This window comes from Quercus lobata, chromosome 4 (assembly GCF_001633185.2).
Source record: "Quercus lobata isolate SW786 chromosome 4, ValleyOak3.0 Primary Assembly, whole genome shotgun sequence".
Taxonomy (NCBI): Eukaryota; Viridiplantae; Streptophyta; class Magnoliopsida; order Fagales; family Fagaceae; genus Quercus; species Quercus lobata.
In genome coordinates, this window is record NC_044907.1 from 64237508 (window position 1) to 64309596 (window position 72089).

The 72089-nt window shown below is 37.6% G+C and overlaps 2 protein-coding genes across 2 annotated transcripts; both read left to right on the plus strand.

Annotated features, from left to right (window-relative positions):
* The first annotated feature begins 7902 nt into the window (after positions 1-7902).
* On the plus strand, positions 7903-23933 carry LOC115985586 (wall-associated receptor kinase-like 9). The gene is made up of 3 exons (XM_031108520.1): positions 7903-8795; positions 13971-14090; positions 22738-23933. Exons 1-3 carry the CDS (start codon positions 7904-7906, stop codon positions 23931-23933), a joined length of 2208 nt encoding a protein of 735 aa, XP_030964380.1. The 5' UTR covers position 7903.
* Positions 23934-38774: 14841 nt separating this feature from the next.
* LOC115985587 (B3 domain-containing protein At3g18960-like) lies at positions 38775-40898 on the plus strand. The gene is made up of 4 exons (XM_031108522.1): positions 38775-38876; positions 39772-40156; positions 40254-40381; positions 40617-40898. Exons 1-4 carry the CDS (start codon positions 38775-38777, stop codon positions 40896-40898), a joined length of 897 nt encoding a protein of 298 aa, XP_030964382.1.
* The last annotated feature ends 31191 nt before the right edge of the window (positions 40899-72089 follow it).

Genomic DNA, 72089 nt, shown 5'->3' on the forward strand with positions numbered 1-72089 from the left:
CACATATGACATAGCAATTAGTTTTGAAAATTTTCTGCACTAAACCATGTAAGTGTTTCCGTTTTTCTAAAAATATATATATATATTATTATTACTATTATATAAAATAATGAATTTAATTTAATATTGTTTAAAAATCTAAAATAAAGTGGGATTAAAAAAATATATTTATTTATAATTTTTCTAGAAATAAAATGCAGATTTTTGGATAATTATAAACAAATACAATAAATGTGAAAGTTAAAAAGCACTTATTGCATAATGGTGGTGGTGGTCTAGCTCTTATTTGGAATACGGAGGTGAATATGGAAGTGATAAACTTTACGGATAATCATATATTAGCTAGGGTGGTGGAAGATGACGGCTTTGCATGGATGTTGACGTGTTTTTATGGATGGCCAGAAGCATGCCGAAAACCAAAATCATGGGCTTTGCTTAATCATTTACGCTCATTTGTGGATGGACCATGGTGTTGTGTGGGCGACTTCAACGCTATACTACACTCCTCAGAGAAACAAAGTAAGTATCCTCCTCCTTATAAACAAATGGATGACTTTCGTAACGCACTGGATGTTTGTAGATTGGCAGATTTGGGTTTTGTTGGCTATCCCTTTACATGGAATAATAAAAGGCCGGGGCTAGAAAACACGAAGGAGAGATTGGAGAGATTGGATAGGGTGGTGGTCAACTCAAGTTGGAAGGATAAGTTTCAAGCGGGCTCAGTGATTCATTTATTTTCACATGCATCGGATCATCGACCTTTGTTGCTGCAAGCCAAAACAAATTTACGACACCGAGATAGGAGTACAAGGAGTTTTAGGTTTGAAGAAGCTTGGTTATTGAAGACTGATTGTGAGGAGGTAATTAATGAGGCGTGGAGCTCAGTAGGCACTATGGAGCCAGGTTTACGCTGCATGCAGGAGAAAATTAGCAGGTGTGGATCAGTACTCCAGGCATGGGGGGCATCTGATAATAATCCAGGTGAGAAGGAAATCAAGAAACTCCAAAAAAGGGTGGAAGATTTAAGCATGGCTGAACCGACAATGGCAAACAAGGATGAGTTTTTGGCAGCAAGCAAGACATTGGATGAGTTGCTTCTTAAACAGGAAGTGTACTGGGCCCAACGGTCTAAAGTATCGTGGTTGAAGCATGGGGACAAGAACACTAAGTTTTTCCATTCAAAAGCTTCTCAAAGGCGGAAGAGAAACTTTATTCATGGGGTTAGAGATCAACACAATAACTGGGTGGAAGAACCTGAAGAAGTGGCTGGTGTGGCAGTAGAGTATTTTAAGAGTATTTTTCAGACGGGTACATGTCAAAGAATGGAGGAATGTCTTAGTGTAGTTCAACATAAGGTGACTTCAGCAATGCAGGATATATTGTCCTGTGACTATAGCAAGGAGGAAATCAAAGATGCATTGTTCCAAATGGGACCAACAAAGGCGCCTGGACCTGATGGTATGAACGCCCTTTTTTACCAAAAATATTGGCACATTGTTGGAGATGATGTGACTGCTACTGTACTTGATTGTCTAAATTCTGGTAACATGCTTCTTGAAGTTAATTATACTCATATTGTTCTTATTCCTAAAGTGAAGTCTCCTGAGAAAATATCTGACTTTAGACCTATTAGCCTTTGTAATGTAATTTATAAAATTATTTCTAAAGTGATGGCTAACAGATTGAAACAGATTCTCCCTCAGTTGATTGCTCCTACCCAAAGTGCTTTTGTTCCAGGCAGACTTATCACTGATAATGTATTAGTGGCATACGAAACCTTGCATGCTATGCACTGCAGAAAATCAGGCAAGAAGGGGTCTCTAGCTTTGAAGCTGGATGTAAGTAAGGCTTATGATAGGGTTGAATGGGAATTTTTGGAAGGAATAATGACCAGATTGGGATTTCCTATGACCTGGATTGAGAGGGTGATGTGCTGTGTTTCTACTCCCTCATTCTCAGTTTGTATTAATGGAAAAGCTTATGGGAATATTATGCCTTCAAGAGGACTTCGCCAGGGCGACCCATTATCACCTTATTTATTTTTGCTTTGTGCTGAGGGATTCACAGCTTTGCTGACTAAAGCAGAAATTGAGGGGAGGCTGACTGAGGTTGCGGTTTGTAGAAGAGCACCTCGCATTTCTCATCTATTATTTGCAGATGACTCATTGCTTTTTTGTCAGGCATCTCAGGAGGAGGTGCAAAGTATCACAGATACTCTACAGTTATATGCAGACTCTTCCGGCCAATGTATTAATTTTGAAAAGTCTTCCATGTATTTCAGCAGCAACACAACGAATGGGCAGAGAGAAATCTTAAAACACATGTTGGGGGTGAAGGAGGTGGATAAATTTGAAACCTATCTTGGGCTGCCTACGCTTATTGGTCGATCAAAATACCAAGCTTTTTCCTTCTTGAAGGATAGAGTTTGGAAAAAGCTGCAAGGATGGAAAGGGAGAATGCTTTCACGAGCGGGCAAAGAAGTTTTAATTAAAGCTTTGGCTCAGTCAATCCCAACATATACTATGGGGGCATTTTTGCTCCTGGCTAAGCTTTGCCATGAACTTAATGCCTTGTGTGCAAGGTTTTGGTGGGGTCAAACCGGAGACAAAAGAAAGGTTCACTGGAAAAATTGGGAGGCATTATGTCTGCCCAAAAAAGATGGTAGTATGGGTTTTCGCGACTTGAAGGATTTCAATTTGGCGATGCTTGCCAAGCAAGGGTGGAGGCTGATTCAAAAAAAGGACACATTGCTATACAGGTGTTTCAAAGCACGTTATTTTCCACAGTCCAGTTTTCTTGAGGCCTCGGATGTTCCTAACAGCTCCTATGTGTGGAAGAGCTTAATGGCAGCACAGTCTATTTTGAAGTGGGGTTGTTGTTGGAGAGTGGGAGATGGTACGGCCATTCGGGTTACTTATGATAAGTGGATTCCGAATCAAGTCACAAACCGAGTACTGCACCCACCAGTGGAAGAGGAATGGGAGTGGCGGGTTTCGAACCTCATTGATTGGAGAACAAATTCCTGGGACCGAGAGATGGTAGTGTCTAAATTTCAGAGGTCTGATGCAGCAGCTATCCTTCAAATCCCCTTAAGCCGTAGACAAGTCCCTGATACTATCTTCTGGCTCTACACAAAGAGTGGTGAGTATTCAGTGAAATCTGGATATCACACTGCGAGGTTGCTTTCAAAACAAGAAGCAGAGAAGAGGGAGAGTTCAGGGGAGGTGATTGGTGGTCCGGTCTGGGCAAGGTTGTGGAAGCTCAAGATCCCAAACAAAATTAAAGTGTTTGGTTGGCGTGCCTGCCAGGAGATTCTGCCTACACGTGAGAATTTGGCTCGAAGAAGGATTATTGAGGATGCAAGATGTGGGGTCTGTTTATCAGCCACTGAAACAGAGTACCATGCTTTGTGGGAATGTGGACGAGCCCAAGATGTTTAGGCTGGTTGCACAAGAGGTTTGCAAAAGGGTAGGATTGGTCACATGGATATGCTACATTTGGTGGAAGAAATGCAAGGTAGATTGTCCAAGGAGGAGCTGGAATTGTTTTGGGTCCAAAGTTGGTTGATTTGGAACCAACGTAACACCTTAATGCATGGAGGAGTCATCCAAGACCCGGGCAGACTGAACCAACGTGCTATAGACTATCTGGAGGAGTTTAGGATGGCACAGGTACAGCTCGGTTTCTCGAGAACAGTTGGTTCAGTTGAGGCATGGCGACCCCCAGTGGGTTCGCTCTACAAAGTGAACTTCCATGCCGCGGTGTTTACCAATTCAAACTCTTCAGGTTTTGGGGTGGTTATACGGAATAATTTGGGGGAGATATTGGCTGCTATGTCTGCCAAAGGACCTGCTGTTGGGGATAGCGAAGAGGCTAAGGTACTTGCATGTCGAAGAGCTCTGGAGTTTGCAGTTGATGCGGGATTTGCGGAGCTTGAGATTGAAGGTGATAATGTTACTGTGATGAGATCTTTGGTTACTTCAAGTGCCGTCCACTCTAGGCTAGGAAATATTTATGCAGACATTCATGTATTGGTGTCGGTGTCTGTCCTTTCTTTGGGTCAATCGTAGTGCAAATCGTGTGGCCCACTCCTTAGCTAAGTATGCTAGTTTGATAGAGGAGGATGTCTATTGGATGGAGGAGTCTCCACCTCCAGCTCTTGAAGCATTGTACACAGATTCTATTCACTTGAATGATTAATAATATGGTTGGACCGGTTTCCAAAAAAAAAAAAAAAAACAACAATGTTGCCAAAGGCCTTGTAGCTGAATTGGCACATTTCCATGCATAAAATGCTTGGGGTGTAGGGAGAAAAGGTTCGAGCTGTAGAGTTAGCAGCATATTTTAATTATTTTTCAAAAAAAAAAAAAAAAAACCAACAATGTTATTGCTTATGAATCCTTATTGTATGCACAATATTATGAATGGCAATAATTATGTGGCGTGCAAGTTTTAAGCAAATTAAATTAAGAAATAAATAACAAAACCCCAAAAAGTTCACAACCACGTATTCACTTCACAGGTACCCACATGAATGAGCTTTCAAATCTCACATTTATCAAGTTTTATCTCCTCTCTCATCATTCAAAGTTTTAGATATCACAATCTTCTCAAATCTCACCTTTCAGACAACCCAGTAGTAGTGTGGAAAACTGGTCAGCATTTCCTAAGTAAAACTTTTGTTAAAAAAAAAAAAAAAAAAAAAAAAGTAGTCGACTTTATGAAGCTTGAGTTCACAACCTCACTACTACTGTATTGTTTGAAAGGTGAGATTTGAGAAGATTGTGATGTCTGACTTCGGTGACTTAGGTGTTTCAATTTTCAAGAGAGAAAGGTAAGATTTGAGAAGATTGTGATGTTTGAAACTTTGAATGATGAGAGAGGAGATAAAACTTGATAAATGTGAGATTTGAAAGCTCATTCATGTGGGTACTTGTCAGATTTGAGAAGACTGTGATGTCTGACTTTGGTGACTTTGGTGTAGGGGTGTCCAGGCAAACTGACGACCCGGCCAATCCGTCCGACCTGCCGTCGTCCAACCCGCCGCCACCTAATCTAACGACTCTGGCGGTCGGACGCGGTTTCCGACTTTGCTAACCCGACACCCAGCAGGTCGGTTATCGGTTTTTCAGTTCAAAACTCGTGAAACCCGACCCGAACCGAAGTTCATGCAATATCCGGCCATTTTTTCCAGATTCCGGCCATTTTTCCAGATTCTGGTCCCTTTTTTCACTTAAATCCGTCGATTTCTGGTACAATAAACACCGGATTTAGCCGAACCAGTGATTTTTTATCACGATTTGGTAGAAATCTCGCCAGATCCGACTGGATCTCACTGGATCTTGGATGGATCTGGCGAGATCTCGCCGCATTTCGAAGAATTCCGGTGAGATCGGTTTCACCCGAAACCGACCAACACAATTATTGCCATTCATAATATTGTGCATCCAATAAGGATTCATAAGCAATAACATTGTGTAACATTATGCAATAAGTGATTTTTAACTTTCACATTTATTGTATTTGTTTATAATTATCCAAAATTGTGAATTTTATTTCTAGAGAAATTATAAATAAATATTTTTTTTAATTCCACTTTATTTTAGATTTTTTAACAATATTAAATTAAATTCATTATTTTATATAATAGTAATAATATATATATTTTTGAAAAACCGAAACACTTGTATGGTTTAGTGCAGAAAATTTTCAAAACTGATTGCTATGTCATATGGGCTATGTCATATGTGTTACTGCTTAATGAAAAATGTTTTGAACTCCTTTGAATTCACATTTGCTACTTGTAAAGATATGTTAATGAGAATACTCCTCTTAACTGATATAAATATATATTATCTTATCACCCAAAAAAAAAAATATATATATATATATATTTATTACACTGACCTCGAGACAAAAGCAGCAAATTAGGTATGCCCTATTTTATCTTTACTACTTTCCCAAAATGAAAAATCCTATGAGCATCTATCCCAGTGTCGATGCAACTTGTTTTAAGGCATAGACCCAAAAAAAAAAAAAAGTTACACTTTGTTAGCTTAAAGTAACATAGTCATGGTATTTTGTTTTTTTTTATTAGAGTACTATTACTGTTTTTGCTTTTTGGTTTTTGGTGCTTTGGAAGTTGGAATAGGAGTGCCTAAATTAATGGATAAGTTGTGGGAATGGACATAAACGCCAATTGCTTAGGCCCAAAACAAAACTTTTAGATTTAGCACTTTCTGTACTTTTAAAAGTTTTGTACAAAACAAAAAGTGAGAAAAAAAAAAAGAAAAAAAAAAATAAAGGTACTTGACTTCAATAAGATCCAGTATTATAAAGAAGTACTCGATTTCTGTAATATTGAGTACTATATTACTTTCTTTAATTACACAACTTCTAGGTCAGCAGTGCCACGCTGGCAACACACCTAGGAACTCAAGTTCAATGAACTCGAGTACTATTTAGAACTCAATTTTGTGAAACTCGAGTATTAAAAAAGTGGTACATTACTAAATATTTTCGAAACAGTGTTAGTTTGCCACAAATTTTGCCAAAACGTGGTATTTAGCTATTTTCACCAACAATCCAACATAAAAATCATCAATAGTCAATAAATAATAAATATTGCTTAGCAAAATAATCTATATATGTTAATAGTCAAAAATTAGAGAAAATTCAATTAGATTTTAATTGGATTTTCAATTTTGCGCCACATGTCTCATTTAAATTTTAATTTTATGCCAAGTGAATTATTAAATATAAAAATTGAAGATTCCAAAACCAATTAGTTTCAAAATTGGATTTCAATTGGAGTTTAATTTTCCACCACGTGTCCATCTAAGTTTTTAATTTTTATGACAAGTGAATTATTGAGTGCAAAAACCGAAAAATCTAAAACCAATTAAATTCTAAATTTTATATGTGTATATAATAATAATAATAATAATAATAATAATAATAATAATAATAATAAACCATTACATATTTTTGAAATGTATGGTTTAAAAAAAAGTATAAGATAAGTACAATAATGAATAATTTGAATATCTTCTTTAAAAAAAATAAAGAATATAATTTGAACCCTATAATTGTAATTGTTTTTAATTGCATCTATGCATATGCATGGGGCTACGTATTTGTTTTAATATAAAACAAAATAACAAATTATGTATTACTAATATTTATTTTGGTGGGGAAGGTAGTTTGGTTAAAACTTTACAACTCAAAAACATAACTTTGAGTGGCTGGGATTTTTTTTTTTTCCTTTTTAATTAAAGGAATTCTTGCGGAGGAGAAGAGGACATCAAAATTTTGCTGTGTTAGACAGTCCAATAACATTGAGAGCATTCGCATTTAGTATTGCAAATGCTATATATAAGAGAATTTTAGCATTAACACACCAAACAAGTCCAGCATTAGGACTTGCAAACACCAACTATTGCAAAAAAAATTGCAATAGTACTACAGTACAATTCTAAAGGTAGAATTGCACTATAGCACTATTCTTAAAAAAAAATAAAAAACTAATATTTTATTCACTTTATCAATTCATTTCTCTCTCTCACCGGGTTTTGGATTTTTGTTTTTATTTGGATTTTAGGATATATTATTTTATTGTGTATAAATATTATTTTAATGTGTTGTATTATAAAATAAAAGTTGGAAGACTAAGAATATTGTAAAATGGTATATTATAATTGATAAACTAGTTTTTTGGGATGGTAAAATAAAATGTGATAGAATTTTGGAAAGTAAATGCTAAGTAGATGCCAATCTTTACCGAGCGGTCGGGGTGGCCCCGTTTCCTATATCATTGAGAGTGGTGTATGTAACAGATGCGAGAAGGTTATGAGTGACAGAGTTCTATTAAAGTCCGCTTGTTGTGAGTGACACCCGCAAAGAAATGGCTGTGCAGTTGGTAGTGCAAGCTTTCATGCTTCTGCTTGCATGTGAATTAGCAGAAGCAGCACCACCTATAGCAAAACCCAATTGTAAAAGTAGGTGTGGAAACCTTCAAATTCCATACCCATTTGGAATTGGGCCTGATTGTTACTTAGACAAGTGGTTCGAAATTGTTTGCAAAGGAACTGGTGGCTCTGCTCAGGCCTTCTTAACAAGTATTGATAAGGAGGTGCGGCAAATCATTATTAGTAACAATCCAAGTACCAACAGGTTTATTGAGCCTACCGTCCAGGTCCTAGTGCCAACAATTTATTCCGAGTATTGTAAGTACGCGGGAAATCACGGCACTGTCAACATCACAAGAAGTCCTTTTCACTTCTCCCCTTATCATAATACATTCATTTCGGTCGGCTGCGACAACTCTGCAAAGATAGCCAATATTTTTCCTCAGATTTTCGGATGCGAGTCGGATTGCAAGAAAGACATGAAGGTAGACAAAGAAGTTAAATGCTCGGGTTTCAACTGCTGCGAGACGACGAATATCCCTTCAAACCTTCAAGCATTTGATGTTGAATTCAGAAGTAGAAACAAATCAAATGATGAAGAGGGAGGGAAGAAGAGTTGCAAATATGCCTTCCTAGCAGACAAAGAGTGGTTGGAGAAAAGCAAACGAGATCCCTCTTCTGTGCAATATTGGGAATACGTTCCTGTGGTGCTGGAGTGGGCCATATTTCGCTGGAACAACAATTCACATGAGTTGTTTCACTTCCTCAAAGGTAGACACAATGTCAGTTGTTCTTTCTCTGAAGAGAACAAAGACTACTTCTACAGCATTTCTTGTCACTGTGCTACCGGATACAAAGGAAATCCTTATGTTGATGGTGGCTGTGAAGGTAAACTTCAAATGCACACCGTTCTTGTTTTGCATAAGTACTCCATTTTAATAGCATTCGTCTTTAGATGATACTAAACGCATATTTTATTCCACCTCGTACTAAAGAAAGAATTAAAAGAATGATTGTGGTTTTTGGGGGAACAAATAATAAAAAATGGTCCCACATTACCTAAGAGAGTGTGTTGTGTGTAGTATAACTTGTTTCATTATCTCTTAAAAGTTATCATGATTTTTGAGTAGAGTTGTAGTGTGCCTTTGTGTTAAAACTCATTTTCCTCTTCCTTGTGTGTGTGTTTGTTTCTAAAAAAAAAAAATCAAAAATTAAAAATAACAGCCTAACTTCTAATTATAATTTATTATATCATTTTTTTTAAGAACATATAATTTTAATTTTAAGTACTGTTATTACATTTTTACCAGTATAATAACAATATCTAATTTTTCGACGTATCACTGTTAGCTATATAAAAATTTAAAATACGTAAGAATTACACTTTCTATAAATTATGTCTTTCATACACAATAATACTTAATAATAAAAATATGTTTACCCAGGTCCAGGGATTCTTTGGTGATGAACTTATTGTCTAGTGCATTGTGTAAATATTGAAGTTGTAGATTTAATTCACCACATCATTGATTCATAGAGTTTGTGAGAGGTCCCATAGATAGGGAGTGGATCAGTCTGACCAAAGGCCGAAACATCACTTCTTTGTGTCAAATATATATATATATATATATATATATATATATATATATATATATTTATACTTTTTACTGAATTAATATTTTGATAATCTCATCATTGGATTATATTCTATATGTTCTTAATATACATATCAAATTTTAGGTCAATTAGAAATTATTTACCTTCAATCCCTAAACTCATCTTTTATATATAATTTTAAATTATAAAAAAAATGAAATTTAAACATTTTCAATTATAAAGCATACTAGAAGAAAAAGTATTCTAATGAGGAATTTGTTAAAATTCCCTTCTACGGCTTGGTCAGTTACTAAAAAAACTTTTAAGCATTCCCATCCAATTTGATTGTTTAGTGTGTGATAGGCTCAAATTTTGAAGTTTTTTTTTCAAGTTCATTTATTTATTTTAAGGAGCAAATTTGACTCTTCTTATGGGTAGTTTTGTGAAATCAATGATTATGGGATTATTTTTCAATTATTTTTGTTAGATTGTGTTGAAGAAAATATTATATGGTGGAAAGTAATAAATAGGGAGATAAAGAAAGAGAGAGAGAATGTTAATATTAATTAAGTAATAAGGTGGAAAACAATAGCATTTAATGATGTTTTTTTAACCGTTAGATTTCTTAGAAATCTACGATGTAAAAAAAGTGTAAGTTTATAAGAGTTACACCAAATGTAATTTGAACCCATTTTATATATATACTCACAAAAATTCTTCAATTTAATCATATTTTGCAACTAAATTGAAAATAACAAAATTTGGTGCCAGGCCGCCATTTGGCACTCCCAGCACTGTAATACCAAAAAAAATATATATATAATAATAATAATTTAGTAAATTATAATAACCTCCCCTGAGGTTTGGGAAATACATATTTTTTAAAATTAAATTATGTTATAGAATAACCTCAAAATAATGCTTACTAACCAAATTAGTTATATGATTAGCATTTATTTAAAAATAATAAATTTTAATTATAGTTGGTAACTATCATTTTACAATAGAAGGAATAGTTATATGTTACATTTGCTTTTTGTTGGACAGTGAAAAAGTTAAAGCGACTTTTCTTTGGAGAAAAAGTTGAAAAATTAAAGTGACTTAGAAATAATTATTGTAATGTTGGACCCCATCATTGGCTTGATTGAGTTTGAATTGAAATAGATAGATTCTGTTGTGGGTAGTTCTACTTCAAAGTGTATCCTAATTATAGTTGGTAATTATCATTTTAAAATAGAAGGAATAGTATAGGTAAAAATAATTGGATTTGTTTTAGGTCCGGTGCATCACGTACACTAAACCCGGTCAGATAATGACACGTGTCCAAAAGTGGACATATATCACCATCCAACGGGTCCAATGCCACTGCCTAAGCCTGACCAAAATGGACTTGGTTTAGGTAACACCCACCCCCCTTTCTTTATAGCATGATAGAATTTGAACATTATAAATAACTTTTTTCCCTTCATTTTTTCATCATGTGACATTTGCTTTTTACCGGACAGTGACAATGTTAAAGCGACTTGTTTTGGGGGAAAAAGTTGAAAAACTAAAGTGACTTAGAAATAGTTATTGTAATGTTGGATCCCATCATTGGCTTGATTGAGTTTGAATTTAAATAGATAGATTCTGTTGTGGATAGCTCTACTTCAAAGTGTATATATTAATTATAGTTGATAATTATCATTTTAAAATAGAAGGAATAGTATAGGGAAAAGTAATTGGACTTGTTTTAGGTCTAGCGCATCAAGTACACTAGACCCGGTCAGATAGTGACACGTGTCCAAAGTGGATATATATCACCATTCTAATGGGTCCAGTGCCACTACCCAAGCCTAACCCAAAGTGGACTTGGTTTAGGTAGCACCCACCCCCCTTTCTTTATAGCATGATAGAATTTGACCATTATAAATAACTTTTTCCCTTCATTTTTTCATCATGTGACATTTGCTTTTTGCTAGAAAATGACAAAGTTAAAGCGACTTTTCTTTGGAGAAAAAGTTGAAAAACTAAAGTGACTTAGAAATAATTATTGTAATGTTGGACCCCATCATTGGCTTGATTGAGTTTGAATTGAAATAGATAGATTCTGTTGAGGGTGGCTTTGCTTCAAAGTGTATCCTAATTATAGTTGATAATTATCATTTTAAAATAAAAGGAATAGTATAGGTAAAAGTAATTGGATTTGTTTTAGGTCCAGTGCATCAAGTACACTAAACCCGGTCAAATAGTAACACGTGTCCAAAAGTGGACATATATCACCATTCTAGCAGGTCCAGTGCCACTGCCGAAGCCTGACCCAAAGTGGATTTAGTTTAGGTAACACCCACCCCCCTTTCTTTACAGTATGATAGGATTTGAACATTATAAACAACTTTTTTCCCTTCATTTTCTCATCATGTGACATTTGCTTTTTGCCGGACAATGACAAAGTTAAAGCGACTTTTCTTTGGAGAAAAATTTGAAAAACTAATGTGACTTAGAAATAATTATTGTAATGTTGGACCCCATCATTGGCTTAATTGAGTTTGAATTGAAATTGATAGATTCTATTGTGGGTACCTTTGCTTCAAAGTGTATCCTAATTATAGTTGGTCTGTTATCATTCTAAAATAGAAGGAATAGTATAGGTAAAAGTAAATGGACTTGGTTTAGGTCCAGTGCATTAAGTACACTAGACTCAGTCAGATAATGACACATGTACAAAAGTGGACATATATCACCATTCCAACGGGTCCAGTGCCACTACCCAAGCCTAATCCAAAGTGGGCTTGGTTTAGGTAACACCCACCCCCTTTTCTTTATAGCATGATAGAATTTGAACATTATAAATAACTTTTTTCCCCTCAATTTTTCATCATGTGACATTTGCTTTTTGCCAGACAACGACAAAGTTAAAGCAACTTTTTTTTTGGAGAAAAAGTTGAAAAACTAAAGTGACTTAGAAATAATTATTGTAATGTTGGACCCCATCATTGGCTTGATTGAGTTTGAATTTAAATAGATAGATTCTATTTTGGATAGCTCTGCTTCAAAGTGTATCCTATATTAGAAATATCAACTCAAAAATATAAAGCCACATACATATGATATTATCAATTATTTTTCTCATTGAAAGTTATCAAGTGATAATATAACACAGTTGAAAGGGCACGCACTATTTGTCACTTAAACATATTTGGTCGAAAATATCAATGACAAGGGACTTAATTTTGTACCATATCAACCAGTACAATTAGTATTTGCTTCACCGGTATTTACTTCACTAGTATCTAAGTTAGCAAGGCCAGCCTTACTACTATGCCAATTAGACAATCGCCGTAGGCAAGTAGAACTAGGTCTCCAAATTTTAACCAATATAAAAATTTATATACCTATAAAAGTATTAATTAGGCCCTGTAGACTGAAATGTGCCACTAGAAATATTTGGATGCACCGGGTTGTTTCACCCATACTAGGATGTATTCAGAATTTTGGTCAGTAAAATGTATACCAAGCCGAAATTAAACAAACACTTTTCTCTCCGGCATTTCTTCTTCATTTTCTTCAGTCTCTTTTTCTTCATGTTTCTCCATCTAATGCTATTTTTCTCTTTAATTTCTTAAGCTTCTTCGACTCTTCATTTCTCTCTCTCTAAATTTCTTATTTTGTGTTCTCACGTGACCTTCAACTGAGTGACTAAAGAATAAAGGCTAGTGAGTTTAGTCAATTCACCATTCAATATTTCAATTCCCACCCACCCAAGCCATGGCCAATATAATCTTCAAGTTTCAATCTTTTAAAAGGATTTGATGTTTTTGTTTGACGGTAGGTCCATTATTAATATATTGAGTTAAGGATTAACATAATTTGATTATGTTAAAAAAAAAAAATTCGATTATGACTCTTAACAAAGGATAAGTTTCACAGTGAGTTCCAGTTAGCTCAACTGGTAAAGTCTCTAATGGTTGTATAAGAGATTTGGTATTCAATCCCCGCCTACACCAAAAACTGATTGGTGTCTTGACTAAACCAAGACAACATTCTGTAGATATTGATTACTTTAATCTCTAGACCAAGCATGTTTACAATAAACTTATAATTCCATTTCGAATTGTATTAGGAATATTAAAAATTTACTACATATAACTTATAAACTAATGTGTCAACTTTTCAAACAATATTTCAAAAATATAATTAATAAATTTATTTATTATATTGTTAATATGATATTTATCACATTCAATAAAATGTCAGTTTGTAATTATAAATCTTTTAAAGTAAAATGTGGTAGTGTTAACTGTATTGATATATATTAACATTTTCCTTCCCATTTTTGTAATCTCTTGTTGGTCTATGTATAGGTTGAGCTCTAAATTGGAGAAAATTTTAATTTGTTTGTCATCCTGTCACATATATAAAAGAAAAATATACTAATGGTGAGAGCTCCAAAAATTAATTTGTTAATTTTTTTTGTTATCCTATTAGATATTAATGAATGTGAAGACGACCTTCTCAATTATTGCAAAAGCAAGTTGGATTGTGAGAACACAGAAGGTGGTTACAATTGTGATAAGCGAAAATCTAAATTGAAGATGGTCATTGTAGGTATGTTTCTATACTTATTAAATTATCAAAATAAATATAAAACCAAATACACACACATACTCATGTTGGCTATTGCTACAATTCTCCTAGTACAGGAGAACATGCTCAGCTATTATTTTCTTTATAGGAATTCTTTTTTATTATTATTGTTTTTATAGGAATACTATAAACTTCATTAAACTTGAGAAATAGAGAGTACATTATAGATAAGAGCCTGTTCAAGAAAACAAAGATTCTCTTCGATCCATACCAAAAAAAAAAAAAAACATCAATGTTTAAATCATGTTTTGCTAATAGATAGATAGGAATATTACCTTGTCTAAAAACATTGGAAACTCAACACATCAAACCTCAAAGGAAGTTATGCCATATATGATAGGAGCCACAAAGATAGATGCATGACTTTGCTCAACCAAAGCATTAGAGATAGTCAAAAAATGCCCTCCATAATTAACTCTTGTATACCCATTTCTTTGGCAAATTGCATGCTAGCCTCAAAAACCTTCGCTTCAATCTTGTTCGGTTAAAATGAATGTATTGACTCCTTGCAATTAATTAATTAATTACCCAAATTAATTAATTAGATCAAATTTCATGCAATAGCATAGAGGCACAAACAAATCACCAAATATACTAAGTGCAGTGGAAAATAAATTTGATGTGGGTGATTTGTTTATGAATGAGAAAAACCTCCGAAGCAAAACCCCACCAGGTGAATTTAAGGTCACCACTCACAAGAATCCACTATTATCAATCATAAGCGGTTATAAGTATAAGGAATCTTACCAAACCCTTTGGCCTATCCCGAAATACCAACCTATAGTTGAACCCTTATCCCAATACCCAATTGGACTTGTATTATAACAGCAATCTTTCCGTTCAATACACGAATCCCAATACATGACTAACCAATGATGCACAGATCTCAGTACGTGACTAACTCCACAACAACCCTTTGATTGTTGTAGTTGATTTACAGCAAATTCACATAGAAACACCAATAAGATCTTCAATGTTAGTGCAAGAGACTTTGCTTGGTTACAAAACCCAAAGGCGTACAAGAAACGCAACAAGAACTCTTTCTTTTGTAGGAGGAGGCTAGGGTTTCAAAAAGAAATCCTTGTGAAGCTCTCTAGGGTTAGGTTTTTCTTTTTCCACCTCTTTGTTTAAATAGGAGCTCATTGGGCTCTCCTATTCCAAATAGGTATACATAAACCTTGGACTTTCTTAGTCTAATAAGGATTATACAAACCCATAAAAAAATAGTCGCTTAGAATAAAAACGTTGCTGGCTACAGTCTGAATCCCGTAAGCTTGATAGATCAAGACATCTGTCAAGCTTTAATGAATCTCGACAGATCAAGCTTTCGTCGAGGAGGTATTGAGACCTACACATTGAACTTTTCTTGAGCAGTTCTTGAGTAATCTTCATGTTTTCAATGTAACCACTTGTATTGATCATCTTGAACCTACTTTGATTTACCCAAATACAAATAAAGTGCGTTTTGTTAAAGGATATGCCAATTACATAAAAATATGTCCCTTACAAATCTCAATAGCCCCAATTGAGCCTTTATCTTCTTACTTCGAGCAAGAATCACCAAGCCTTGAGCATCCCAAATGAAGACCCCAAAATTGACCTCTTTTTGAGTAGCAAAGACTACACCATAAACATTCACTTTAAACTGTGGGTTAGGGGGTGGTTTCCAACAACCATCCATCATCTCTAACCGAACTGTGCTAGGTATATTAGCAGCTCTATATTCCTCTTTTTGGTCCCCACTAGAAAATATTTCTAATTCCCCCACTAAGTAGAGCCCAAAGTGTACTTACAAGACTTGGGGTTTTTCAAGCTCTAGATAGAGCTATGGGGGAGTTAGGCAGAATACTCTTTCTACACTAGAAAGTTGAGATGTTGATCATTATAGGGAGAATTCAGAACTAGTGCAATACCTAGCTACCAAATTCACAATAGATTAATAGAGGGTGGAAGTAACATTCTTGCCTTACTCTCAGTTTAGCCCATTCTTCTTAGAAAATGAGAGGTCTTGAATTTTTCTTGTCTCTTGCGCCTTCTTTCATTCTTTTGGTAAATAGGGTTATGAAAGTATTCCTAGCCCTTCTTGGACAAAAGATCCCTTCCTTAAACTGGTTGAACAACATGGTGGGATTTTGTGAATGTGATCCTTATTGCAAAACTGTGGGGATGATGACTGTAAGGGCCTTGCTTAGGTTAACTCTGAGTCTTACTACCCGTTTGTTACTCAAATAGGATAGATGCCTTATTGCGTGAACACACCTACTATGGTCTCTAGTGGGTTTTTCATTCTAGGCAGTTTCTTCTTCCACTAGACTGCCTTCCTTTTAATATTTGAGAGGGACTAATCTTTCCTCTTTTTCTTTGTTTGTTTTCCATGCTTTGTTTGTCAACTCTTGTACCTAGGAATTAGGTTTTAGGGAGGACTTTATATAGTCTCTAAACTATAGCTACTAGTACATCTAAAGTACCATTCGCTTGGAATAAAATGGTAGAATTATAAAATTGTAAAGTAGGATATGCAAGCAAATCTACATAGAAAACCCAAAGGAGGGGTGGAAAAACAAAAATTGAGCAAGGCTTTTTTAGAGCATTAGTATTGGTGGTGCTAAAAAGCCATATTGCTATTTTTAGCACCACCAATCACAAAAGTGGGGCTACAATGATGGAGGTATAGCCAAATGATTTGGCTTCTCAATTACAGTGCACAGCCAAAGATCATTGTGCACTGTAGCTCAAAGGCAAAAAAGAATTATATTTTAATTGGTTTCTCTCTCTTCTTTTATTAAATTAATCTTTTCTCTCTCTTTCTCTCTTTTCTCTTTCTTCTTCACCGAACCCAAACCCAGCACTTCTTCTCCCTTTCATTTTTTTTTTTTTTTTTGGCTTCTTCCTCCAGCCATTTTTTCTTTCTACATCACCTTTCTTCTTTCTTCTTCATCAAACCCAACCTTTCTCTTCTCCCCTCCATTTTTATTTCTTTCTTCCTCCAACTCCTCACCATACATTAGTCCTTGCCCACCAAGCTGCCGCCGACCCAAGCCCCAAGCTATTGCCGACACAAGCCCCAAGACGCCGCCGACCCAAGCCTAGTGGTTTTTTTTTTTTTTTTTTCCTAATCAAAATTATTAGTGGTGGTTGTTAAGGTGGGTTTGTGGTGGTGGTGGTGGGTTGTTGATTGGGTTGTGTTCGTGGGTCTGTGTTCGTGGTCGGGTTCAGGATTGGGAATGGGCTATGTTTGTGTTCATGGGTTTGTGTTGGTGGTTGGGATTGGTTGGGTTGAAGCCTGGTTTGGCTTGGCATTGCTGTGGGCGATTGTTGTTAGTTGTGATGGTGGTGGTGTTATGGCTGGGTTTGGAATGATTTTAGGCGGTGCTTTTTGGTAATGGGATGGATATTGTGGTTTTGGTTCTAGATGTTATGTGGTGGTCTTGGTGTCCCTAATGGTGGTAGTGGTGGACGGGCTGTAGGAGTGGTGTTTTTCAAATCTTTCTCTTTCAATTGTCTCTCTGGGTTTTTTTGTTGGAGGATTTGTGGGTTTGTTGAATTTTGGTTGTTTTTATGTGTGATTTTGGTTGGTTTTTGAGATGATTTTGTTGCAAATTTGGTGGATTTGGGTTGTGGTAATGTTGGCCTGTGGGCAATGGAGATGACTAGGGTTTTGGGTTTACTAGTTGTTCTTCAAAATCTTCATATGAGAAAGGGAGAGACAAATAAAGTGAAGTGTGAAAGAAATAATAAAAAATTAATAAAGAAATAATATTTAAATGAAAAGGTCAAAAAATAGAACCGTTGATGTTGGATGTTTTGTAAAGTGAAAAAGTAAAATAGATAAAGTAGATTTTTGTGATGCCAAATAGCTAAAAAAATAGCCCACCAATATAGATGCTCTTAGAATGATTTTACTAAATACGAAGAAAAAGACTTTTTTTTTTTTTTTTTACAAGATACTGCTTTAAAGCCTACTATTCTTGCCTAACATCCTTTTTCTTTTTGTCTACCTACTATGGTCAGCTTCCTTTTGTTTTATATTATAAGAAAGGCAGTTAGATTACATATACGTGGCATCATCTTATTGAAGCCTGAATGTGAAAAGGCTAGTACAATGATGTTTTATGCTACTGCTGCTATGGGATAGTTTCACCGTTGGACATGGTTGGGGCATGTCCTTGCTCTAGTAACTAGGTTATTCTCAAGCCAAAAACCAAGGGGTAAATACTTCCCTTTTGTCCTTATAGTTATGTCAGAGAGGGCATGCCTTTGAGGCTGTCCTTTTTTTAATATAAGAAACAATCTTTGGCAACATTGGATTGTTGTGGGATTATTCCCTAGGGTGTTGACTGCAGGTGCAAGGCTGGGATGGCCCAGGTCCATTAGTCATTTGAAAAAACAATTATGCCCTTGACCCCAACACTAGTGACGATACAACTCTTATCCAAGAGATGCTACCGAGAGGATGACATCAATTTTCCTGGAGGTCTAAGTATTGCTCTTGAAAGGTCCTTATATGCCTTGTTGTATCGTTGGCTTCTCTCAACAAACGTTTGTCCTAGGATGTTATCTTATATGTTTCCTTCCCTTAGGGTTCTTTCCCAAAGTGGTATGTCCCTTATAGATCCACTTGATTTATATTGGGCCTTTGCACCCTTTTTCTTTAGGCTTTTGCAAATCCATTCAAGGTTTTTTTTTTTTTTTTTCATTTGCACCCATTCTTGGGTCATTATATCCAATTATGAGTTGGTACCCATTCATGGGCCCTTTCACCCCATTTATGGGGTTTTGTCTTGGTTCATGGGATTTTGCACCTTATTCAAGGGTTCCTTATTCTAGACTTGCAACCTTTTTAAATTTGGGGTAGCAACAATGTCAACCACAAAATTCCTTTGTGGTGTGAATCAATTTGAAAGAATTTTATAGCTTATAAATCTAATAGCATTATGTGGTTTATGGCGAAAACATCTTTTTGGTCCTTATATTTTGGCTCTATTTTCATTTGGTCTTTAAGTTTCATAGCATACATCTTGGTCCTTAAATTTTCAAACTTGCTATCATTTTAGTCCTTAGTGTCATATCACTCATGTAAAACACTTACCTCTTGCTATCATTTTAGTCCTTGGTGTCATATCACTCATGTAAAACACTTACCTCTAGTCGACATCAAGTTTTTACACTTGTTAAGTTAATCATAAATGAGATAACAACATTGAGCAAAACGATAGTGAATGTTCAAATAGTGTGTAAAACACCTTGAATGTTTAGACCCCCACATTACAAATTTCCAATTCAAGCTTATTATCAAACTATGTATGTGCAGAATATGAACATAAGCTAAACCAGAATTGATAAAATAATCAAAACCAAATAAAATCACAACCACAACAGAAATTAAATGGAAAAGATTAAGGGAAGAGAGCAAACACAAAGACAACTCAGCAATGTGTTATCAAAGAGGAAACTGAAGTCATGGCGTAAAACATTTCCGCTGCCCTCCAAGCAGTCAATAATCCACTAAAGAATGAAGTTGGGGTACATGAACAACAGAAGACCCTCCAAGCCTAATCTACCCAGTGTATCTAAGCCCTCCAAGCTTCTTGCTCCAACAAAGTTACACCGAACTTTTGTCTTCTTTAGCTTATCAGATTTCACTATAGCCCATAGCATCAACCAATATCAATTAGTCCCTTCCTAACTACTTCCCAAGCACCAAATAGCCTTCTCACAGATATGGGTATGGTGAAAAAAAGGTTTTGGCTAATGTATCTCTCAAGGATATAACAATGGAGAGGGTGAGAGTTAAGAAATTTGAAGAGTCACTATATAAAGATTGTAGATGAGTCAATCTTATTTTTCTCTAGGGTTTCTCTCTTAAAATTCTCTCTAGAAGCTTTCTACATTTCGTGGGTATAAGAGGTATTTATACTTGTGTAAGAATAGAATGCGAAGAGTCAGTTTTTCAAAACAGAGCTGGCTGGCGACTTGGCTTCGCGACTTGACTGAGTCGCAAGTTCAATCTGAACTTTTTGTCCTGCAGTGCTACAGCTGACATGATGGTTCAACTTCTCTGCATGCTTCACTCGTGTGCATCCTCTGGCGGCTTGCCAGTCACGAGCTACCTGCAAGATCCAGTCGCAATTCCCTGTTTCAGTGCACAATCTTGAGCATTTCTTCACACTCTCTCATACACTACTCTTACATGATTCTCATCTAAATACAGGGTTTCTAAGTGTTGAATTACAAGCAAATTGACACGGAATAAAGCCAACAAAATAGTTGATTAAATTCAACCTTACAGATAGCAAGTTTAGAATTTTAAGGACCAAAATAATTTTTTTGAAAATTTGAGTACCAAATTGAAAATATAAGAACCAGAGTTGTGTTTTTCATTGGTTTATTATCACTTGCTTTCTAATCATATTTCCAAGTTAACCTTTCTATTATTTTGTATTAATTACATTTTACACAAAAGTCTTCATAATTTCTACCCCTTTATAATTTCAATTATTACTTACAACATCATATTTAAAATATGTTGTTAGTCTTTAAAGTTTACCTACTAAGTGCTATTGGTCCCTAAAGTTTGAAATAAGAACTATTGGTCCCTAAAGTTTAAAAATGAGCAATATTGATCACTCTGTTAAATTTTGTTAGTTTCCTAGTTTATATGTCTAATGGATCAATGGTATAACATTTTTAAATGACATGGCATTTTAAAATGGCACATTAGTAAATTTGACCCAAACCTGTTTTAAGTAGTGCACTAACCTAGCACACCTAAATCAAAACACTTTAGGCCCCAAAGAGGGGGGAAAAAACTGTTCTGTAATACAAAAAATAATAATAAAATAACAAGTACTACAATAAACAAAAAATTAAAATGGTTAAGCTAACTCCAAGCTTATCTCCACAATCAACACCAATCAAAATCCACTATTAAAAATAGGAATTACAACTACACAAACTCACAAATATATATATATATATATTATATTATATTATATTATATTATATTATATTATATAATATAATATAATATAAAAATCTTAAACATAAACTAACCCAAAGTCCCAATACACCTAATGGTGCTCTCACACTAACTCACCAAGCAAAACTAGTCTTTACCTCTCTCACAAGACAAAACTTTGATCTTGACTCTCTCATACAGAACAAGGCCACACCACTACACTTTTATAAGGGATGGCACTCATCTCCTTGCTTCTCTTCTTTTCAATGTGGGAATAACTCTTTTAAGAAAAGTAGACAACAAAATCAATCAACAAAATCCCTAAAGAGAGCAAATCCAAAAGTCTCCATAGCAAACCCTGACTTTCTACTAGTTTGTTGCACAAAGAGGCCATGGAAGCACTCCCAAACAAGATCTATTGTGAAACCTATTATGAGAATTAGAATGATCTCACAACTAAATAATATGAATAATTAATGTAAACTTGAAAGAAAAGTACATACAATTACACATAAGAGAGAACGTAAAGGATTTACATGTTCAACCTTAAGCCTGTGTCAATAGATAAAGACAAGTAGAAAATTTCACTAACAAATATGAATATTACAAAAATAAATATCACAAAATCCAAACTAAAAATACATCTAAAGAGCTCTCTCTCACAATTTAAAAGAATAGAGAAATTTCTATTCCCCATTCTAATTTGCGACACACAAAACATTTAGACAAAATCACGTATAAATTTTTGTTAGAGTGGCTAATTCTAAAGAAAATAAATTCTATACAAACCAAATAAAAAATAAAAAATAAAAAATAAAAATACAATGCAAGACAGAGTTAGCTTGCCATAGGTATCATGACTGCCAAAGTCGATCAACTGGCCGTACTTCAACCACTAGTTGACATGGGCAACTTTTGTCAATGACGAAATCAATCTCATGCTTGAAGCCCTTACTAATTAATACACAATTGATCATCACATATTTGTACTAATCAATTGGTAATCCGTATAATACATGGTAAATTTTAAGACTGTATGAATGTTTTCTATTATGCTTTATTTAAATATAAAATTTTATGATTAGGTTAGTTATTAATAAGAGGTATTTATTATAAATTTTTTTTAGATTAAACTATATCTTCCAGCATTAGTTATTTATTATGATTGTGTTTGTGAATAAAATCTAGCCTATCTTTTAAAGAAAATTCAACGTGCCAAGATTTTAATGGTAACTTTAAATATAAATTAGAATTTAAATTCAATTGATATATATATATATATATATATATATATATATATAAAACGACATATGAAATTGTAAGATCTCAAAACCTTACGTGGTACCATATTATGTGGTAAAGTAAAAATCAAATTGCTTTATATTTATATATATTATAGATTACCTTCATTAAAGAAAATATATATTATAGATCACCTGAAATTCAAGTAAAAATCATCTATTTTTCTTTGAACTAGAATTTAATTAGGAGTTCACTTATTCAGACTTCTGGGTAGTGTGGGAACATATATAATTTGGAAGATTTGATAGCTTCTAGAAAAAAGTAGGGAACTTTTTATCGAATCTATTTTTCACATTCACATTTATATACTAAAAAACATAGATATTTTAATTCTTTTGATTTTTGTAGGTTTCGGTACAAGCCTTGGAGTATTATTTCTACCAGCTACATGGGTTTTATACAAACTGATTAAGAAGAAAAACAAAATCAAGCTCAAGAAAAAGTTCTTCAAAAAGAACTGTGGTTTATTGTTACAACAACTATCTTCGACTAAAAATAATGTTCAAAATACAAAATTGTTCAATTCCAAGGAATTAGAAAAAGCAACAGACCATTTTAGTAAAGATAGAATAATTGGAAAGGGTGGACAAGGTACTGTTTACAAAGGAATGTGGAGTGATGGACAAATTATTGCAATAAAAAAGTGCAACATTGTGGATAAGGCCAATCTCCAACACTTCATAAATGAGATTGTCATTCTTTCACAAATCAACCATAGAAATGTGGTTAAGCTACTTGGGTGTTGTTTGGAGACAGAAGTTCCTTTGTTGATATATGAATTCATCCCAAATGGGACACTTTTCCAATATATCCATGAAGAAAATGAAGGGGTCCCATTAACATGGGCCATGCGCTTAAAGATTGCCATAGAAATTGCAGGAGCTCTTTCCTACCTACACTCGGCAGCTTCTTTACCAATTTATCATCGAGACATAAAGTCCACAAACATACTTTTAGATGAAAAGTACAGAGCCAAAGTAGCAGATTTTGGGACATCAAAAATGGTGAAGATTGACCAAACTCATGTAACCACCCTAGTTCAGGGAACTTTTGGGTATTTGGACCCAGAATATTTCCAAACAGGTCAATTTACAGAAAAGAGTGATGTGTATAGCTTTGGAGTAGTCCTTGTTGAGCTCTTAACTGGAGAAACACCTGTTTCTTCAACAAGGTCGGAAGAAGGTAGAAGTCTATCCACGTATTTCATTCTTTCAATGAAAGAAAACCATCTCTTTGATATTCTTGATGACTGTGTAAGGAAAGAAGGTGATAAAGAAGACATCATCATAGTTGCTAATCTTGCAAAAAAATGTTTGCACTTGAATGGGAAAGAACGTCCTACAATGGGGGAGGTCGCAATGGAATTACAAGGAATCCAAAAAAAAGATACTAATGGTCAAGAAAATTATGAAGAACTTCATAATGTTAGAAGCAAAGAAATTGATCCTTCATATGCTTGCTCTACATCAACACAATCATATTCAGAAATTGCTTCATCTTCGTCATCAATTGTCCTAGCATCATCATCTTTCAAATCACTATGATTAATAAACTATTTGGTTTCCTTCCATGTTGTAATGTATTAAAAATTATTTTAATATGTCCATAATTGAATTTAAGAAGAATTCATAAATATTTGCATAAGAATGGCTTGTATATTGTGAGAAATACAATATTGGGGTTAATGGTGACTAGTGAGACAGTGCGTGTAAAAGAGAAGAGATGATGGTCTCATTCCTTCACTGTGCATGTCATGGGTACATCTCTTGCACTACTTATTCTCGCAGTGCTCGTGTGTAGGGGTGAATGCATATAGAGTGTATGGAGTCGCCTAAAATCAGTGAGATTTCTTAAAGGTTTGATTGGTCATCCAAATATATATATTTTTTCCTTTCTAAATTTAGTTCCTGTAAGTCTAAACTAGATAAAACCGTGTCTCGATCTAGAAAATAGATTGGGGAGTTTGGTTGCACATGGGGAAGCTCTTAGGCACCACATGACATCAGACCATAGTCGATACCTAATTGTGCTTATCCCTTAAGATGTAGTGCAATGCAATATCAAAAGAAAAAAAAAAAAAACCTACTTGCCCAGTTGGGAACATGTCTCATGATATCGTGCATGCTTTGAGAATAATACATGAGTCTAGATCTCAATTGTTTTGACTTTAGCGGAAAAATAAAAAAATATTTTAGTTTTGAAAACCATTTTGAAAAACTCATCACTGACAAGGGCTGATGTCAAGTTTTGGGGGTACCTAGCCATTATTAGGATCTCATCGATCTTTTGTAAATGATATGATCCATCTATTTATGAATTTTGAATTAATGGATCAAACAAAGGTAGACATTCTTCATGATCCTGTTCGCCAATGAAGCTTTTGAGGATAAAAATTAATTTCTCAGTGGGAAATCGAAGAAAACCACAGTAGAATTTTGGCAAGTGCTTTGAAAAATATGGTGTTTTAATGGAAAATCAAGAAACCAGGGTGAAAACTGTGTTTTGAAAAATACAATTTTTTTTTGGGGAAAAAAATCAAGGAACCATGTTGAAACCATAATTTTAGAAATATAATTTTTCAATGGAAAATCAAGAAACCAAGATGAAAATCACGCTTTTAAAATCCATACTAGTCAAAGAACTAGAATAATTAGTGGTTCTAAGTTCTCTAGTCCGATCGGGATCAAACCGATGGTTAAACCAATGGTGTCATAAAAAATAAAATTATTTATTTTAAAATTATAAAATTAAAGAATAAGTGTTATTTTTTATAAATAGTAGACTAAAAGATGTAAATATATTTTGTGAGAAATTATATAAGATTTTTTTTTTTTAAAACAATTTACATTAGTTTCAACATCTTATATTTAGAAGAAGAAGAAAAATCTAACTAAAGTTCTAAATATATTAACATTATAAAATAATCATCTTTGAATTATAGAGATAATAAATTTAAGATAATTTTCAAATAATGAATTTTCCCATCTTGTTATTTAAGAAAATGAATATAATAAAACATAACTAAAAAATTTAAGTTATCAATACAAATACAAACAAAAAAAATCTGGAAGAAGCAATTGTAAGGGGTGTTAGGGTCATATTTTATGTAATTAGCTAATCTTTTGATAAAATGAACTTTACTTGTAATTTGGTAGATTTAAGATAGGTTTAATACATCAAGAAGCTTAAGCATGATAGGGCAAAAATGTATTGACCCCTTGCAAATTAATTAATTACCCAAGTTAATTAATTATGTTCATTACATGCAATGGCGTGATAGCACAAACAAATCACCAACTAAACTAAATGCAGCGGAAATTAAATTTAACAGGGTGATTTGTTTACGAATGGGGAAAGTCACAGGACAAAAACTTCACCGAGTGATTTTAAGGTCACCACTCCCAAAAATCCTTTAATCAATAATCAAGCGATTACAAGTAAAAGGAATCTTACCAACTATCCTTAGCCTATCCCAAATTACCAACCTATAGTTGAATCTTCACTTCAATACCCAATTGAACTTGATCTTGTAGTGGCACTCTTTCCGTTTAATGCACGAATCCTAATCCATGACTAACCAATGATGCACGGATCCCAGTACGTGACTAACCAATGATGCATAGATCCTAGTATGTGACTAACTTTAGCAACTTGAAGAGGTTATTGGTTGCAAAATTCTTCACTTCATACACAATGAAGATCAGGAAGCTCCTTGGTTACAAAACCCTTTGGCATAAAAACACAATACCTTCTTTTAAAGAGAATAAGGCACTAGGTCCCTCAATGCATGTGCAACGACCTTTAAAATAAGTCTTATATATGTCTAGAGTTATGAGAAAAGAAACCCAACACATACACATCAACTTGGGCCGAACATTAGATCTGGAAATTCTAATTCCGTAAGTCTTGATATAAACAGCTTGTGTCGAGCTTCTATCAAGTTTCGACTTTAAATCTCGATACTTTCTGCCATGATTGCTATCGTGCTTTAATGAACGGCTTTTCTTCACTTGTTCCTTGATCCAATCTTCATAACTTTAATACTTGACTTGAACACTTGTTTCTTAAAGTACTAAACCCATTCTAGATCTACATAATTGTAAGTAAAGTGCATTTTATCAAAAGATTAGCCTATTTACATAAAATGTCCCTAACAATCTCCCCCTTTGGTAATCCATGACAAAACCACCAAAAAAAATAATAATCATGAGAGAAGTCATAAATCACTTAAACTCATAACCACTTGTTGAATACAATAAGTCTAACCCTAACACAAAAACCTAAAAAAATTTGCAAGAAGAGAGCTCATGGCATGGCAAACTTTCACAACCGGTTTTTCTGAAACACTTAAACAAGACTCATCAAGGCATCACATGTGAGAAATCGAGGGCTGGTCTTGCTTGGAGAGATGGAGTTATAGTGTGACAAAGCAGTAAGATCAAAAGTCATCACCATGTTAAGCAAGTGAGGGCCTTAGCAAAGCCTGAGCAAGGGGTGTTTAAAGCACCACCCCTAAAAGAGGGTTTCCCACAGAATTGGGAGAGAATGTTGTTTCTAGACACAATCCAGAGACGCTCATAGCCAAGGTAGTCAAGATGCTCTACCCTAGGGACGAGTAGTACCTCGAATATAAGATCCGGATTAACTACGATATGTGTACCTCTGAATGTAGAAACAAACTGAGGCACAGAGGTATCGATGCCATGTATTGTTAGGATTAATGCCCTTAAATCCTATTATATGATGTTATGTATGACTTAATGTTGAGATTAATAAAGTTGTTTTATTATTATCTAAAATAGTGATAACATGAATATTTGGACATTATCATATAGTCCATCAGATGCATTGTATGTGATTTATGTGATTTAGTCACAGAAGATATATATCACAAGTTCTTTGTAAACTTAGAATTTTAGTTCGTAGTAGGTGATGAAATTGGGCATTTCATCTGCGAAGACTATAACATATCAACTAAGATGATTTTTCTTGATCATAGAAGTGGAGACTTCTAGTTGGTATGTTGTTATGTTTTAAGAGCTAAGACATATTGAACTAGATTGCTGTGAGATTTATTATTCTCCTAACGACTATCAAATGAATAATGGACCTGATCATGAAGTATAGGTTACTTTGATATATTAGGAGTAAGATCTAAAGTCACGATCAAAACCTCAGTATGTTGGGCAGACACATTTAATGTTAATGGAACATATATTCTCAAGATGGAATATATAATCTCTTAACGAAGATATAAAATATTCTCTTGAGATAAGTTTAATGGGTCTAGTTATTCAGAATGTTGGGCCTAACTAATTTAGTAAGAAGTTACTAAAGTATATATTTATGAAATTAGATTTCATAAATATATGATGAATAACTTAAAAGATTAAATCGGGTACTCAAGGATTAAGATGTAATCATCTTCAAAGTGATAGTCTACATTGATGACTTTGTATTACTATGAATATTTTATGAAGGGGTTGCATGTACAATAAAGTCTTGGAATATAATTTATTAATAAGACCTAGAGTGCAATTATATTTATATAGCGGTATTAAATATAATTAATGGTAACTTTGGATTTGTCAAGAATTGACAGAAAAGCTCAAGGCCTATTGGAGCTAGAGTCTTATTTGTTCCTTTTTAGTTTCACTCCAAGTCACATACTAAAGCCCAATTGGAATGGCCCAATTGGAATGGCCCAAAAGGCTAGCCCAATAGATAATTAGTTAGATATAAGGGGAGAAACATACAGAATTTTAAGAGACATAATTGTGGAATAAAATGGTGTTTATGTAAGTGTAAGCCACTCTATCATTCTCCCTTGAAATGATTGAGAGACCACACTTCTTGGGCATTAGAGAAATTGGAGTGAAGATTGAAAGTGTTTCCAAGTACATCTAATCTTTGGTTTCGAGTTTCACCACACCAAGGTACGCTCTTTTGTTCTCAAATTCTGAAATTTACATGGTATATGTTATCAATTGCGAATGAAGTAGATCCGTTAATTTTCCATTGCGTATGTTTTGTATGCGATACAAACATGTATTTTTCCAACAATTGGTATCAAAGTAGTCTTCAATTTCAAATTTGTATAACATGTTTTGTGAGTTTTGGAATAAAAAATAATAGTTCCATGATATTAGAAGATTTTGTAATTAATTTTCTACATGGTGATTGAGAAATTATTGTTTGATAAAAAACTGATATTGATGTTATGATGCTGTTTAAGTTTGATATTAAGTGTGTTAGAATAAACTTTAAGGCTATAGCATCAATGGAATTCAGTTTTAGTCTCAAACTCAATCTATTGTGTTCATATGATGGTAGTTTGTTCATGAAAACCAATGAAAACTGCTTTAGAAAAATTCTGAAAAATTCGAGTTTCACATATTTTGATTGATTGAAAATTACTTTCGATTGATCGAGTGAGACAGGAACCTTTTTTCTAATTCGATTGACTTTCGATTGCTAGTCGATCGATCAAATGTTCTTTTTCGATCGATCAAGCAGTGATCAAGTACCAATCGAGCTAGGCAGATTGTTTGGTACGAAATTTTAATTTTTTTGACCGATTGAGAAATACATTTGATCGATCGAAAGTTATGAATTTTGAATTTTTCTTAGTGTTTTCACATAGATGAAGTGCAAGGCTATGTGTGATGAGATTACACATGATTTCTAATTAAAAACCTTTATTTTAAAACATCTAATGGGAGAGAGATACAAGGGTTGGATCTCACGGCCTCTATTGTTAGTTCATAGTAGTATGAAATATATACTTTGTCTTTGCTTCGAGCTTAGCATTCCATGTAGAGTATTTATTTCATGGTGCTACAAGATTGAACCTTCTGGTTTAACACCTAGTCTTAGCCTTGAGCTTTGCATTCCATGCGAAGGGTGTATTGTATCATGGTACTACAAGATAAACCTGTTAAGGGATATGAAATGTGGCTACAAATGATTCTAGACAGTGGTATACACTAGACTAAATATTATAGTATCCTCTATGCTAAGTTCTTACTATTATTATTTAAAGGCTAAATGTATAACGGCTTATTATTAGTGTTTAATAAGAGTTATAATGATAGCACTAATAATGAGAATAGTTCTCAATCAATCATAGTATTTAATATTCAATCTATGCTAAGGGATATTGAATATGAGACTAGTTTGTGTTGATGCCTGGCCTCGATCATGGTAGAGCGGAAAAAGACCGTTGCCATTGTGGGCCTTCGTTCAACCACCCATCATGACAACAACTCTTGCATGCACGGGGCCCGTTGGAGGCCCCTCTCGATGAATGTGCATGGTGTTTGTGCAAAGCTTCGGGTGCTGTCTCTCTCTCGGTGGAGGAAGGTGGGTGCATTATGGCAAGAATCTGGGCCAAATTTAGGTGTTTACCAAAGGTAAGTGGAGTTGCCACCAATCATTGGGTTTTTCTAAGGTGTGATTCGTCACCTGTTTCTAGTTGATTTTATTACCAACCCTATGTTAAGAAAAAGGTCATTTTTCCTAATCTAATGTGGATGGCAAAAAATCTTGATTCTTAGGTTTGGAAGTTTGGTTACATGTGGGGAAGGTGTTAGGCATCCAACGACGCCTATCCAAGGACAGTCCTTTGTTTTGGTAAAACCTTAATTTTTGGAGATTGGCAGTTAAAACATGATATACTTAATACAAACCATCTAAGGGAGAAAGTGGGGAGGAAGGAAGGGGTTTAAAAGGGTACATGACTAGAGGGAAAGACTAAACCCTAAACCTACTGACTGCAGCCGCTTGGCCCATACTTGCGATTGCGCCCTTTTCCTTACACTTGGGAGACCATGCCCTAGCTCCATGTGTCCTCGCTCCCTATACGTACATGCAGAGGAAAAGACAAGAAACCAGCAGACAAGCAATGGAATAAAAATGCATAGATAATAGCAAAATGACACAAAGCGAATAAGCAAGATAGATATGGAAAGTATAGCATGAATGCAAGAAAACGAGCAAAAGAGATAGTAAACAAACAAGATGGCAAGCAGACAAGCGAAAGGGAAAACAAGCAAGAAAATGAACAAACAAAGCAAGAAAGAAAACAAATGGTGGTGTCCCCGAGGGACAAATGTAGGTTTGGATTAGATGTCTATAACTTCATTATGTTGAAGCATGGACAACACACTAGCAAGCAAGACTCATGTATGGACATGTAAGCAAGCGTATAAAGATGTATATAAAACCAACGGGTGGAACAAACAAACATGGTAAGCAAACGTCGTACGGACCGTAAAAGGGGATAGGTGTGCACGAAGCAACCGGCATCATGGCAATGCATCCCAAAAGGGCTACCTTCAAACAAGGCCTCATGGGCGTCGGGTGTAACCAAGCAAGATCAAGCTCGCGGAGGGTGCCAAACATGGCAAGGCCTGGGACAAGAAAGGCCAACACAAGCATAAAGCATAGAAGCAAGCAAGCATAGACATGCAAAACAAGTGATCCAAACCCTTTGATAATGGCCAAGGTGTATGGATGATGACAAACACCATAGGGTCTAGATCGGGTCTTAACCAATAGGCCAAAACACAAGAAAGAAAGGTAAAGCGGCAAAAGGGCTACAATAGCACATGGCAAGACAAATATAGCCTAGGTTTAAGCACACAAACATGGCATGGAGCACACAAGCACATGGAAGATGGCATAAAGCATATAGAACGTAGATCCAAGCACACAAGTATGTGAAAACATATGGTCTGTTTGGATGGAGGGGGGAAGGAAGGGGAGTGGAGGACAGTAGAGTAGTGTTGGCTTAAAATAAGCTAATTTTATGCTAAATCTACTCAACTCTACTCCTCCTTCCTCTCCCTCAATCCAAACAAACCAATAGATCTAGACATATAAGCATGTGAAAACCTAGATCTGAGCACGCAAGCATGTAAAAATGTAGATCTAGGTGCATAAGCATGGCAACATGTGTGAACATATGAAAGCTAGCACATAAACATGGAAGAATGTGAATCCAAGCATATAAGCATGTATGGATGCAGATCTCAACACAAAACACGACAAAAAGCATATGAACACACAGATCCGAGCAAAGCATAACCATAGACATGATATCAAGCATGTGAGCACATAACCCTAACATCAACACAAAGCAAGGAGAGGAAAAAAACAAAGGAAATATGGCATAAAACCCTAAGCATGTAGATCTAAACAAATAAGCATGTAGAAACATAGATCTAAGCATAAAACATGGCATAAGACATAATAACCAAGGAATCTAAGGTAGAAACCACATAAAGCAAGAAACATGTTAAAGAAAGCAATAAAACATATTATTATGGCAAAAAGAGCAAGAACATGCTATGAAAAATATTTAGAAGGCTAAGGGTGTGGATGATAGCTAGAAAAGCTACATCCACACCCCTAAACCCCAAATCCAAGATATAGAACAAAAAAAAAAAAATGGGGATTGGGTTCAAAAGCAATACCTTGTGTTCTTGGTGAAGTGAGAAGAATCAAGAGACTTTGATGTGTTTTTGAAAGCTCGAAAATGTGTTAAAACACAAGAGCTCATTTTGACCCCCAATTAAAAATTACGGCTTGGTTGCTTTTACTCTAACTTATTTAAGTGAGGAACAAGAGTAAATGAAGTGCAATAAACCAATAAAACTATTTTAGTGCATAAACATGAACAACAAGCAATAAAAGTAAAGCACAAGGTTAAGGGAAGAGAGATGCAACTAAAAGATAATACCAAGAAATGTTATCAAAGAGAAAACCAAAAAACTCGGTGAAAAACCTCTTCGCCGCCCTCTAAGCGGTAGATCAATCCACTAGAGAATAAGGTTGGAATACACGAATAATAAAAGACCCTCCAAGCCTAGTCTACCCAATGTACTTGAGCCCTCTAAGCTCCTGCTACCAACTAACTTAACGAAGTCTTGTCTTCTTTAGCTCTCTGGATCCCGCAATATGCCCGATTGCATTTGCTAAGCCTCACCGACTTCTTTTGGCAAATCCCCAAAACTTCCTAAGCTCTAAAACACTCTCTACACTCTGAAAAGGTATGGGATGTATTTGGGTATAAATCTTCTCTCAAGGTATGACAATGGGAGAGGGAAGGAGAAGAGGCTATAATAATTTCTCACTAAGGATGAGTAGCTCTCTCTCTAAAAGATGGGTGTGTGTGTTGTTGAAAACCTATTTAGGGTTTTTCTCTCTAAATGGCCTCTTTACAATTTGTGGGTAATGAGGATATATATATATATATATATATATATAGTATGGGTGAAGGGTAAGAAAGTCATACTTAAAAACCTCCAGGAAGAATGTTTCGTGAGTACCTTGTGGGAAGACCTTACCCGCGAGACACTCACGAAATTGACAGCCTGACACGACTCTTTAGCTTCCACTCATGTGCTTCTCACATGGTTACTTCATGGGTTAGCTTTTCGCAAGCTTCTCATGAAATCCACTTGATCTTCAATTAAGCTTGAGTCTTCACCAACTTAATACTAAACCTGATACAGTAAAATTCCACAAAATACAAGAAACAAATTTATGCAATTGCAATACCTTTTGTCATGAAATAAGCCAACATAAAACATAGTTATAAATCACAGCTTTATAATCTCCCTCCTTTGCTATTCCATGACAAAACACCCTATAACAGGCTCTAGACTTAAAAGTGAGTTTGGGAACATTAGCAAAACTCGCTCACACCTAAATCTAAAACCTGTGACGAACATGGAACATGTATACTTGTAACTTGAAACACTTGCACAAAATGCATTAGACCCTCAAGGTAAATCAAGTAATAAAAGGACAAGTATAATGTAACAAGTTAATTGCGATCAAGAAAACATGATGCGAAACATGTAAGCAACTTAATCATACAACAAAATAGTCATATGGAAATGACTACAATAATCATATAGCAAAACAAATGATCATCCGAACATGCAACCAATAGAGCACAATAGCATAAGGTTGTATGCATGTCTAACACACAAACACGATATGATGAGAGCAACAAGCATAACGTAAAGCAAACAAAACAAGGTTTTCTCATAAAAAATGTCTTCTCCCCCTTAGTATATACTTATCCCCTATGGCTTTCTCCCCCTACGAATGTGCACAAGGTAGAATTTCTCCCCCTGAGAATGTGCACACGAGTCATATAGAAATGACGAAACACACCAATATACTCTCCCCCTTTTTGTCACGAATAGACAAATGAATCAAGAGGAAGGAGGGAAAGAAAAGAAGTTATGAAACAGGGTAAAAGATGATGCATGAGGGGTGCAGGATGAATGAGAAAATGAAGCTCAAATGAAAGACAAAAACATCTAAAAAATGCTACAAAGCATAAAGTAAACATGACATGCTAAGGACAACGGAACAAAGTATAGACCAAGGCATGACAAGACACAAGAACATGTTATATGTGCTAAAAGGTCTAAAAAGACTTAACTAGCATGAGTGAATGCATAACATGTCAAATGTTAGAGTGTGTGCAGCAAGGTGCATCTAATGTGCATTTAGTGTGCATGTGAGATGCATGACCAATGCACTCACAAGGCAAAGTGTTTAAAACATGCAACCAATGATCAAAACATTATAAATATGTATAATCATGTTAATCCCCAAAAATTGGTACTCATCGGAATCCAAAATAATGAGAAAATGCCACTTGGGCATTTTATCAAACACTTAGAGTGCACACACTACACATGTATGTTAAATAATGTATGAACATATGGAAATCTTACCTAAATACATGTTATTTTTGCCACAAGGGGCCAATATCCAAAGCAAATCAACATTTAAAACAAAACCCAATAATAAAATTGACAAAAATTAAGTTTTCTAACTCCCATTTGAGAAAATCCCAAATATGAACATAAAACCCCCAAAAACATAATCTAAGGATTAAAATCAATGAAAAGAGTTAAAGAATGTTAGGATTAGTGCCCTTAAATCCTATTGTATGATGCTATATATGATATTATGTATGACATGATGTATGACTTAATATTGTAATTAATAAAGTTGTTTTATTATTATCTGAAATATTGGTAACATGAATATTCGGACATTATCATATAGTCCATGAGATGCATAGTATGTGATTTAATCACAGAAGATATAGATCACAAGCTCTTTGTAAACTCAGAATTTAGTTCGTAGTTGGTGATGAAATTGGGCATTTCATCTGTAAAGACTATAACATATTAACTAAGATGATTTGTCTTGATCATGGAAATGGTGACTTCTAGTTGATATGTTAATATGTTTTAAGAGTTAAAACATATTGAACTGGACTGCTATGAGATTTATTATTCTGCTAACGACTGTCAATTGAATAATAGATCTCATGACTTATATTTGCATGAACTTTTAATCCAAAGAGAATAATGGACCTAATCATGAAGTGTAGGTTACTTTGATATATCAGGAGTGAGATCTAAAGTTACGGTCAAAACCTCAGTATGTTGGGCAGCCACATTTAGTGATGATAGAACATATATTTTTAAGATGAAATTCATAGTCTCTTAACGAAGATATAAAATATTCCTTTGAGATAAGTTTAATGAGTTCAGTTATTCAGAGAGACAGGCCTAACCACTTTAGTAAGAAATTACTAAAGTATATATTTATGAAATTGGATTTCATAAATATATGGTGAATAACTTAAAAGGATTAAACCAGGTACTCAAGGATTAAGATATAGTAATTCACAAAGTGGCAGTCTACATTCATGACTTTGTATTACTACGAATATTTTATGAAGGGGTTGCATGTACAATAAAGTCTTGGAATATAATTTATTAATAAGGCCTAGAGTGCAATTATATTTATATAGTGGTATTAAATATAATTAATGGTAACTTTGGACTTGTCAAGAGTTGATAGAAAAGCCCAAGGCCCATTGGAGCTAGTGTCTTATTTATTCCCTTTTAGTCCCACTCCAAGCCACATACTAAAGCCCAATTGGAAAGGCCCAAAAGGCTAGCCCAATTAGATAATCAGTTAAGTAGGAGAGAAACATCTAGAATTTTGAATGACATAACAAGTTCATGAAATGGTACGTATGTGAGTGTTGGACACTCTTTCATTCTCTCTAGAACATACACATATAACTGATTGAGAGACCACACATCTTGGGCGTTAGTGGAATTGGAGTGAAGATTGAAAGTGTTCTCGAGAACTTCTGATCTTTGGTTTTGAAATTCACTGGACCAAGGTACACTCTCTTGTTCTATATTCTGAAACATACATAGTGCATGTTATCAATTCTGAATGAAGTAGATTCGTTAATTTTCTGCTGCGTATGTTTTGTATACGATACAAACATGTGATTTTCACACAAAAATAGTCGCGAAACACTCATTCCAAACTTACATGGTCTTACTTGCGAAATAGTCACGAAACTTTCTGTCTAAAGTTGAAAAACTTGAGAATTTGACCATTTAACTCATGACTAAACATACACATGATATAAGTCATGAAAACACCCAGAAAACATGTTTTTCACACAAAAAAACTTTGAAAAAAATGGGTGATACAAATCACTTCCAAAAGCAAACAAAAAGAACAAAAATCTTTTTGGTTTGATCCATATATGGTTGAGCACACATACATCACAATTGAACATGTACAATCACACAAATAAAATAGACATTCATTGAACATTAGACTTGTGTATTGTATGTGTGTATTAAATGTGGAATAGTTCTTAGTTTAGAGTGAAATTTCAGTGATCAATTCAATCAAGTCATACACAACTAGAACTAAGTCAAGTGGTCTATCTCAATTGTAGAAATGAACATATATGACCTCCCACAAGAAAATGATTACATATCTTGGAAGCTTTACTTTTGGATTCATTCAACTCATAACCTTTTGATCATTCATAAGCAATACATCTCATTGACTATGCATGTATCGAAACTATTAAGACCATTGACTAATCATCCATGACAAGCTTGAAGATCGATTTACAACAGTCACACATAGATGTCAAGATTTTTCCCATAAAGATAGATGTGCATACATAACAAGCTAAGCTCGTAAGTGCACTATGCCATTAGTACGAAAGTACTAGGCCAAACTCACATGTAATATGTGCTCAAACATATACGATCAAATATTTTGAATTTTCACTTTTTATGTGGTTTTGGATTTTTACTCACACAAAACAAAAGCAATAAAGTAATATCAAAAACAAAAACAAAAACAATGCTTATAAAGAGATGCAAGATGCACAAATGTATGATGATGAAGTATCTAATGCATGAAGGGTTCTACAAAGATCGAAAGAATTAGATCAATGACCAAAAGAATTAGATCAATGACCAAAAGAGCAAAAGCTTAACCATAGGAACCTTTGCTGCAGATTTGTAATTGTTGCCAAGGTGTAACTGTAGATGCTCCTCATTTAAGCAGGCAAGCCTGAATGCTCTTCTATATTTGTCAATTCAATTTATTAATTACCATGGGTTGTATACTAATTTCTGTGTTGGCTACTCCTCAGAAAGGAGGCAACTTCTGAAGAGAACAAAAAGAAGGTGTCACTCAAATGCTATGACTCCATGTTTGCCTAAAACCATTGTTGGCGGATGCTGTCCAAGTTTCAACTTACAATTGTGAAGAATGTTTAAAATGCAGAAATTGAACTTTTTATTTTTGTACATCAACTGATTTAAATGCATAGAGGCTCTTTACTTACAAATAAGCTTGTATATATGGATGATTTTTTTATTCGCGTAATACAAATGGGGGAATGTTACTGATGGATGTGGTTGGTCTGCATTTGTATGGATGACTTGTTGTTCACAGCATGGTTGTCAGCAGGTCCACTTTTACTATGAATAAGCACGCCAATACTGAATGGGTGTGAACAGTGCAAGTCGCAAGCAAAACTACAAGTAGAAAGGTTATACTAAATGAAACTCGATTTTCCAGTTAACGAGTTACGTTGCAGTCCATTTTCAATCCCCTTCGACTGTATCCATTCTCAATTCTCAAGTATCTGGGTTACTCGATTTCTCTAGATCCGAGTTACGTTGAACATAACTCGATTTATAGGGTACCGAGTTACGTTGGAGAGCACTCTACACAGCTAGATTCCTTTTGGACTGTATCTGGACCAGTCCAAATAGCTGGACTGGGTGTTTGAGCCCAATCAAGGTAACTCGATTTCCTTATAACCGAGTTATGTTGAGAAGAACTCGCTATCTGTAGCTTCGAGATACGTTGAAGACCATTGTGCACACTTAGATTCCTCTTGGACTACCTCTGGACCAGTCCAAATATCTGGGCTAGGTCGGGAAGCCAGTCAACGTAACTCGATTTAGTTATTACCGAGTTATGTTGAAAATAACTCGATATCTTTAGCATCGAGATACGTTGAAGACCATTGTCTACACTTAGATTCCTCTTGGACTGCCTCTGGACCAGTCCAATTATCTGGGCTGGGTGGGGAAGCCCGGTCAACGTAACTCGATTTAGTCATTAACGAGTTATGTTGAGAAGAACTCGATATATCTAGCATCGAGATACGTTGAAGACCATTTTCTACACTTAGATTCCTCTTGGACTGCCTCTGGACCAGTCCAATTATCTAGGCTGGGTCAGGAAGCCCAGTCAACGTAACTCGATTTAGTTATTACCGAGTTATGTTGAAAGGAACTCGATATCTATAGCATCGAGATACGTTGAACACCATTGTCTACACTTAGATTCCTCTTGGACTGCTTCTGGGCCAGTCCAATTATCTGGGCTGGGTGGGGAAGCCCGATCAACGTAACTCGATTTACTCATTACCGAGTTATGTTGAGAGGAACTCGACATCTGTAACATCGAGATACGTTGAAGACCATTTTCTACACGTAGATTCCTCTTGGACTGCCTCTGGACCAATCCAATTATCTGGGCTGGGTCAGGAAGCCCAGTCAACGTAACTCGATTTACGTATTACCGAGTTACGTTCAGAAGAACTCGATTTCTCTAGCTTCGAGATACGTTGAAGACGTTGTCTACAGTTAGATTCCTCTTGGACTGCCTCTGAACCAGTCCAAATATCTTAACTCGATTTATGTATAAGCAAGTTACTCGCATGTAACTCGATTTCTCTAGTATCGAGTAATTCTACTTTAACCTGATGTTCAGGATATCGAGTTACTTCCAATCGAGTTACTTCCAAACCACCACACACAACATGGATTCCTCTGAGATACACTGCGCACAACATGGACTCCTTTTAGTCCCAGTACACATAACTCGATTTCATAATAATCGGGTTATGTGTATGACTAAGCCACTATTTAGTGCTCAAATGTACGAAGCAGCAACTGTTCAACTTCTTCTCAGCGAAAGTTTGGAGAACCAGAACAATGGCTTCTCAATGGCGGAGAGACAACGACGATGGTCCTGCTGATCGGTCCCCACACTTTTTCAAGATTATTCTGCCGAATGCTGTTCAGGAAGGAAAGCTTGTAAGTATGCTCAAATTTATAAACTAGATTCCTCTGAAAATCATATGCTAATACACTTCGTACACTTCATCTTCTTTATTTGTGATTCTTGAAAAAATGTACATTTGTTACATGTAGTCAGAAAAACTTTCATTTTGCAATACGTAGGTTACACTTTAAGAAGAACATAGTCACATAACAGAGTACTTTTGCATCGAACACTTTTATATGAACAAAAAATGAAACAGGGATAAGCGCATGGTAGAGATTGAGGAAAAATAAATACAGAGCAAGAGCAGATGGCATTTTTTTGAAAATGTGATAGGGCTTATAGGGTCACCACAGATGTATAACTCAATTTAAACTGTGAAACTGTGTCCTGGGATCAAACTAGGATACAGAAATCGTTCACTCTTTTTATCATTTGTTTTTTAGAGTTCACAAACTTATGAAGTGGCTAAGTGGCAAAAATTTGTACGTCTAAATCCAAATCCTGCCCATAAACAAAAGTGGGTCATCTTCAATGTTTCCCCAACACCCCAAAACCAAATCACAGACACATTATCAAAATACAACATTTCCCCAAAATTTTTTACATTTCAACAACAACAGAGAAATGTAAAATGTTGACAGCTGTTGATGGTTATTTTGGTTATAAGATTAGGTTGTATAATTTGGTTTCAAAATTCATAAGATTTGTTACTGTCAAATATCGAGCCCTTAATATGACAGATTGAGGTTATAACTATTAAATATAACGTCAATGTTGCATGGGCTGTTATTTTATTTTGTTTGATTTTCTTTTCTTTTTTGTGTGGGGGTGGGGGGCTGTAACTAAGAAGTATTCTGCCATCATTCAAACTTTTATTTTCTAGCATTGTGTATAAGGATTGATTGCATGTGTTTATTTCCCTAGCCTGCATTTATGTTATGGAGATTCTTTTTACAAAGGATTCCAGATAAGTTCGCGCAGAAATTTGGAGTGGACCTGTCAGATATGGCCTTTCTCACTATTCCAAATGGTAGAAAATGGAAAGTCAAGTTGACACAACATGCTGGGGGGGTTTGGTTTCAAAATGGTTGGTCCAAATTTGCAAGCTCTCATGGTGTAGCCGTGGGGCACTTGCTGGTTTTCAAATATGAAGGAAATTCACAGTTTGATGTACTCATATTTGATGCCACTGCAACAGAAATAGACTATACTTTAGACGACGAACTCCAAGTTCATAGGATCGAAGATGATGAGAGTGATGACAGCTCTGTTGAAATCATCAAACACTTTTATAGGGGAGAGGGTTCAGGTTTGAATGTTACATTTTTGTAAGCAACTGGTTGATTTGTTTAGCTTCTGCTCTATTAATTTTATGTGCATGACTTCGTATTTTCAACTTCTTTCAGGATCAGCCCATCCTAAGAAAGACGGTGGTGTAGCTAAAAATCTTGTTATAGCCAATGCTTTTAAATCAGAAAATCCCCTTTTCACTGTTATCATGCGTCCATCCTACGTTAATGGCAAGGATCGTGCGGTAAGCTTTTAGCTTCACTAAAATGTAATATTTTTGTAATTTAGAAATGCAACTCCCATTAACTATCATTTTTCATAGATCAATTAGAAAGATTGTCACACTAGATACTTGTGGCTGGACATTTTGTTGGTAATGATTTTTTCTTATTTGTGTTTTTAGGTGAAAAGATGTAGATCAATTAGATACTTGTTGCTGGAATATATTTGTTAAATATCTATTATTGTTCCTTGTACAGAGTTTACCCCAAGACATTATCAACTACTTACCAAGAGACGGGTTTACCAAGGACTACACCAAAGCAAGTATACTCCCTGTCAAGCTCCAGATTGTGGACCGATTATGGTCTGTGAAGCTATACATTTATGAACGAAGTGGGGGTTCATCATGTGTCGTATCAGCTGGTTGGTCTGCATTTGTGAGGAAAAATAGTTTGCAAGTAGGAGATGTTTGTGTATTTGAGCTGATTATGAGGGACGGTGTTGTGTTAAACGTCCACATTTTCAAGTGCCAAGACTAAGTGGTTAGGGTGGATGCAAAGTGATGATAATATTATGTGATGTTTAGAGTGTGTTTACTTTGCAACTTTACTATTCATCCCTATTTTGTTCATCCCAGTTTGCAACTTTATTGATTGGGTACTTTTGTGATGTTTAGAGTTTCACTCTTGGAAAATTTTTAATTACTATGATGAACTTTCATATGTATTTTAAAATGAATGTGATGCTGTATTTTTTTCTGCGCTTTTGTTTGGATTTTGGCCTTTTTGCATGTCATTCAATTATATTACATTGAATGGCGACTCTTGGATTTTATTTTAGGGGGGTCAACATTGTTATTGCTATAGGATATTGTTCTTTTCAGATGACATTGTTGTATGTTTTGTATATATTGTAACACTTTAATACAATAACACCATGTGCAATAATTTTTAGTCATTAGTTTTCATGTTTGCAAATTTAGATGTTTAAAAAATAAGTGAGAAGTTAATCCATCAATTGTGTCAATCAATATAATGTGGCAAATTGAAAAGCTTGATAGCTAAATTTTCAAAATTTCACTTGGTAGCAATTTTTCAAATGTTATAGATGAAGTTGGAACTTCTTGTAAACTGCAAGGACTAAAATAGGTACTGTTTTATTCAATGAACTTGATGAATCGTTGCTCAAAGAAAAATATCATTGTTTCCTGAAAAATCTTTGTATCTTACAAATGAATAACACAAAATACTGGTGAAATATGTACCAATACGCTATTTGCAGCCAAATTTTCCATGGCTCCTTTGCCAGCTAAAAAACCACGACCAAGAGGACTGTATGGAACTATTCCAATGCCAAGCTCCCTGCATGTACAAAAACATTAAAATTCGAGAGAGCATACTCATGCTTCTGGATAAGATAATTAAATTATATTGAAATCAAATCTACACAAAATGGATGATATATATTTTTTTTTGTTGCAGTAGTCCTTCAAAAGAACAGTAGTGTTGCAAACGCAAGGATGAATATAAGGGGAAAATAAAAAAGGAGAGAGATTTAGGATACACGGAAGCATTCAAGACACCAAAATTTATAGAAAAACATCATCTTTGAACTAAACAAACCTGCAAACAACATCTGTCAGACTCCTGTCATAACTGCTGCCATTAACTGCTTATGAAAGTGGGTCATCCACACGGCAGAAATGCAAGTAATTCTATCCTTGTCATAAGGAATCATGAGTCTGGATTATTTCTAAATCCATTTTCTCAAGAAATTTTCATGAAAACTGTGAAACTTACATTTTATTGAAAATCATACCACTAAAAAAAAAGTAAATAAAAAATATTAAATAAAAAGGCTCCGCATGATTTTTGGAACAACTTAGAAGACTACTTGTAGCAGTCCCAAAATGGCAGAATGATGACACTAGAATTTAGGGCAACCCTACTAATTTCTTATTGAAGGCAGGTAATGCTTACATCACATCACAAAAATAATCATGAACGGCAATTCTTTATGTTAGCTTCAGCACAATACCTTCACCATATTGTACAAGGAAATTGAGGATCAGACACATGAATTGAGGTATCATAATTAACAAGCCCAGTCAACTTGTTATTGTCAATACCACACTAAATTAATGTTGAGAAATGATTACACCTAACAGGAAGATTAAGGGAGAAGAGGTCTATGGGTGAGACCAGTGAAAATAACTCAAGTTCTACAAAATTGAGTAACTCTGCAAATAACTCGCTTTACGATGTATCCATTTATATGCAAGCTATTACACACAGAAATTGCATTCTTGAGATATTCTACTGTAAATAACTCGATTTTACTGGAGTTCGGTTTTGTGCGAGGTAGCCATATACAGTTGGATTCCTCTTGGACTGCATCTGGACCAGTCCAAATATATGGGCTAGGTGGGTGCATGTGTACAACGTAAATCGATTTTCCAAATCTCGAGGAATTTGAATTCTTGTGATTGTCCACTGCACAGAACTCAATTCAAGTAGAATCAAGTATTGTGGCAGGCCTACCTTTAAACTTCGATTCGTCTTGGACTGCATCTGGACCAGTCCAAATATCTGGGGGCCCAGAAAAATAACTCGAGTTATGTATAATCGAGTTATTTGAAATTAACTCGTTGTCTGCAACATCGAGTTATGAGAAAGCCGTTCCACCATTAACTGGATTCTTGTTATTTGTGCTACACATAACTCGATTTACGGACAGTCGGTTTATGTGCAAACCCTTGTGCTGAAAATTTGATTGCATGTAACTCGATTTCTAGAAAATCGAGTTATATGGACATTACAATCTATTACCCATTTTTATTAACTCTTCCCCAGTTTTGCAGAACTTGTAGCTGTCCGAAATAACATCTTCGATTGCTCTCGCTTCATCCGGCTAGAACCCACAATTTCCCGCGTAAATTCGTCGAGGATTTTACATAGTAAGACTCTTTTAACGGTTGCTGTCTTTGAAATTACACATTGTTGGTGCATTATTCTCAAATTTTGCATTTTGATGCTTCACACTTCTATGTCTATGTCTATGAAGATTGTGATGAAATTGGGTGTTTGGCTAGTCAAATGCATTGTTGTTAGTAAGGTTGCCTATGTCATAGGTTGTCTTCCTTCCACAAAATGAACTTGCCAGTGGCTCCATATGTGTGTGGTATAGATATATGCTGGTTGTATGTCTGAACTGTACATTGTGCAATTTATTTTCTGTTTTTTGTAGAAGCTGGTGAAACTTACTACATGTAGCTACGATGGTATGATATATGTCAGTTCCTAAATCCACTTGTATGTTTCCTATATAATAAGACTTCTGTTATATACTCTAGGTCTCTAACTTCAAATTATTGACTCGGACCAAAATGCATTACAATTATTGCACCAACTAAACAACCCGTGAATAAGAATATTGTTTTTTCATTGTGTTGTTGTAAACTGCTCTAGACAGTATATTGTGTGCATGATTTTCTACACATGGTATCTGGTTACTCTTCAATTTTTGTTCTCTGTTTCAAACTTCATTTTGGTTCTGTTTTTGTGTGAGCTGATCGTGTTTGCACTACTGACCATCGATTAGTTATGGGTTCGAAGAGGACTAAGAGGGGAAAATGCAAAGCTGCATCCGAACCTGAAGTGGTGTTTGATCAATTAAGGTTCCTCACGCCAGAAAATGAGCAAACCTTTGAAACCTTGATTAAGCGTAGGCGTATTTGGGGAGAAAGGCAAATCAATTTACAGGAACTGCATCCTTTTGTTCGTGAGAATCTACAGTCTAGGCATTGGCTGTCCCTATGTACAAACATACCACCCCCTCCAGCTGACTTGATTAGAGAATTCTATTCGAATCTATCGGTGCATGAGGATCTTGGTGGTCACAAGGTGGCATCGTCCATACGTGGTGTACCGTTTACAATAACTAGGGAGCACGTATCTAAAGCCCTTGATGTACCTATAATTTGTACACCTACTTATCCAAACTCTATGTCTCCTCGTATTGATGATGTTATGGATGTTCTTTGTGGACGATCAAACAATTCTTGAGGATAGCTTGTCACAACATTTTTCCTATCTCGCATATCCATACAATCCCTGTAGACAGGTGTATCTTGCTTTACGCCCTTGTCACCAATAGTTCCATTTGTTTTCCTTCCCTTTTCATTGAAACCATTGTCAAGGTGCGTAGGAGCAAGTATAAGAGGCATGCTTTGTTTTTCCCAGTTCTCATCCATAGGGTCCTCAAATATTTAGGATTAAAGAACTTTCCTTCCCACGAGTTGGTTCACATCCAAGCCCCTATAGGAGCCAAATTTCTGAAACAACGAACTGCCCAAAAGAAGGTTGTCGACCTCAGTGTTGGTCCATCCAACAGACCACGAGTACGGTCTACTACTGGAGATGTTCAAGATGAGGACATGCATGGGGATCCCACATCTGTTGTTGCCGAGGATGGTGATGATGAGATAGATGTTGACACTGTTGATGCAGCGCATACATGCCCTCTTCCTCCCTCTCTTCATGCTATGATGGAAACCATTATGACGACTCAGGCAACCCATGGTCAGCTTCTACATGGTCTTCTTGCCGAGGTTGGAGCTATGCGAGCGGACTTAGCTCACTATAGACGTCCTGTTCCACCTTCTACACCATCTGACTCTTGATGATTCACATTGGGTATTGTACCCAAGGGGGGGACAATTTTCAGTTCGTGGTTGCTATAACATATTTGGAGAATTGTATGACAGTTCTATATTTTGTTATTTTAGTGGCAATTTGAAGAACATGGTATCCGTTGAAAGTAATTTGATATATTAATATGATGGTTAGTTTCATGCCCATCATTACTATCATTAGTATTATTGAAATGGATGTAATGGTCTAAGAATTTTTTATGTTATTATGTGATTCTATATAATATCAAGTAGATCCAAGTTTGTGTGTAAATAACATTTATTTCATAATTCTGTACGACGCTCACGTGTTTTTAGATTATAGTAATTATTAATACAAATGGAAGGTTTGTGAAAGCACAATTCGTTTACAGGTTTTGATATTAACGATGAACCACCTAGGAGATTTTCCTTGGAACAATGGCTGAAGCTATATCTTGATTTCAGGCAACTATTTTTATTGGAGGTTTTGCTGAGCTTACATGTATTTTCCACTAATTGGATATTTTTGTCGATCTTAAATCAGCAATTATATTATTCTGAATTTGATCCTCGCCTGGACTATTCCTCATGCATCATATTTTCATTACAAAATTTATTGATGAAACCTTGCAGTGCAGACTCGTCGAAAAAGATAAAAGCGACACTTGGCATGACCTCATTCACTCTAGCATTAGGTCTAACGGATTTTTTTTAATCAAATATGAGGAATCCAAACAGGGGAAGCCCCTTACATAATATATTAGATAACAGTGAGCTGAAGATAATAAACATCGTGAAGTTTAAGTATGTTGTGAAGGACCAAACACGATTAAACAGATATAACAGTGAGCTCGAGCCACTAACATCAAAGTTCTGAGAGTAAAGTGGTGCTTTCAACCTGTAAATGTGTATGGGACGTGATTGTTTGAGAGCTCAATTTCAGTGTTCAAGATGGTTTTACCATGTGCAATCTCTTCTAACCAACAGTCACGGATTATGAGAAGAGTGTTTTGACTACCATCCTTGAAAATGACCAACGATAATGAACACCCTGATGTTTAATGTTTTTACGAATGACCAAACACAATTAAACAGATATAACAGTGACCTTAAGCCACTAACATCAAAGTTCTAAGAGCAAAGTGGTGCTTTCAACCTGTAAATTATTATGGCACGCGTTTGTTTGAGAGCTTAGTTTCAGGGTTGAACATGGTTTTACCTATGTGCAATCTCTTCTAACCAACAGTCACGAATTATGGGAAGAGTGTTTTGACTAGCATTCTTGAAAATGACCAACGATAATAAACACCCTGATGTTTAAGATTTTGTAAAGGTAAAGTCCACAATTAAACAGATATAACCAGGAGCTCAAGCCACCACCAACATCTAAGGTATAACAGATGTGGTATTCAGACCAAATTGGGCCTCGCTTCAAACCGACAAGTCTTTGACCACGATGTTTGATCGAATAGTCGAGTAAGTAGGTATTCCCTCAAATGCAGTCTCACATTAATTGGCTACGATTACAAGAGAAATTTCAGTGTTTCAGCCTGTGGCGCTACGTAATTTGTAAGAGTGATGGTTCTGAGACCAAAGTGATGCTTTTAACCTGTAAATGTTTAATGACCAAAGATAATGAACACCGTCATATTTACACACCATGATATTTATAGACATTCAAAATGACCAAATCACAAAAAACACTGTGATCTTCATAATTTATTTTGTGAAAGACCAAACATAATTAATAAATTAATATTGCGAACTTGCTGGTGAAAGACAAAACACAATTAATATAGCGAAGTTTGAAGGTGACCAAGTTCCAACTCTAAACACACGTCACCAACCTGCTTCTGTAGCACCAACTGTAGTCATATCAAACTCCTTCAATCGTAGCACATGCGCCAACAGACGCTGCTACTTAGTCAAGTCATGTTCGGTGCTCTACACGATGTGGATACCCAGGTCGACACTGTTTCACACCCACACTCACGTGAATACAGAATTGTGAAATTGGATGCACAGATGTCTCATTTACATCTACTGTTGCAACTACTGCCCACCTTTGATGTGACATTAGGAACATTTAAAATCCTGTTCATATAGCGTTTTTCCTGAAGGGTCTGACATGACAGGCCCTAATAAGTGAAATTGTAATGCCTAGACCGTGAAATGAGGTTATAAATGCACCAGTGATATAATGTTAACTTTCTACCCCACTAACTTCGTAGATTGATTAAGCTATGAGTCGCAATGCCTCAACATCAAATCGTACAATGCAAAATAAGTTTGGACCTACTTCAACAAATGCATCATCACAAGTTCCAACAGATCAACAACTACATACATACATAGACCACTATGGAGGAAAATGGGTTGGAAAGAAGAGAGACTACATACATACATAGACCACTATGGAGGAAAATGGGTTGGAAAGAAGAGAGATTTCGTTAATATGCCAATATACACGTATGAGAGTCTTGGAAGCGTCGGACACATCATGGTCGGCAAACCTACAAAACTAAGTACAGATACCACTGCAATAGAGTTCACTATAACAGAACCACCATGGTCAACCCTATACGAGAAGAGGTGTGAGTTAGAGGTGTATTGTTGATGGCATGGGTTACGAGTTCCTAAGGCACGCTCTGCCGAGTTACCTAGAGATGAACTTGCCAACATACTTGCTCGTCTTGAACAAGAGAACAATCAAATGCAAAGGCGACTAGACCGTTTTCACGCAATCCAAAAAGCTAGGAAGCATATAAAGGGGAAGGCGCAAGAGCGAGCCATGAAGTCTATTAATGAAATTACTGCGTTAGATGATAAAACAGATATTTCAAACTTCTCAGATTCAAGCAATGATGATTTCCAAAAATTTCTACCTACAAACATTAGACATTGTTGTTAATGTCCACACATTATGTGCAATACATGATGTTATTGTTAATGTGTGACAAATGATGATTATGTATGTTTAACTTTTGCAACTCTAAAGATTAACTGTTTATTACTTTTGGCTAAGTTTATGTGAAATCACTTTCTCATTTTTTTCATACGTGTTCTTTGTTGCTTCCACACATTATGTGCAATACATGATGTTATTGTTAATGTGTGACAAATGATGATTATGTATGTTTAACTTTTGCAACTCTAAAGATTAACTGTTTATTACTTTTGGCTAAGTTTATGTGAAATCACTTTCTCATTTTTTTCATACGTGTTCTTTGTTGCTACATTCAAGTAATGTGGGTCACGGACGAACAATGTCCTTTGCTTTGTAATGTAGGGAAAACCTTAGGAAGTGAAATGCCTCCAAATTATATTTATTGCACATTACTTGTAGGAAAATTTAATAGATTTAATACATACAGACTGATCCAAACCACATAGACCAACCGCGCATATGATTCAATAATACGAATAATTCTTTTATATGAGTTGTTTGAGTCACGATATAATATGCACATATCTGTGTATCTTAATTGTAATAGTGTCCTACTTTATATAGATACATTACATAAAGACTCGTCCAAACCAGACTAACCACTCACTCACTGAAAATCCATATGACTCACCCAACACACTCTCACAACGATATTTGGTTTGCTTAAAAATAGGGTAAAGGCCTAAAAGCCTGATCAGCCTTTCAAATTTTTCATTCAAGTTATTGGTTTGTTGTAGCATTGCTTGAAAGCTCCCTAATATTGCAATTGTGATGATCGGAAGCCATTGATGTAAAACTTGGAAGCATAGTTTTCTTCATGTAATTTTACATTGATGTTGAGAAAATGTAACTACATTTTCTACCTGCAAAGACTCCCTGAAAAGTTTGTAGGAAAATAGGGGGATAAAACTCTCTATTGTTGCTACACTCACTGCTCGTAATACTAGCATTTGGCAAGTGAGGTTGGAAAAGGCTAACACAGCTCGGCACTGTTCGGCGAAGTCATGTTCGCAGTTCTGCATGTGCTGCTCAACAACTCAACACTATTGAACCCTGTCCAGTCATATCATCCATGCTCACGTGAATAAACAGATATGCAACATTTTGCAATGCACTATTTTCAAGGATGCAGAGGACCCTTCAAAAGTGTAAGCAAATTTTTGGGGGTAAGTTGTCCATCATTGCTACACTTGATTGATGTAGTTCTACATGTGATACTCAACATCTCGAAACTATTGAACCCTGACCACACGTACCCATCCCCATTCACGTGAATACACATATGTGCAACCCTTTGCAATGCACCGTTTTCGAAGAGGCAGAGCATCCCTGAATTGGCTATGCATCAATTTTGGGTGTGAGCTGTCCACCATTGGTACACAGATGTTGTTCGTAGTGCTACATGTGCTGCTTAACAGCTTCGCACTGTTCAACCCTGTCCAGTCAATACACAGATATGCCTTCTTTTGTAATGCACCGTTTTCAAGGATGCAGAGCATGGCTGAAAAGTTTATGATACATTGAACACAGCTCAGTACTGTCTCAACAAGTCATGTCAGATGAAGCACAAGAATTCTGAATAGTTTTGAACAAGACATACCAAACTGGTCAGAGAAAAGTCTTAAAACCACATCCATCAGAAATAAACCATAGTAGTGATCAAAGTCCCTAATTAAATATAAGCATAAACATCACTAGTTTAAATTTTAAACAGGTTATCCTTGTCCAAACTCTGATGGTCAACCAAGTGAAATATTGAGACACTAATCACAATAGGAGTCCTTTCGATCACCTCATTGGCAGTGACATCTCCTTTTTCTAAATTATTGTCTTTCGAAAATGCAACCCAGCCTTCCCCAAATCTCATTGCTTAATATGTTTTGATGGAGGGTAATAGCACAAGACATTGATGTGTGACAAATTGCTTCCCAATAATATACTTGCTTCCCATATATGTTTCCAAGCCATATTTAAGAGAACATCATAATCACATTATGTATAAAGGCTCACCATATTATGTGGCCACGAGATACCCATGAAAGAAGGATTTTTAGGCTTCAATTTTTTGGCTGCTTGGATTGCTCTCTCTCTCTTCCTCTGGACATAATCGGTAATTTTTTAAGAACAAACTTTTCTCTGAATTCATGTTTTATGGGTTTGTACATTAAGGAAGAAATGTTTGTATCATCTTTATCTAAGTTTTTGATATTTTTACCTGATGATCTTCCAATTTACAATTCTTCCTACGTGGATATTAAATCTCAATGGCAGTCTTATCAAATATAACAATATGGAAGCTTGAATTTCCTTCATATCTGAAGACTAAAAAATAACCATAACAGATAGAATGGTATTCAGCGAAATCCTGCCAACCATTACAAAACCTAATGTTGTTATCAGCTTTCTTCAATCACACTTGCCAAATTCCACCATAGGGAGCAATGATTGTAGCTACGGTGGATAGCTCAGTATTGTTGAACCCTGACCAGAAGTACCCATCCACACTCACGTCAATACACATAGCAGCGCAGAAAATTTTGTGCATCAATTTCGGGTGTTATTGGTCCTATTGCTAGCTATGCATCCTTTTGCAATGCAGCATTTTTAAAGGATGTACCTATAGCATCCCTGAGAAGTTTATGATACATTTAACACAGCTCAACATTGTCTCGTCAAATCATGTCAGATAAAGCACATCAATGTTGAATAGTCTTCACGTGAATAAATACGCAACCTCTTTTGCAGTACACATCACCAGCCCGCTACTGTAGCACAAGCTATAGCCATATGAAACAGCTACCTCAACGAATCACATGCACCAACAGACGCCACTGAACAATATACTGTCAAGTCATATCATCTTTATTCACGTGAATACTTATAGTCACATCCACCTGAATACTTGCCCTTGCAAAACCCCTATATAAAGTCCCATTTACATCTACCCTTGCAAAACATCTACACATACCGAAGTCCCACTTACATACATCTACCCTTGCAAAACTTCTATACATACCGATCTAAAGTCACATTTTCCAACGTCAATGCGTAATTGGATGCTACCTCGTTTTCCAAATAACTATAGAACGCAAAGAGATTCTGACGAGAGGGAATATTATGCCGGATTGCAACAGGAGTGGGACTTTCACGTGAACGAGTCCAACGCTCTGCACAATGATCTCCTGCAACTCGGAGCACCTCTTGTCGAGCATAGCTCACTCACACTGCCACGACAAAACATGCACTAATATGAGCGTGCAGTGACGAAAATAAAAAAAGAGAACAATCTTATGATACTTCATAGGTCCAGGTATCATATGCTACAATTGGCGGAGGAGCAAGCCGTTTCAACAAAAAGGCAACTCACTCCTGCAGAATATAACAATGTCCTCAACTACGAGGACTAACTATCAGAATGAATGCCACTGTGGTGTGTGTGTGTGTGTGTGTTATGTCTATGGTTAAGTTAATAATGTTAGTGTAAGTTATTTTATGTTTTCTGTGTTATGTCGTACGTGCTTATTGAAAAACATCATGTGTGAGAATATTTGACTTTTATGACTTATGTGAGAATAATCTACATTACGAATAACGTGCATGCTTCTCATAATCAATAATAAGGTTTACATAGTACAAATGCAACCATACATATAACACATAGTTAAGCAAAATAGTTCTCCAACAAAATCTAATTACACCACGACACGACACGATTACTCTTCATCTGACATCTCCACGTCTGACTGATAAATGGGATCAGCAAGAAGTGTGATGATGCTTGAAATATTACCACCAGTGAGCCACACGTTCCTCGCACGATCGCAAATGGCACCTGCACAACGAAAAGAAATAACCTAACAGAGAGTACCGGTGTGGTACCGGCCGAACAACCTCCGAAGGTCAAGTTAGAACTATTCTCACTGCTCTAGAGTGCTAGAGAGGGTAAATTATACGTACCTTGGTTTGTGAGGGAGCATGGCTTTTTATAGTAGTGAGGCTTACTCCCCCTCTCCTTATGGGAGTAGAATTCTTTTCCTTATAGGAATCCTCTTGGGCGTATTTTGCGGGATCCTTTCCATATAGGAGTCTTTAGGCGTGGGGAGCAAGTTATCTTCTTATATACGCAAACGTGGCGACCACGCATTCAATGACTAACGCCGTCAGTATACATTGTTCCGTCAGACCATGCGTCGTCAGTTTTGCCGTCAACAAGTTAAACCTGGTAGAGTCTCTTCAACAAGATTTGCCGTCAGCCTATGCTGACGGCAGCACTCATTCTGTCTCCCAAGCCCGAGATATTTACCGTCACTCTTGACTTTGTTTTATCCTCATCACTTGACCCCCACTCCATACCTCCGTCAGTATTTATACCGACGGGTCATGGAGTTGTTCTTCAAAGAGGTAGGGACACGTTCGTATGGATCCGTATTTAATGCTTTGGACAGGTGGCTCCCTCTTACTGGCTTTACTTCTGACGAGGTGTCGCTTCTTCTTCCGCGCCGTTTTCTTACATATATAAACAGCACCTCCTCCCATTTTTCACTATTTCAACCCTGCTGAACTCCTGGAAAGAGAGAATGTCGCCCAGCTTTCGCCAGCTTTCCTTTCGTCAGCTTACACACCGTTGCCGTCGGAGCCATCCAGAGGGTCCTTGCGCCGGTAAGTTTTTTTATTTTTGCCTCATTAGCGAGGTCGTCAGTCTAGGTACTTAGATTGAATCCGTCACTTGTAGGTAGTCAGATGTCAAGTGACGCGTCTTGTGGGGAGTCGTCAGTCCGCGAAGGAGCGGGCTACGACGAGACCTATGGTTCGGGAGATGAGTCAAACTTCTCCATTCCGTCAGAGAGGGAGACGTCAGCACAATCTCCTGACGTTGATGAGAGTTTAACTAAGGGAGATGAGGAAAGAGGGGATGAAATAGATGTTGACGGAGAGGAGAGCGACGGGGACGAGGGATCCAGCGAAGGAAATTCAGAGGGTCCCGGAGATAACCGTCCCTTCATTCTTCCTGAGGATTGGGCCGTCAATAAATTTTTGCCTAGGATGAGTGGTAAAGTCTTTAGGGAGTTACGTGTGCGTTACCAAATCCCAGACCACATCCCAATCCGTCTCCCTAGAGAGAACGAAAGGTGTTACTCAGGGAGGACAGCTGACGTTGGCATGTACGATGCCATGTTCGCTGCGGGACTTAGGTTACCATTGACGGCCCTACACCGTCAGCTATCAGATTTTCTAGGCATATCCGTCACCCAAATTGCCCCTAACGCCTGGAGGACTTTTATAGGGGCTGAGATCCTATGGGGTAGTCTTAGCGGAGGACACCATCAGCTTACGCTAGACGAATTCTTTTATTGCTATAGGCCTCATCATATTGCTTCGTCCAAGGGGACATATCATTTCAACGCTAGGGAGAAAGGGTTACGGCTTGTGTCAGACATGCCGGATTCAAATAGGAACTGGAAGAGTAGGTATTTTTTTGTGGAGGGGACGAATTGGGTTTGCCGTCAGGAAGAGTGGGCAACGATGCCTCGCGGCTACTTTGACAATACCTGGGCCTTTGTCAAGGACTCAGGTTAATCCCATCAATGATGATACTTTTACTATTTTTTTTGAAGTGACGTTACTAACACTTGCCTTCTGTTTCTTACAGCTTATACCCGTCCTCACATCACTGATGAACAGGAGGAGTTTATCCAACGGATTTTGGAAATCCCTTTAGAAGATCGTAAGTGCAGGGACTTGATCACCCTCGACACCCTTCATTTATATTGTGGGGGTCCAGAGCCGTCAGCGGCAGCTCGAAGGTTGGAAGAATTTGCACGCAGATGTGAGTAAGATTTTATTTACCCATCAATTTTATTCCCCTGTCACTTTTTCTAATGGTTTTTCTTTGTATTGTAGAAATGGAATCCGCGAAGCAGAGGATAAGGGCTGCCGCAGCTCGTCAGAAGGAGGAGAGAAAAAACAAAGAGGCAAGGGGGGAGGCCTCATCGACCCCAAAGGCCGTTACTAAGGTGACGAAGAGGAAGCCTGACGGGAGTGACAGCGGCCCCACGAAAAAGGCTGCCGTTACCCTTGGGGCTGAACCGCAGAAGGAGAAGTCCCCTCCTAAGCCCAGTCATGGTGCGGGCAAGGGGGTGATGACCTCTACTGGTCCCGTCAGCGAGAGCCCTTGCCGTCTCTTGACCCACAAGGACTATGCCGTCGGGGAGGTTGAGTCCCTGATAAAACCGTCGGACATAGAGCCTTGTGACTAGGTGGGGACGGATGATTTAGGGGCGTCAGCCCTCTTCGACCTTACCAGGGTATGTTTTCTACCATTTTGCTTGAGAAAGCTCTGTTTTGCTTTAGTGCACATTTCTTAACCGACGGATATGTTTTCTTAGGCATTGGTACGCGTCAAGGCCCTCCGAGACCGTTGTGTGGCGAAGGAGGGGGTCGTCACTCGAGTTCGCAAACACAACACGAACCTGTTGAATCAGCAAGCTCAGTACAAGGAAGCCGTCCGCATTCTCAACAAAGAGCTGCAGGAGGTTAAGGGGAAACTAACGGAGGCCAGCACTGAGAATGATAAGCTCCAGGAGGAAGTGAAGGGTCTGAGCGAAAAGCTGCAGACGGCGGAGGCTGACGCGGTAAAGGACTTTAAAGCGTCGCAGTCCTTCATTGACTCATGTGCCGGATACTATGGTACTGGGTTCGATGACTGCCTTCAGCAGGTCGCGTCGGCCTTCCCGGAGCTGGACCTGTCTGGGATCACCATGGATGATGGAGGTGATGGCTCCCCTCAGCCTGATCTTACTCCGGAGCATGACGATAGTGTGGTTCTAGCCCAGCCTGCCGCCAACCTTGCTGCTTTTGATTCTCCAACCGTGGTTGTGGATGTTGAAGACCACCAAGCTGACGGCCATGATGCTGACGTCCCTGCCCCTTAGTTTTTATCTATGTATTCTCTTTATGAGGAATGCTTGCATTTTAATTATTTGAAAAACAGTTGTAGTTTGAAATATTGGTTAAACAATGCTTAAGTGCCCTTTTAGTTTTCTGGGACTTTTGTTTACATATAGTTATGTACGCTTTTACTCCGTTGCTTTTATGTTTCTTTGTTGATGGTGGTCCTAGACTAAATTGTGGTAAATATTCCCGTCTGCTTGGACCACGTCAACCCTTTGTATTGTTGGAAGCCCCCGTCGGCATGACACCGTGTCAAAGCTCCAAGCTCCGTCGGCTTGGTGACCATTGGTTTACGTTGGTTGGTTATACTGTCAATCCCTTAAATCCGTCAGCTTGACGACTCATTATTGTATGCCTTGGTTTGAGGGCTACGTCCCTATGATGATTGCCTTATCTATTAGCCGTCAGCTTTTTAGCTTTTTTGGTCCGTCACTTTTACGGCCTTAGCCTTGATATCTTTGACGTCCTTTTTAGCCCGTCAGTTTTTAGGCCTTGATGCATTTAACATCTTTGTTAGACCGTCAGCCTTTTAGCTTTTCCAGGCCGTCATTTTCACGGCCTTAGCCTTGATGTCTTTGACGTCTTTTTTGCCCCGTCAGTTTTTTAGGCGTTGATGTCTTTAACATCTTTGTTAGACCGTCAGCTTTTTAGCTTTTTCCGGGCCGTCATTTTCACGGCCTTAGCCTTGATGTCTTTGACGTCTTTTTTGCCCGTCAATTTTTTTAGGCCTTGATGTATTTAACATCTTTGTTAGGCCGTATGTTATGGGCTTAGTGATTTTGGTCGTGAACTTTAGTGGACCGTAGAAAAAAAAACACTTCAGCAATTTCTGAATAAAACTCCTCTTATTGCCATGCATTTAAATAAAAGTAATTAAAATCAAATCCTACCCCTTGGTCTAAAAAGAAAAATTGTTGCAAAAGATTAAAGTAAATGATAGTTCTGAGGAGTGAGACTAAAGTTTTGCTGGAATGTAAAATAAAATAAGAAAAATGTTGAACTTCATGCTGCCGTTTCTACTGGTAGTACTTTCGTAAGTGCTCGGCGTTCCATGGGTGCGGCAGTTTCTTTCCTTCCAACGTCTCTAAATGGTATGTGCCTTTCCTTTGCCACGATGCGACTCTGTAGGGTCCTTCCCAATTGGGGCCGAGTTTCCCTTGGGTAGGGTCCCTAGCGGCGCCCATAACCTTTCTAAGAACAAGGTCTCCAACCTGGAAGTCCCTGTGTCGGACCCGAGAGTTGTAATGTTTTGCCATACGGTCTTGGTACCAAGCGAGCCTTTGTTCTGCTGTTGCTCTGATTTCGTCTATTAGGTCCAGCTGTAGTCGCATAGCCTCGTCATTTTTGTTCTCGTCGTGGTTGCGCACCCTGTAGCTTGTGAGCCCAACTTCTGCCGGAATGACCGCTTCGCCTCCATACGTCAGTCAGAATGGTGTTTCCCCTGTGGGTGTCCTTGCTGTCGTCCTGTATGCCCATAATATGCTTGGCAACTCATCGGGCCATATACCCTTTGCCCCCTCGAGCCGAGTCTTGATAATCTTGAGCAAGGATCGGTTCGTTACTTCGACTTGGCCATTAGCTTGAGGGTGGGCAGGGGAGGAATAGTGGTTCTTTATTCCTAGTTATGAGCAGAACTCCCGAAAGGGGTCGTTGTCAAATTGCCGCCCGTTGTCCGAGACAAAGACTCTAGGAATGCCAAACCTGCATATGATGTATCTCCAAACAAAGCTTTGTACGTTCTTCTCCGTGATTATGGCCAAAGCTTCAGCTTCCACCCATTTTGTGAAATAGTCGATGCCTACCACCAGGAACTTCAGCTGTCGCGCCGCTATGGGGAAAGGTCCCATAATGTCCAACCCCCATTGCGCGAATGGCCATGGGGCCGTTATCGGGGTCAGCTCTTCAGTTGGTTGCCTAATGATATTGCTGAATCTTTGGCATTTGTCGCAGGACCTAACGTAGGCTTCGGCGTCTCTCTGCATGGTGGGCCAATAGTACCCTGCTCGTATGAGCTTGTGCACCAATGATCTGGACCCTGAGTGGTTTCCGCAGATTCCCTCATGCACCTCTCTCATGACGTAATCCGCTTCTTCCGTGCCTAAGCATCTTAGATACGGTCGAGAGAAGCCCCTTTTGTACAACACGTCTTTTATCAGGACGAACCTCGCCGCCCGAACCTTAAGCTTCCTTACGGCCTCCTTTTCGTATGGTAAGACCCCGTCTCTCAGATATAAGACTATCGGCGTGGTCCAGCTGCTTTTGGAGCATATTTCCTGCATGTTGCTGAGATCTATTAGCGGAGAAAGCTGCACAAAGGAGAGTACATTACCAGGGATGACCATTTGTTCTGCTGAAGCGGCCTTCGCGAGGCGATCGGCTCGTTCGTTTTCTTCTCTGGGAATTTGGACGACTTTGGCTTCTAGGTCATCCATTCTCGCCTTTACTTCATTAAGGTACTTCTTCATCCTTTCGCCCTTGCACTCGTAGTCTCCATTTATTTGGTTAGTGACGACCTGTGAATCGCAGTAGATGACTACCCTCGCGGCGCTTGCTATTTTGGCGAGGTCGAGCCCTGCTATCAGAGCTTCATACTTTGATTCATTGTTGGTTGCAGGGAAGTCGAGACGGACCATACATTCAATGGTGTCTCCTTCGGGCGATAATAGCACAATGCCGGCCCCTGCGGCTTGTCTGTTGGATGACCCGTCTTTATATATACTCCATTGAGGGGACTCTGCTGCCCCCTTATCTTCATCATGAGTGAATTCAGCTATAAAGTCGGCGACGATCTGTCCCTTGATGGCGGTGCGTGGGCGATACTGAATATCAAATTCGCTCAGTTCTATAGCCCATAATGCCAATCGTCCCGCGGCCTCGGGACTGCTCATTGCTCGCCTTAAGGGTTTGTCAGTCAGGACGTTCACTGTATGGGCTTGGAAGTACGGTTTGAGCTTGCGAGCTGCCGTAATTAATGCAAAGGCAAGTTTTTCCATGGGCGGGTATCTTTCTTCGGCACCATGAAGCGCACGGCTTGCGTAGTATACGAGCTTTTGCACTTTCTCTTCTTCTCTGATCAAGGCCACGCTAACGGTTGCGGGGGAGACGGCTAGATAGAGAAAAAGCTCTTCTCCTGGCTGCGACGGGCTCAGTAATGGTGGGGAGGAGAGGTAAGCCTTTAGTTCTTCGAATGCTTGCTGGCATTCGTCTGTCCACTCGAAGGATTTCTTCAATGTTTGGAAGAAGGGCAAACACTTGTCCGTTGCCCTTGACATGAACCTGTTTAGTGCCGCTATCTTTCCGTTGAGGCTCTGCACCTCTTCACATTTCTTGGTGGCGCCATATCCAAGATGGCCCGGATTTTGTCCGGGTTTGCTTCGATTCCCCTCTGAGACACCATGAATCCTAAGAATTTTCCTGCCGTTACTCCAAAGGCACATTTTCCCGGATTGAGCTTCATGTTGTAGGAGCGAAGTGTGTCGAACGTTTCTTTGAGGTCTTCTAGATGATCTTCCTCCCTTTGGCTCTTTACCAACATGTCGTCCACATAGACTTGGACATTCCTCCCAATCTGCTGCGTGAACATTTTGTTCATGAGTCTCTGGTACGTTGCGCCTGCGTTCTTCAGACCGAAGGGCATCACCTTGTAACAGAAGAGGCCTTGGCTGGTTACGAACGACGTTTTCTCTTGATCGGCTTCATGCATTCGGATTTGGTTGTACCCCGAGAAAGCGTCCATGAAGCTCAGCAACTGGTGTCGAGCCGTAGAGTCTACTAGGACGTCGACCCTCGGGAGGGGGTAGCTATCCTTGGGACAGGCTTTGTTGAGGTCGGTGAAGTCCACGCACATCCGCCATTTCCCGCTCGCCTTTTTTACCATCACCACATTTGCTAACCAGTCGGGATAGTACACTTCTCTAATAAAACGTGCTTCCCGTAGCTTTCTGACTTCTTCTGCTATGGCTCGGTCTCGCTCGGGGGCAAACACTCTCTTCTTTTGTCTGATAGGTGGAAAGGCGGGCGATACGTTCAATCTGTGCACCATGACCGATGGATCTATTCCCGGCATATCTTCATGACCCCATGCGAATACGTCTCGATTGCATCTGAGGAAGGTTATGAGCTCCTGACGGATCGTGGTGTTAGCGAGCGTTCCAATTTTGGTCGTTCGGTTAGGATCGGAGCTGTCAAGGGGTATCTCTTCTAATTTCTCTACCGGCTCTGTTACCGCCCGGCGCTCTTCTATACTTAAAGCCTGAACCTGATCCTCCATTTCCATCATGGCTATATAGCATTCTCGTGCGGCCATCTGACTCCCGCGCAGTTCCTCTACTCCGTAGTCAGTCGGGAACTTTATCATTAGGTGGTAGGTGGAAGTTACTGCCTTCCATGAGTTGAGCGTGGGTCGCCCGAGGATAGCGTTGTAGGCCGATGAGCAATCGACTACCAAGAACGTCACGTCCCTGGCTATCTGTTGAGGGTAATTGCCTACAATGACAGATAATGTGACCGCGCCCAATGGGAATACCCGGCTCCCGCTGAAGCCAACAAGCGGGGCATTTGTCGGGATCAATCGCTCCTTGTCGATCCTCATCTGCTGGAACGCCGTATAGTATAAAATGTCCGCTGAACTGCCATTATCGACCAGCACCCGGTGCATGTTGTAGTCTCCCACACGCAGGCTGACGACGAGCGCATCATCATGTGGATGGTGAAGGCGTCGCGCATCTTCCTCTGAGAATCCGATTATGGGACCTTCTTTTCGTGCTATCTTCGGCGCAACTCCCGTCAGCTGAACATTTTGTACCATCCGAAGATAGGTCTTGCGAGCTTTCTTGGATGACCCGGCGGCAGCCGTTCCTCCTACGATCATCCTGATATCTCCGATCGGAGGCCTCGGTAGCTCATTGTCCCATCGGGGGTGCTGGTCTTGTGCGGGGGGATCCGCTTTCTCCTTGCTGACGAATCTCTGCAGCTTTCCTTGTCTGATAAGGGCCTCAATCTACTGCTTGAGGTCATAGCAATCAGCCGTGTCGTGGCCGTGGTCGCGGTGAAAACGGCAATACTTATCCCTGGAACGTTTGTTGGGGTCGCTTTTCAGTTTTCTTGGGAACGTCAGAGCCTCTTCGTCCTTGATTTGCATAAGGACTTGATCTACCGGGGCTGTTAGCGGAGTGAAGCTCGTGAACCTTCCCCCCATGGGTATAGGGCGCCTTTCTTCCCTTCGGTCTCCTGTTCTTATCTTCTTTCGGCCTTGGTCCTGCCGATTGTCTTCCTGCCTTTCTCTTTTCCTTGGCTTCTCTTCCCGAGCCAACAGCGCATCTTCAGCGTTCATATACTTTGTGGCGCGATAAAGTACTTCCGACATGGTCTTAGGGTCGTTCTTGTATAGGGAAAACAAAAACTTTCCTTTCTTCAAGCCATTCGTGAATGCCGCAACAAGGATCTTATCGTCGGCTTCGTCGACCGAGAGTGCCTCTTTGTTGAAGCGGGAGATGTAAGCCCTTAAAGTTTCATCTTCTCGCTGTTTCATGCTCATCAAGCATGCTGTAGACTTCTTGTATCGATGGCCTCTAATGAAGTGTGCGGTAAACTGAGCGCTGAGCTCTTTGAAGGTGCTGATGGAGTTTGGTGTCAGTCGGCTGAACCAAATTCTCGCTGCGCCTTTTAGTGTTGTAGGGAAGGCCCTACACATGATGGCGTCCGCTACTCCTTGAAGGTGCATTAGGGTCTTGAAGGTCTCCAGGTGGTCCAGTGGGTCCTTGACCCCGTCATAACTGTCTATCTGTGGCATGCGGAACTTACTTGGTAAAGGGTAGGAGTTGACGGTGACGGTGAACGGCGAGTCAGTTCGGTTGACAAGGTCGTCCAGGTCGCTTGATACTCGTCCCTTGAGAGCATTCATCATAACCTCCATTTGTTCCTTCATGGCCTGCATCTCCGGGATAACAAGTGGCGGAGCGGTTTCTGCGAGGGAGGGGATGCTCGTGTTCTGCCGTTCTGGTTTGCTCGGGGAGTTGCTGGCCTGGGGCCCTTCCTGATTTCTCCTGTCGGCGCTGGTTCCTTCCTGATCTACTCCTTGGTTGTTGGGGGCTGCATTCTTCTGTTTCTGTTGCTCTTCTAGGTCGTGGTTTTGTTTGGTGAGGCGCTCTACAGCAGCAGCGAGTGTCCTCACCTGTCTTTCAAGAACAGTCGTAGGGGCTTCTTCTTCTTGAACGTCGTTGGTGGTCGCCATTGAGCGAGTGAGTACCATGTAACTCTTTTGTCTAGGAAGCGAGAATGTGCTACGTTTCCCACAGACAGCGCCAACTGATGATGCCAGAAATATTACCACCAGTGAGCCACACGTTCCTCGCACGATCGCAAATGGCACCTGCACAACGAAAAGAAATAACCTAACAGAGAGTACCGGTGTGGTACCGGCCGAACACCCTCCGAAGGTCAAGTTAGAACTATTCTCACTGCTCTAGAGTGCTAGAGAGGGTAAATTATACGTACCTTGGTTTGTGAGGGAGCATGGCTTTTTATAGTAGTGAGGCTTACTCCCCCTCTCCTTATGGGAGTAGAATTCTTTTCCTTATAGGAATCCTTTTGGGCGTATTTTGCGGGATCCTTTCCATATAGGAGTCTTTAGGCGTGGGGAGCAAGTTATCTTCTTATATACGCAAACGTGGCGACCACGCATTCAATGACTGATGCCGTCAGTATACATTGTTCCGTCAAACCATGCGCCGTCAGTTTTGCCGTCAACAAGTTGAACCTGGTGGAGTCTCTTCAACAAGATTTGCCATCAGCCTATGCTGACGGTAGCACTCATTCCGTCTCCCAAGCCCGAGATATTTACCGTCACTCTTGACTTTGTTTTATCCTCATCAAAGTGATTGCATGAACTGTGCATGCTCGTACCACCCTTCCTGCACTGACTCTCGAATCTCGACTTGGGTCCAATATCGATTAAGACGTATCTTCATTTGATTATTTTCTTCTCTTATGCAGTTCAATGCTTTACGAAGTTCGTCGATGCTGTCTCTGGGCATTTGTGATGCGAGTCACTGAGGCACTAGCAACTTAAAACCAACCAACTCATCATAAAACATTTGTTGTTCACGAAATAACCAAGCCCACTCCTGTCTCATGGTATTGTGAACGTAAGCACTATTTTGCAAATTCGGATTGATTGGATAGCTGAACTCATCTTCCAATACCCAACAACGACCCATAGCAGTGAACACATCATGAGGCCTATAGAGTTGTGGGTTGCCAAAACCAGACATTGACACTGAATACAATAACACCAAATGATCAAGTTAACAGTGTGTATCAACTGTTGCTAAATAATGTAATCTTGCATAGAATGGTACACAGCAAAGACATTCATAAAATTGTGTACTATTGCATGCTAAAAATGAAATACTAACACTAACACCAACATTTGACCATAAACAATAGACATTGTTGGTAATGTCTACACATTGTCTTCAACACTAAATGTTGTTGTAAATGTCTGACCAATGATGATTATGTGCAATACAAAATGTTGCTATAGTAAAGAAATTATTTCATTCTCTTCTCACCAACGTTTACTACAACAAATAACCAAAATCACACCAATGTACTTACTTCACAGTCATTCAACCTAAAAAATCAAAATTTAGTACAATATCAAATGAAAATAACATTGCCCTAAAATTGTGATGTGAATTTTTTACCTGAGGTGATACAAATTTCAATTGAGTTTGAAGAAAGCTGTTGTTGATCCGTGGAGGAGTTCCAACTCAGTTCAGCAAAAAGCGTCCTCAGTTTAGCAAAGAGCAAGGCACACTGAGTGGGAGAAGGTGTGCAGAAATTATAAGAGAATAACTCGACTTTACGGATATCAAGTATACTTTATAACTCGATATTACAGGAATTGAGTTACATTGAAACACTCCACCTGACACAAAGACAGTACGAAATTAGGGTTTATAACAGTATAACTAACTCGATTTTTAAATAATCGAGTTATGTAGAGATTCAAAAAAAAAAAAAAAATGCCAGCAGTGCGGGAAAAACCTGTGTATAACTCGATCATAGGAGTATCGAGTATTTCATATAACTCGATTTTAGGATTATCGAGTTACAAAAGAGGGGCATTTCCCTATTTAGTTTCAGAATGAGGGCACAAAGATGTTTAATTTCCGAAAAAAGGGCATTTGCCCATTTTGGCCCCTTTTTCTCTCTAAACCCCTAAACATTTTATGCATATAAATGTGCAAATTAAGATACAAAGATCTTGGCAATTTCAAAATTTAAACTGAAGTCCTGAGTATAATTCAGCCTTCAATATACATTAGTTACACACTCACATAAGTCGATTTTCTTTTATACATGTGTTACGAAAAAGCAAATTGAAACCCCTAAACATTTTGTGCATAAAAATATGCTAATTAAGATACAAATCTCTAGGTGATTTCAAAATTTAAACTGAATCTTGAGTACAATTCAGCCTTCAATATACATTAGTTACACACCCACATAAATCGATTTTCTTTTATACATGTGTGACGAGAAAGCAAATTGAAAAGGCAAGTGGGCTCCCAACTTGATTTTCTCTAGAGAGAGAGAGAGGATTTAGCTTTCTTTAGAATCCAAAACCGATTGCACTTCTCTTCTCCAATAAAGAAAATAAAAGGAACGATAAAGATAAAGAAAAAAGAGAAAAGCTTTTCTTTTAAAAAGAGAAATTAAAACAATTAAAATAAAGGGTTGTGATTGTTACATACTTCTATACACCATTTTTTTTAACTAAAATCGTGATTTTTTTTAGATAGTTACAATATGCTACTAATCTCGTAGTTCAAATCATTTTTTCTCCCTAAAACCCTAAACATTTTGTGCATAAAAATGTGCTAATTAAGATACAAAGCTCTTGGTGATTTCAAAATTTAAACTGAAATCTTGAGTATAATTCAGCCTTCAATATACATTAGTTACACACCCACATAACTCGATTTTCTTTTATACATGTGTGACGAGAAAGCAAATTGAAAAGGCAAGTGGGCTCTAATATGATTTTTTTCTTGAGAGAGAGAGAGAGGATTTAGCTTTCTTTAGAATCCAAAACCAATTGCACTTTTCTTCTCCAATAAAGATGAAAGTTCAAATATGTGTATAAACACCCTTGAACGTTTAGACTCCCAAATTACAACTTAACCAATTCAAGCATTATGTCAAACAACTAGTGTGCGGAAAATTAACATAAGTTATAATATGGAATTGGAAAAACTATCTAAGCCAAATTAAAATCACAACCCACAGCAGATAATATAAAGGCAAAGATAAAAGGGAAGGAAGATGCAAACACAAAGACAACACGCGATGTGTTATCGAAGAGGAAACCGAAGCCGTCGGCGTAAAATCTCTCCGCTGCCCTTCAAGCGATAAACAATCCACTAGAAAATGTAGTTGGGATACATGGACAGCAATAGATCCTCCAAGCCTAATCTACCCAGTGCACCTAAGCCCTCCAAGCTTCTTGCTCCAACGAGGTTGCGTCAAACCTATTTCTTTTCTAGCTTCCCGGATTCCGCTACTTGACCATAACATCCGCCATCCTTGGCATCTTCCAATGCTTCTCAAAGCTCCAAAAACACTCAACACTCTAAATGGGTATGGGTAGTGTTTGGATAGAAATCTTATCTCAATAGGTATGACAATGAGAGAGGGAATGAGAAGAGATTACAAAGATTTCTCTCTAAGAATGAGTAGCTCTCTCTAATTGGGTGGGTGTTTTTAAGAAACCTCTCTTAGGGTTTTTCTTTCTGAATAGCCACCCATATTTTGTGGGAATGAGGGGTATTTATACTGGTGTGAGAATAGAATGCGAAGAGCTAGTTTTTCCAAAACAGGGTTGGCTGGCGACTTGACCTCGCGACTTGACTGAGTCGCAAGTTCAAGCCGCGAGCTAACTTAATGGCCAGTCTGGATTTTTTGTCCTGTAGTGCTCCAGGTGGCATGACTGTTCAGCTCCTCTGCATGCTCTGCGCGTGTGCAACTTTTGGCAGCTTGCAAGCCGCGAGCCTCCCGCGAGTCTCTACTTCACTGCACTATCTTGAGCATTTCTTCACACTCTCTCACACACTACCCTTACATGATTCCCACCTAAATACAAGGTTTCTAAGTGCTGTATTACAAGCAAATTTGTCACGGAATAAAGCCAACACATGGTTGATGAAATTCAACTTTACAAAAGAAAATAAAAGGAACGATAAAGATAAAGAAAAAAGAGAAAAGCTTTTCTTTTAAAAAGATAAATTAAAACAATTAAAAAAAAGGGTTGTGATTGTTACATACTTCACCTTGATGAGATAGCCACATCTACACTATACCTCAAAAGGACTAGTCACAATTGAGACTCCTTGTAATTGTTAATAAAGCCCAGTTCAACCTAGTAAATACCCGATGTGGGACTCATCACACACCCACACACATCACACAATCAATCAAATTGAGGCATCACAGTCTCCCCCACTTAAATCCCTAATGTCCTCGTTAGGGTCCACTTTGTGGGGTAGTGTCTCGAGCCCACACGAGGTTACTGGGCCAGCTTTGATACTATATGTAATGACTCAAGGAAAAGCGCCAGCCACATCTGCGCTATACCTCAAAAGGACTAGTCACAATTGACGCTCCTTGTAATTGTTAACAAAGCCCAGTTTAACCTAGTAAATACCCGATGTGGGACTCATCACACACCCACACACATCACACAATCAATCAAATTGGGGCATCACATATCATATTTGAGAAAGCGAGGGCTGGTCTTGCTTAGAGAGATGCAGTTATAGTGTGACAAAGGAGTAAGATCAAAAGTCATCACCATGTTAAGAAAGCGAGGGCCTTAGCAAAGCCTGAGCAAGGGGTGTTTAAAGCACCACCCAAAAAGAGGGTTTCCCACATAAATGGGAGAGAAGGTCGTCTCTAGACATGGTCTGGAGACGCTCACAACTAGGGTAGTCAAGATGCACTACCCTAGGGACGAGTAGTACCACAGTTATAAGATCCGGAGTAACTACGATACATGTACCTCTGAATGTAGAAACAAACTAAGGCACAAAGATATCAATGCCAGGTATTGTTAGGATTAATGCCCTTAAATCTGATCGTATGATGCTATGTTTGACTTAATGTTATGATTAATAAGGTTTTTTTTTTTATTATTATCTAAAATAATGATAACATGAATATTTGGACATTATCATATAGTCAATGAGATGCATAGTATGTGATTTACTCACAAAAGATATAAATCACAAGTTCTTTGTAAACTTAGAATTTAGTTCGTAGTTGGTGATGAAATTGGAAATTTCATCTGCGAAAATTATAACATATCAACTAAGATAATTTGTCTTAATTATGGAAGTGGAAACTTCTAGTTGGTATGTTGATATGTTTTAAGAGTTAAAATATATTGAACTGCACCACTGTGAGATTTATTATTCTCCTAACAATTGTCAAATGAATAATGGACCTAATCATGAAGTGTAGGTTACTTTGATATATCAGGAGTGAGATCTAAAGTCACAATCAAAACCTCAGTATGTTGGGCAGCCATATTTAGTGTTGATGGATCATATATTCTCAAGATAAAATTTATAATCTCTTAACGAAGATATAAAATATTTCCTTAAGATAAGTTTGATGGGTTTAGTTATTCAGAATGTTAGGCCTAACTACTTTAGTAAGCAGTAACTAAAGTATATATTTATGAAATTGGATTTCATAAATATATGATGAATAACTTAAAGAATTAAACCAAGTACTGAAGGATTAAAATGTAGTAATCTTCAAAGCGGCAATCTACACTGATGACTTTGTATTATTACAAATATTTTATGAAGGGGTTGCATGTACAATAAAGTCTTGGGATATAATTTATTAATAAGACCTAGAGTGCAATCATATTTATATAGTGGTATTAAATATAATTAATGGTAACTTTGGACTTATCAATAATTGACAGAAAAGCCCAAGGCCTATTGGAGCTAGAGTCTTCTTTGTTCCCTTTTAGTCCCACTCCAAGCCAAATACTAAAACCCAATTGGAATGGCCCAAAAGGCTAGCCCAATAAATAGTTAGTTAGATATAAGGGGAGAAACATACAGAATTTTAAGAGACATAATTGTGGAATAAAATGGTGTGTATGTGAGTGTAAGCCACTTTTTATCATTCTCCCTTGAAATAATTGAGAGACCACACTTCTTGGGCGTTAGAGAAATTGGAGTGAAGATTGAAAGTATTCCCAAGTACATCTAATATTTGGTTTTTGAATTTCACCACACCAAGCTACACTCTTTTGTTCTCAAATTCTGAAATTTACATAGTACATGTTATCAATTGTGAATGAAGTAGATCCGTTAATTTTCTATTGTGTATGTTTTGTATGTGATACAAACATGTATTTTTCTAACAATTGGTATCAAAGCAGTCTTCAATTTCGAATTTTATAACATGTTTTGTGAGTTTTGGAATAAAAAATAATAGTTTCATGATATTAGAAGATTTTATAATTAATTTTCTGCAATGTGATTGAAATTATTGTTTGATGAAAAACTGATATTGATGTTATGACACTGTTTAAGTTTGATATTAAGTGTGTTAGATTGAACTTTAAGGCTATAGCATCAATGGAATTCAATTTTAGTCTCAAACTCAATCTATTATGTTCATATGATGGTAGTTTGTTCATGAAAACCGTTGAAAACTACTTTAGAAAAATTCTGGAAAATTCAAGTTTCACGTGTTTCGATTGATCGAAAATTACTTTCGATCAATCGAGTGAGACAGGAACCCTCTGTCTAATTCAATTGACTTTCTATTGCTAGTCGATAGATCAATCAAGCAGCGATTGAGTACCAATCGAGCCAGGCAGATTGTTTGGTACGAATTTTTTAATTTTTTTGACCGATCGAGAAATACATTCAATCGGTCGAAAGCTATGAATTTTGAATTTTTCTAAGTGTTTTCACATAGATGAGGTGCAAGGCTATGTGTGATGAGATTACACATGATTTCCAATTAAAAACCTTTATTTTAAAACATCTAGTGAGAGAGAGATACAAGGGTTGGATCTCACAACCTCCATTGTCGGTCCATAGTAGTATGAAATATATACTTTGTCTTTGCTTTGAGCTTAGCATTCCATGCGGAGAGTATTTATTTCATGGTGCTACAAGATTGAACCTCTTGGTTTATAGTGATTTGATTAAACACCTTGTCTTAGCCTTGAGCTTTGCAATCCATACGGAGGGTGTTTTGTATCATGGTACTACAAGATAAACTTGTTAAGGGAGATGAAATGTGGCTACACATGATTCTAGATAGTGTTATACACTAGAATAAATATTATAGTATCCTCTATTCTGAGTTCTTACTATTATTATTTAGAGGCTAAATGTATAATGGCTTATTATTAGTGTTTGATAAGAGTTATCATGATAGCACTAATAATGAGAATAGTACTCAATTAATTATAGTATTTAATGCTTACTCTATGCTAAGGGATATTGAAGATGGGATTGGTTATGTCGACGCCCGGCCTTGATCTTGGCAGAGCGGAAAAAGATTGCCGCCGTCGTGGGCCTTCGTTCAACCTCCTGTTGTGGCAACAGCTCCCATGCTTGCGGGGCCTGTTGGAGGCCCCTCTTGATGAATGTGCATGGTGTTCTCGCGAAGGTTCAGGTGCTCTCTCTCTCTCTCCCTCAGTGGAGGAAGGTAGGTTTACCTTTGGCATTATGGCAAGAATTTGGGCCAAATTTAGGTGCTCACCAAAGGTAAGTGAAGTCACCACCAATCTTTAGGTTTTTCTAAGGTGTGATTGGTCACCTATTTCTAGTTGAGTTTATTACCAATCCTAGGTTAAGAAAAAGGTCATTTTCCCTAATCTAATGTGAATGGAAAAAAATATTGATTCTTAGGTCCAGAAGTTTAGTTATATGTGGGGAAGGTGTTAGGCACCCCACGACACCTATCCAAGGACAGTCCTTTGTTTTGGTAAAACCTTAATTTTTGGAGATTGGTAGTAAAAACATTATTTTGACATTGGCTTTTGGGGCTTTGCATGCAAGGCGGGCTTTGAGGTTTGGCTTTTGAATGGGTGTGGTCCGAATCTATGCTTTCCTAAGGCATTCGAGCAAAGTGCTAGATTTCCACTGCAAAAATCCGGAGAGAAGTCACCTTACTTTCACTGTGGAATTTAGGCATTGCTAGCCTTAAGTGACACAAATCGTGACAATCACACCAGAAATGGGCAAGCAGGTATATATATATGCATTATGCATAATGCTAGCACATATAGCAGGAAAGTAAGTGCCTATATCACTAGAGCATGGCCCAAACTATAAGTGTAGGAAAGTAAACAAGGGTTGCCATACTCTAGAGATGAGGACAAATGGTACAAGGCATGATACACCTAATACAAACCATCTAAGGGAGAAAGGGAGGAAGAAGGAGGGGGTCTAAAATAGTACATAACTAGTAGGAAAGACTAAACCCTTAACCTATTGACTATAGCCACTTGGCCGATGCTTGCGCTCACGCCCTTTTGCTTGCACATAGGAGACCATGCCTTAGCTCTATGTGTCCTCGCTCCATGTGCATACATGTAGAGGAAAAGACAAGAAACCAGCAAAAAAGCAATGGAAGAAAAATGCGTAGATAATAGCAAAATGATGCAAAGTGAACAAGCAAGATAGATATGGCAAGCATAGCATGAATTCAAGCAAACGAGCAAAAGAGATAGCAAACAAACAAGATGGTAAGCAGACAAGCAAAAGGGCAAACAAGTAAGAAAATGAACAAAGAAAGCAAGAAAGAAAACAAAAGGTTATGTCCGCAAGGGACAAATGTAGGTTTGGATCGAATGTCCATAACTTCATTGTGCTAAAGCATGGACAACACACTAGCAAGCAAGACTCATGCATGGACATGTAAGCAAGCATGTAAAGATGCATATAAAGCCAATGGGTGGCACAAACAAGCATGGTAAGCAAACATCGTATGGAGTGGAAAAGGGGATAGGTGTGTACGAAGCAACTGGCATCATGGCCATGCATCCCAAAAGGGCTACCTTTAAACAAAGCCTCATGGGCATCAGGTGTAACCAAACAAGATCAAGCTTGTGGAGGGCGCCAAACAAGCAAGGCCTAGGACAAGAGAGGCCAACACAAGCATAAAGCATAGAAGCAAGTAAGCATAGACATGCAAAACAGGTGATCCAAACCCTTTAATATGGGCCAAGGTGTATGGATGATGAAAAAGACCACAGGTTCTAGATCGGGTCCTAACCATAGGCCAAAACACAAGAAAGAAAGGTAAAGTGGCAAAAGGGCTACAATAGCACTTGGCAAGACAAACATAGCCTAGGTTTAAGCACACAAATGTGGCATGGAGTGCACAAGCACATGGAAGATGGCATAAAGCATATAGAACGTAGATCCAAGCACACAAGCATGTGAAAACATATGGTCTGTTTGGATGAAGGGAGGAAGGAGGGAGAGTAGAGTAGTGTTGGCTAAAAATAAGCTAATTTTGTGCTAAATCTACTCTACTCTACTTTATTCCCCCTCCATCTCCCTTAATCCAAACAGACCAATAGATCTACACATATACGCATGTGAAAACCTAGATCCGAGCATGCAAGCATGTAAAAGTGTAGATCTAGGTGCATAAGCATGGCAATGTGTGTGAACATGTGAAAGCTAGCATAGAAACATGGAAGAACATTAATCCAAGCATATAAGCATGTACAAACGCGGATCTCAACACAAAATGCGGAAAAAAGCATACAAACACATAGATCCGAGCAAAGCATAACCATTGACAAGATATCAAGCACGTGAGCACATAACCTTAACATCAACACAAAGTAAAGAGTGGAACAAAACAAAGGAAATATGGCATAAAACTCTAAGCATGTAAATCTAAACAAATAAGCATGTAGAAACATAGATCTAAGCATAAAACATGGCATAAGACATAACAACCAAGGAATCTAAGGTAGAAACCCACATAAAGCAAGAAATATGCTAAAGAAAGCAATAAAACATATTATTATGGTAAAAAGAGCAAGAACATGCTATGAAAATGATTTAGAAGGCTAAGGGTGTGGATGATAGCTAAAAAGGATAAGGACAAACCTCCTAGGAAATCTAAATCCTCTAGGAACGGTAAGGATGAGAAACCCCTCATCCAATGCCATAAGTGCAGAGGTTTTGGTCATATAAGGATAGAGTGCCCAAACTACCTTATAAAGGAAAAGGGTTAGTTGCTACCTAGAGTGATACTAAGAATAACTCTTTTGATGAGTATGTGGATGAATGTAGTCATTTAATAGCTTTTACTGCCACAACCAATAAGGTGATTGTGGAGAGTGCTAGTGACAATGAGGATTCTTCTGATGATGAAGTACCCAAGAAGTTGACCCTTCAGGAAGCCTATGATAAGCTATGCACTAAATTTATAAAATTTGAGACGACTTCTTATTTTTGGAGAAAAGAGCTTAATGAGGTAAAAAATTGAAAAAGCCAATCTGTTAGTCAAACTAGATGAGACTATAAGGTTAGTTGAGACGTTTGTTGTGGAAAACACTTCATTAGAAGAGAGAAGGTCAAGAATCTTAAGGGTGAGCTTAGTCAAGCTAGAACTCAAATAGAGAGGATGTCTAGTACAAAGCTTGATGAGGTATTGAGTGCTCAAAAGCCTAGTTCTGATAAGACTAGGTTAGGATATGCTATCTCCTCCGGCCCCTCCTCTTCCACAGCTTCTAGACTAAGGACTGTCTTTGTGGCCCCAATCTTAAAAAGGTGATAAAGGTATGAAATCCAAAAATAGTTTGGCTAATTCTAAATCCTTTTTAGACCTTATGTTTGTCACCATTGTCATGTTTTTGGACACATTCATCTTAATTGCTTTAAGTTGTATCCTCAAAAGCAAGTGTCCAAACGGTCACAGGTTTCCTCTCAAGGACCTACACCTTTGTTTGGAGAGTTATTAAAAGTCTTGATCTTTATAACTCAATTTCAGGAGAATTTTAATTTTTCTATATCCTTTAGTAGACATATTAGGACACGTGCCTTTTCATCTTCACGACCAAAGACTTGTGCTGTGTGGGTGAAAAAGGAGCCT

Coding starts and splice junctions, on each gene's coding strand:
- LOC115985586 (XM_031108520.1), top strand. CDS start 7,904: ATGGCTGTGCAGTTGGTAGTGCAAGCTTTCATGCTTCTGCTTGCATGT. Junction 8,796..13,970: donor TGTTGATGGTGGCTGTGAAG/GTAAACTTCAAA, acceptor TTATCCTATTAG/ATATTAATGAATGTGAAGAC. Junction 14,091..22,737: donor ATTGAAGATGGTCATTGTAG/GTATGTTTCTAT, acceptor TGATTTTTGTAG/GTTTCGGTACAAGCCTTGGA.
- LOC115985587 (XM_031108522.1), top strand. CDS start 38,775: ATGGCTTCTCAATGGCGGAGAGACAACGACGATGGTCCTGCTGATCGG. Junction 38,877..39,771: donor CTGTTCAGGAAGGAAAGCTT/GTAAGTATGCTC, acceptor TTATTTCCCTAG/CCTGCATTTATGTTATGGAG. Junction 40,382..40,616: donor TTAATGGCAAGGATCGTGCG/GTAAGCTTTTAG, acceptor TTCCTTGTACAG/AGTTTACCCCAAGACATTAT.